The 72,089-nt window shown below is 35.7% G+C and overlaps 4 protein-coding genes and 1 long non-coding RNA gene across 7 annotated transcripts; 1 reads left to right on the forward strand and 4 right to left on the reverse strand.

Moving 5' to 3' along the window:
• Nucleotides 1–4,939: 4,939 nt before the first annotated feature.
• Nucleotides 4,940–6,226, reverse strand: LOC108992539. Its single transcript, XM_018967138.2, has 2 exons — nt 5,615–6,226; nt 4,940–5,167 (listed from the first exon to the last, which is right to left on the reverse strand). Exons 1-2 carry the CDS (start codon nt 6,224–6,226, stop codon nt 5,153–5,155), a joined length of 627 nt encoding a protein of 208 aa, XP_018822683.1. The 3' UTR covers nt 4,940–5,152.
• A 60-nt stretch (nt 6,227–6,286) lies between these two features.
• LOC108992592 lies at nt 6,287–10,882 on the reverse strand. Of its 2 annotated transcripts, none has more exons than XM_035689392.1 (2): nt 10,093–10,882; nt 6,287–7,105 (listed from the first exon to the last, which is right to left on the reverse strand). In XM_035689392.1, exons 1-2 carry the CDS (start codon nt 10,225–10,227, stop codon nt 6,491–6,493), a joined length of 750 nt encoding a protein of 249 aa, XP_035545285.1. In that variant the 5' UTR covers nt 10,228–10,882; the 3' UTR covers nt 6,287–6,490. The 2 variants fall into 2 exon arrangements, with proteins under 2 accessions (XP_035545285.1, XP_035545284.1); XM_035689391.1 differs by lacking the exon at nt 10,093–10,882 and adding an exon at nt 7,290–7,821 and having other exon boundaries at nt 6,329–7,105.
• Nucleotides 10,883–10,920: 38 nt separating this feature from the next.
• Nucleotides 10,921–12,541, forward strand: LOC108992596. Its single transcript, XR_001996360.2, has 2 exons — nt 10,921–11,053; nt 12,173–12,541. It is a non-coding gene; the product is annotated as an uncharacterized LOC108992596 (long non-coding RNA).
• A 7,638-nt stretch (nt 12,542–20,179) lies between these two features.
• Nucleotides 20,180–27,906, reverse strand: LOC108992591 (protein DETOXIFICATION 21-like). Its single transcript, XM_018967188.2, has 9 exons — nt 27,662–27,906; nt 25,156–25,447; nt 23,999–24,540; nt 23,683–23,769; nt 23,482–23,538; nt 23,033–23,271; nt 21,316–21,434; nt 20,566–20,652; nt 20,180–20,453 (listed from the first exon to the last, which is right to left on the reverse strand). The coding sequence occupies exons 2-9, from the start codon at nt 25,420–25,422 to the stop codon at nt 20,373–20,375; spliced, it is 1,479 nt and encodes a 492-aa protein (XP_018822733.1). The 5' UTR covers nt 25,423–25,447; nt 27,662–27,906; the 3' UTR covers nt 20,180–20,372.
• Nucleotides 27,907–55,878: 27,972 nt separating this feature from the next.
• LOC108992601 (protein GrpE) lies at nt 55,879–63,058 on the reverse strand. 2 transcript variants are annotated; one of them, XM_018967198.2, is made up of 4 exons: nt 62,685–63,058; nt 57,437–57,955; nt 56,636–56,785; nt 56,270–56,368 (listed from the first exon to the last, which is right to left on the reverse strand). In XM_018967198.2, exons 1-3 carry the CDS (start codon nt 62,973–62,975, stop codon nt 56,681–56,683), a joined length of 915 nt encoding a protein of 304 aa, XP_018822743.1. In that variant the 5' UTR covers nt 62,976–63,058; the 3' UTR covers nt 56,270–56,368; nt 56,636–56,680. The 2 variants fall into 2 exon arrangements, with proteins under 2 accessions (XP_018822742.1, XP_018822743.1); XM_018967197.2 differs by lacking the exon at nt 56,636–56,785 and having other exon boundaries at nt 55,879–56,368.
• Between the last annotated feature and the right edge of the window lie 9,031 nt (nt 63,059–72,089).

Consider the following 72,089-nt stretch of genomic DNA (forward strand, 5'->3'; position numbering starts at 1 on the left):
ATGAATATAAACAACTAATTAAATTTTTGCTGCTAATAATAAAACCTCAACGACTATATTAGAGAATATGTCGTCATAAATTACTTATAGATTTCAATCGTAAAATGTAACATTGTCTAACCATAGTATACCACGGTCACCTATCTTGTGGAAACCAAATGCAGTCTAATACATCATATTGTTTGGTTTTGTCGACAAACAACTCTCTAAAAAAGTTTTATCGGAAGTAGAAGCCATGACTTAGTTCTATCTCCACGAAATCTTAAAACCTTGAACTAGTGTAAATTTTCTGATGTACATACCTCAACTTTAGCCTTTTCAAGGTTAGAACATTTCCTCTGAAGCCCCTGCTTGTATAGTAACACTGTCCTTAGGAGTATATCAGCCTTTTGGATCAGAAAATGATATTCAGAAGTCAAATTATCCGGCCTGAACACAAAGGTGCATTGTTTAAATTAACTTTCAGTCTAAGTTCACCTGAAATATTGCAGATGAACAAAAGGAAGAAATAAAATGAAATCAACCGCTAAATGCATGTAATGCCATCCAAAATAGTGTTTCTAAATGAATTATGATTTTCCAGCCTATGAGAAGTTGTTTCTTTAATGTCCAGTATATTGATTAATGAAAGAGTGTTTCCAAATGAATCATTATTTTCCAGAACAAGACAGTTTTTCTTTTTCTTTTTTTATAAGTAAGAAGTAAGTTTCATTGATATGAATGAAGATATGAAGTAAGAAGAAGTTAACATCAATCATATAAGGCACAGATATCTAACAACATTTAACCAGCTATTTGCAATTTTGCTTATCATGCTAGAGGAAAAATAAGCCAAGTATATAGTCAACTATAACTATTAGCTTTAATACAATAAAGCAAAAGTTGACATTGAAAACTACCTCAGACTGAAATTTGATATATTCTCCGTTGCTCTACATTCAAAATCAGTAACTGTGTTTGACAATCCTTCAACAAGAGCAATTATTGGTTGCACTTGCATTTCATTTAATTCACACATGTCTCCCTTTTCTAGTTCCTCCAGAGAAACTTGTAATTTATGTTCATTAGGATATTTCACATTCAAGTGACTGACAATCTCCATTGCATCCTTCAAGGCGTCTGTAAATATAATTCTACACAACTCTAGCTTGAAAATAGACTCAATATCTAAACCTACAAATTAAAATACTTCTTATTTTCATTTTCATAGTTTCCAACAATCTCTATATCAAAAAACATAAAATCAATCTATCAAATTGCAATGTTTAAAAGGGTAACTATATATAAAGAGACCTACATATCTCTAGTTTACTGGACATCAGGAAACATCCTACCACTCTCCAACTGAAAGTAGTGATTTCTAAAAATATTTATGGGGCCACAACAACTGTAGAGCATGAAGTATGGGGCCACAATAATTGTGGAGCATACACTACGTGGGACACAACAATTGTGACACGTAGAATACGTGAGGTCACAACAACTGTGGATTACGTATTAACGCACTCACAGCTGGTATAGAAACCTATGATGTGATACGGTAATCGGCAGGGACACACGGCTCAAGGGAACCTGTGTAGCACCCATATGGTCACTTTTATGATTAAATCTTTTGAAAAAGATTTCAAGTTCATGTATTTCACGTTCAAGTCATGTTTCACGTCATGTTATGTTCAAGTTTACATTCACGCAATCATGGTAATCCCATGAGACAAAAATATATTTCAAGTTCATGTTATGTTATATTCACGTTTACGTTATGTTCCAATTTCACATTTATGTTATGTCATGCTCAGGTTCAAGTTATGTTTAAGTTCATGTTCAAATTATGCATGTTCACGTTCATGCTATGTTTCAAGTCCATGTTATGTTTCAAGTCACGTTCATGCTAAACTTCAGTTTCAGTTTAAGTTATGCCAGTTATGTTATGTTGTATGTCAAGTTATGCTATAATTAATTATGATTTGATTATGCATTCATACTTTTACTACCATGCATGTATCATTAACTTATGTGAAAGTTTCATGTTAACTTGTTGAGATTTGTAATCAAATCTCACTGTGGTAGTCTCAACTACCATTCCCCCCGAATGGTAGATTTTGTTACAGGATCTGAAGGAGAATCGAGAATCGACCAACTGAAAATGATTGACTAAACAATAGTGTGACGTAGATGGTAGTACAGTAGTTACCTCATTACTACTTGTATTTGTGGTATTCAATCTCCAACACTCTTTTGATCAAAACCATTTTGGACTAATGTTGTGATCTCAGTTGTTTAGTATGTCATTATGTATGAAATATGTTTTAAATATTTGGGATATTTCGGTTTGGTGCATAGTATTGCTGAAGAAAAAAATTATTCACTGTGAATATTGCATAATGCTAGATGCATGTTAGGAATATTGCATCTTATATGTCATGAACGGGGTTAGGTAACCTTGTGTTGCATGTCTCGATACTTCAAATGTCCGTCTGATCCCAAGCGAAATTTGGGGCGTCACAATGCACATGCATTAAATCCTGTCCACTTCAATCATTTTATAACAAAAACAAAGAGTTCTCTCCCAAACTGCAGTCATCCAAAATAACCCATAAGGAATAACACAGGAAAAGAAAAACCAAAACTGTTAAAGCATATATACATACAGGATACATAAAATAGAATTTCTAAGCTCTCCCTCTTTTCACATATATAAAAGTCTATCTCTGTGTGTTGCATGTGGACAGGCAAGAAGATGCACGTTTTCTCTTTTCTTTTCTTTTTTTCATTTTTTGAATTAAATTAATTCTTGGTTCACTAGCAGTACTCAGATTTTCACTCTAGTTATTCTGGGAGGAACAACAGGACTTCAATGGCAAAGGTAATGGCTACAACGTCAGCTACCACGTTCAAACAAAAAATCAAGAAATCTCCATCAAAATCAAGAAGTCCATGTTTTTCCTCTCTTATTATTTTTTCAAACAAAAAAAAAAATCAACCATAACCATGGTCAATAGTAAGAAATTAATCAAGAAATCTCCATCAAACCACAAATAAAAAAAAATAACCATGCTCAACAGTAAGAGAATAATAAAAAAAAATTTCTAAATCACAACAATAACCATGCTTGAGACAAATTTTACAAATCACAATAATAAGAGCAAACGGTTGTAGATATTATGAGAGAGTTAGGAGAATAGATACACAAAAATCTAAAATCAAGCTGTCGTCGAGGAGAGGCTTCATGCGGGGGCTCAATCGTGTGAATGTCGATAGGTAGGGGTTTCGAGAGTGAGAATAAAAATGGGGAGAAGGATTTCGGGAGTGAGACTGGAGGCAGATTTGGGGAGTGTGGGAGTTTCTCGATCTCTCACGGGCCTCAGTCGTTGGGTTATGGGAGTGAGGGTTAGGGGAGTGAGGGAGACAATGGGGAGATGAGTACTTTACTTTAGTAAGGGAGAGAATGGAGTGTGGGAGTTTCTCATCTCTCACGAGGCCTCGATCGTTGGGTTATGGGAGGGATGAGTTACGGGAGTGAGGGAGAGAATGGGGAGATGAGTACTTTACTGGAGTGTGGGAGTTTCTCATCTCTCACGGGGCCTCAGTCGTTGGGTTATGGGAGGGATGAGTTAGGGGAGTGAGGGAGAGAGAATGGGGAGATGTGTGCTTTAGTTTAGTGAGGGAGAGAATGGAGTGTGGGAGTTTCTCGATCTCTCACGGGCCTAATTCGCCATAGTAAATTCATTGGATAATGATATCTTTCCCTCCCGTCTACAACTAGTTTACCTCCCATGACGTGGCAGCTTAGCTTTTTACCTCTAAGGTTGCTTTTGGATGTTGAGAGGAGTTGAAATGAGTTGAGTTTTTTATGAATAGTAATGAGTTGAGATTGTTGAATGAGTTTAGTGGGGTCCACTTAAAGTGAGTTTAAAATATGTTTGGATGTTAAAATGATTTTAGATATATTTTTATGAAAAGTTGTAAAATAAATGGGACCCACCAATATTTTATACTATTTATGTTACAGTAAAAACGGAACACTGCACGCCGAAGGCACCAAGAAAATCCGGTTTTCAATTTGGCTCCATTGGCACTGTAGCTAATGCCGCCAGCCTTGACCATGCTTTTTTTTTTTGGATTGTGAATAGTGTCCGTATTCTTTGATTATTGTTATTTTTTATATTACTTTTTCTTTAATTTTTTTTTTTTATCCGTTTCCTTAGGTATCATTTTTCATATTACCATTTCATTATTTTCATTTTTCATCACTTTTATTTCATTATTTGTATTATTTGTTATTTATGATTTGAGTAAAATTAGTAGTGCCAAGTATCATTATATATCTTTCTTAAAGTTTTTATTTGATTGTATAAAATATTTATTTATTTTGTAATGCAAAATTTTTTACAAATAACAAAATTAATAAAGAATATCATTTTATTATTTAAATTAGTCAATGCATGTAAAAACGGAATTTCCACTACATTTTGTATGTAAATTCCTTCTTGAAATGTAAAAAATAAAAAATAGAAATAAAAAATTATTGAATTAGTTGGAAAAAATACTACTAAGAGCATGGCCACATTTTATTTAATAATTTATTTACATATTAAACATCGATATATATAAATAAAGGGTCCCGAATTGACAATCTATTGTTTCATACTGACGTAACAAAAAAGATTGCAATACCATACTAGCAATTAGGTGTTTCCTTATTGACCATAAGTATGCTCCTACATAGGTAATGCAATAGCATCTCTAGTTGCGGCCATCGCCTGTGCTGATGCAGTCAACATGTCAGGAACATGAGCTTCTTCACTAGTGTTGTGATCTGCATCCATTTCTGGATAATCATCGGGATTGCTATATGCTAGAAAATCCTGATCATTAGGTGTAACCATGCGGATGAAGTTATGGATCGTACAACATGCAATAATAAGATATCGTTGTCGAGTTAGAAGGTATGGGGGCATTAAATTTAAAATTCGAAAACGCTTCTTCAACACACCGAAAGTTCGTTCAATGACATTCCGAAGGGATGAATGCCGATAATTAAACAGATCTTTATATCCTTGGAAGGTACGAGAGCCTCTTCGTTCAGATCTATGGTACCTTACCCTCGGATATGGTGGCATAAATCCTTCGGTACAGGGAAATGCTGAATCTACTAGATAATAATAACCTGAAAATTTAGAATAGAATATTAGTCATTTATAATGTTTGAATAATCCAAATTCTCGCAAACTTTCAAGGTACAAATAAAATAATGTGTAAAAATTACCCTCTTCAGGCCATGGAAAATGGTTCTCCGGATGACTCAATGCATCAATTAAAACACGAGCATCATGGGCTGTACCCTCCCACCCGGAATATACGAATGTGAATTTCATATCGAAATCACATACACACAAGACATTCTGGGAAATCCTGTGATTCCGATTTAAGTATGCATTTGCTACGGAACCCGGTGCAGCTGCATGGATCATGACCCCATCCATTGCACCATGACATTTTTGCAAATTTCATTTTAAATTCTCATTAATTCCAAAATATCGTATTGCAAACAGTTTTTGTCATTTGTAAAATTTTAAGCTACGAAAGGACCGATCATGTAATGGGCAATATTTACCTCGAACCATGGATAAAGTCTTGGATTTCCTTCAATATAAGGCATCACCCCAGTTGTCTGGCTCCGTTTAATCACACGGCGCGATAGGCGACATAATGCACGCATTACGTTGTACACATGTCGATTTATAGTTTCAACCGAATGTTGAAACAAATTAGCTGCATTCCGTTGAACGACACCATGTCTGACAGTGTAACAAAATATTCCTAAGGCTTCCTCAACCGTGACCTCTCGTGACGAATCACGCAACATAGCATCGCTACGTAAACGATCACATAAACACCGGAATGCATATACCTCCATTCGGAACATCTCATAACAGGTGTCAGGATGTCCATTAAGTACTGCGATGATGTACTGATAACCACGCAAGCCAATGTTATGTTGTGGCCTGGGCATACGACGTTGGGCATGGAATTGCTGCTCCTCCATCAACATGCCCAAAAGAAGAACCGCTTCTTCCGTACCATCGTTACGGCTAGACCATGCGTACCATTCCGCCCACGTATCAAAATCAATTGTACTTGACGCGTTACTACTAGAGCCCTCCTCACTCGTGTCATTCTCCTCGATATTGTCGTCATCATTCCACGCATTGCTATCATTGTCCATGCTTTCCTTTGAAAAAAAAGATGTTCACATAAATATTAAACATTAAATATTGCATATGAATTTGTCATCCAAATAATAAAAGGAATTCATATAGAGCAGGAACTTAACAATGCAAAATGATTTAAAGCCAAATACCAAGTTTGAACTTAAATTAGACAACACGAAATAAGATTGTTAGAAATCACACACCATCTACTAAAGTTAAACATAAAAATAATATCTCATTTAGTTTAGAAAAACATAGCAAGTCCGAAGTGGGTATGGTCAGGATAGTGACCAAACCCAATCTATTCTCATCGCTGGGGTCATGTTCTGGAAGACATTTAGGACATGAGGATCCATAAACGCTTTTACTGCACGAAGATGAAAGTCCGGTGGTAGGGGAGGGGTGATATCCTGCAAAAACTTCATACACTGTGCTACACTGTTAAAGCCTGCATCTGACCCACTATTCGATCCTTCTCCTCTACTTCGCTTGGTGCTGCAAAGTTCAAGCATCTTTGCATCCAATTCTAGCCGTTGTTCAGAAGTGGCGGCAAGTTTCTGTATGGCATCACTAAGCACTGGTGAGAATGATGGTCCGGCTGCGTCCCTACGTCGCCTACGAGGAGCCCTTCGCTGTGAGACCCCTCTTTGAGTCGATGGAGTCATGGTAATGTCATCCAAATCAACCGTCGTGTCTAATCCAACGCCACTACCCAACACGGGACCTCGGGCCCTCAATTCCTCCTCCAGGTGCTGCTCCTCCTCTCTAGAAGGGGGTTCTTGCGTTGAAGCATAATGCAAGACCCCTGTTGCGACGGCCTGACCAAAAATCGTGCAAAGGATGTCGTAGTTGGCACAGCCGTTGGTCTTGTACTTTTTCCACTGGGATCGGACCTAAGAAATAGTAAAAATAATTACACAAGTTGAAACAAATTGATAAAATCATTTAATCATTTAATTGGCCATAAATTATAAATTGATAAAAGCATTTAATCATATATTTAGCCATAAATTATATAAAGAAAATGCAAGAAATCTCAAATACATGAAGGTTAAGCCAAATGAAGACGGTGTTTACCCGGATCGCGTTTGCCCAATGTTCTTCCGTAACAACAACAGTTTTTGTGATGGGGTTCCAACCCATCCCCGTTTGGCCCATTAAATCTGTAAACTCGCGTTGCGTCTTCTTAAGACGGGCAATTTTTCCCTTCACTTGTAATGCATTAACTGGTCTAATTCCAAGTTGATTGAGGCGTGTGACAAGTCGGTCTATGTCACGACTTGTAACTCTAGACCCCACCAATTTACCCTCCAATGTTTCCTGGTACAAAATATCAACCAACACCTCCTCCAACCCACCAGACCACAGTTCACGATCACATATAACCTCTATGTCATCCATGGTATGCTGCTAATGGCGAACAATGACAATGCAAATAATAGACAATACACTTACGAGTAAGAACAATGCAAAAATGTATTTGTACTGGCAATGTTTTAATACCTTGTTCGAGGACCTGCTGGATGAGCGTAGAAAGTAGGGTTGCAATTCAAACATAGCAATTAGAATGAAATCTGCTTTTTCCAGTGAGCTCGATTAACAAACTTAAAAGCAGAACAGGCCTCTTACAGTTCTGACAGTTAAATTGAAATTTTCATAATTTAGACGCAAAAACTTCTGCACAGATTGGCGTTCCCCTCTATATATATATATCTAATATCTTTGCAGATTCAATATGATGACTCTCTGACTCAGTAATTGAATGTCTATGGAACTAAATTATGAGCATTAGAACTAATCATATCCTATATTCTCGAAGCTGTTGGAGCACGCGGGGATTAGAACTAATCATATCCTATAGAAAGTAGGGCTGCAAGTCATACATAGCAATTAGAATGAAGGTGTAAAACCCACAAATGAAACAAATACTACCCAGTTTAAAATAATATATATATATATATAAAATGAAGGTGTAAAACAAATTATTTTTAATAATTTGAGGGTGTAATGTGTCGGTTTTAATATTTTGGAGTTGCTAAGTACAAAAGTTCTAATAGATTGCAAGGTGTACTTATTCAGAATAAAAATCTATTCCAAAATTACCAACAAACAAATTGTAACGAGAAAATATAAAACTAAAAAGTAGACAAGAAAATAAAATAGAGTTGGAAATGAAAACTCTTTAAAAGAAGTTTATAGAATTATATTACTTTTGTACTGTATCATTAATTTCTTTGCCCGAATCTCTCACTACCAGCTCAACCTCTTCCAGTTATTGCTGACGCGTCCCCCACCCTTGTCCATAACCTCACTAGTAATAATCCCTCTCTTCGTTATCTCTACAACCATTTCCCCCCTCCTAAAAATATATTCCCCTTCTCCCTCAAGAGTACCCTCCCCTCATAACAATGCAAGTTTCTTTTGATGTTTTTCTTAAAGATCAAAAGAAATAAACTTATATATAAACGACTATTAGCCACTACGATCACATCACTGTTTGTAAAATTATCAAGCCTACGTAGCCATGTAGGGATATGCACTCCTGGTCTCAAAGGGCCACTTATGTTGATTAAAAATATCATCATAAGTGGCCCTTTACTCGGCAGGAAGCACGGGAAGGTGCTGACCCCCCAAACCCCAACATTGAAGCCTTTATACTTTGAAAAGCAACCCATAAAACAAACAGCTCAACTCTCCCACCCTTGGGAAAAGATCAAATAATCTAGGCAACTATTTTGCCATATCTACCTGAATACTTAATTCATATCTGTAAACTAGAGAGAGAGAGAGAGAAATGGTCTTATACTGGTTTCTAATCTCTGGAAATCGAGTAATGACCTCAGACCTATCTTGGGAAATTGACTGAAACTAATGGACTGGACTTGATCATATTTTTTATAGCTTCAAATGACTTTGCACTGTTTTCTTCTGTTTGTTTTGTATATATAAGCACAGACACCTGATGTTTATTGCACCATAACAAATTAGGACCGCAGTAGATATGAATTATTTGTTGAGGAATAATCCCACATTGACTGTGGACAAGGTCTTGGGCATGTTTATAAGCAATGAGCAATCCTCTCTTATACAACCGGTTTTATGAGATGAGTTAGGCCCATTAATTTCATCATGGTATCAGAGCCTGCCACAGGACGAATGTGGGCCTACACTGCTTACCCCGTGACAAGGACCAAAAAAAATACTGGCCTGCACGTGAGGGAGGGTGTTGAGGAATAATCCCACATTGACTGTGGACAAGGTCTTGGGCATGTTTATAAGCAATGAGCAATCCTCTCTTATACAACCGGTTTTATGAGATGAGTTAGACCCATTAATTTCATCAAACCACCGGCATACATACATACATACATATATGTGTATATATATATATATACACACACACAGAGAAACATATCATGGAGCTGTTCTGCACTCAAAATACCCGGCAATGTTATTATCTCTTTCATCAAAGAAGAGTGGCCACCATCATTAATCCACTAAATGTGTTTGCTATTTTATTGGGCTATATATATATATATATGCTTATGTGTAAAAGTACTATCGATCTAAAGCATTTCATCCAGTTAGAAATCGAAAAAAATACTATCATGTCATCTCTGAATTGTAATGCTAGTAGCTATGTTTCACACTTTTTTCTTTTAAAATGCAGTATATATCTTCAGTACTACTGCTGAGTTTTTTTTTAATGCAGTATAGGAAAAATGGACCTATGGAGCCATTTGTTTCTAATCTCTCTCTCATTCAGTAGTGCCAATTACAATCCAATAGTTATTTAAAATTGCAGCCCCGACGTTTGAGTAAATACTTATGACATGCATATACGCCAAATGCTTAAAATAAAGTTCAGATAGTTGCTTACCCGGTAAGAGCGCGTCTTCGGAGCCGTGATTACTAATCTCTTGATGGCTCGCCTTCGATTGCGAAGCTTCACCGTGGAGGTGCTTTGCTTCCGTAGTAAAATTGTGGTGGGTTTAGTTGAGCTCGGTACAGGCATTATATAGGAATACAACACAGAGCAGGGCACGGGTTTACAATAGCAGATGGAAAGTTGATTGGATTGCTGCTTGAGAGTAGAGATCAGTTTGTAAGAAGGAATCAAGTCGTACGCAGATGCGTTCTGTTTATTACCACGCCGAAAGGATGTTCGCTAGGGGCTGCAATGAGCTCAGACGGGAAGGACAAGCCCAAAGGTCCTTCGCCACTGTTGGAGCACGAGGGCTGGAAAGGATGGTGGATTTGACGAGGGGAACGTCTTCCGTTCAAACAGGGGCTGCACACATCTAACATCCAACCCCTCGACTATGGGGGACGATGGTGGGATTCGATTGCCCTACTTTCGTGATCTGCCTTCTTGCAATTCCAACTAGGCTTCACAATGGCGCCCGATCAAGATGTTGGCTATGGAGGAATCCACTCGGTTTTGAATGAAATGGGAGTTTTGGAAATGTTGGGGATGAAGGACGGGAAAGAGAGAGGGAGAGACAGTCAGAGGAGTTATTATAACGGACTGTGTTGAAAGACAAAGCATTCAGGAATCTCTGCTGAAAGTAGCCAAGATGAGTTTACGGATTAAAATAATTTCAAATTCGGGCTTCATGTGTGTTTGGGTGACAGAGCTCAGTTCAAATTTGAACTGAGTTGAGATGCTTTCAGCATCCAAACGAAGCCTAAAGTAAGGATATAAAGTAAGTCCTCAGCAGTACGAACTATCGAAACATCTGAAATTCAAAAATAAATTTCAGTCCTCCCCGCGCTCTCTCCCCACTCATCATCTCTCTCGCAACTTCGCCCATCGGCATCGTTCGGCGCGTCCATCTCATGTGAGTATCTCTCCTCCGCCTCTCTCTCTCTCTCTCTCTCTCTCTCCATTGGTTTTGGCCGACAATGGTTGACGTTTACTGGTTATATGTGCTGCCACCATCACCGTTGCAACTCCAGCGCTGCCATAAACACCGCCTGAGACGCCCCTCTCGAACTTCTAAGTAAGCCCAAGTTGTTTCTCTCCCCCCTCGTACGCTTGCATGGGCCCTAACCTCTCTTGTGAAAAATCATAGATTGGTCCACCCCCACCCACCGGCGACACGCTCCATTGGTACAAGATTGATCTACCTCTCCCTATCTCTATGGCTTAAATTGTCATAGGCCGTTGTGAATAATGTCCGAATGGACATTTTTTTTCTCTCAGCTAGATTGTTCTCTTGTTTTAGTCAATCTTTGTTGTGATTCATTCATTATATGCCCATTCCCCCCCTAATTTGGTTTTCATTGCTGCATATTCGGTGGCTGGTTGTGATTGCTATGTATTATTCTCCCTGAGTCGGTTGCGAATTTGGCCCTCTACCTCTTCACAATTGAAGCTTTCAGCAAAATCCCTTGCAACAAATAAATCTAACTAACCAAGAAATTTACAGTTTTGGATTAATCTAATATCTAAAAAAAGGATATAGGGATATCTGAAATATTAAAACGAAAGGATCTAGGGATTCAATAAAAACCTAGGAGGTGAGATTGTTTGCACTTGCTCATGTTCTTGATTATGCCTGGAAATGGATATTAATCATAATCCGTACTTGACTTGTTATTCCTGGGTTTTTATTATTTTTTGAGGTTTTGGTTGATCAAAGGCCTTTATTTTTTTAGTTCTTTAAGCAAAATCAGAGGCCTAGAATAAGTTCCATTTTGGAGTTTGATATATAGGTTTGTAAACCTGGTTTCTTTCCATCTTTTGGTTGAGATTATGTAGGTAACACATTGAATTTGCCTGCAAACTCAAGGCACTTCCTGTTATTTTAGTGGAGTCAATTAGGGATTGAAATGTTTGTAAAGATTAGTTCTTTATTCTTTTATTTCGTGCACTTTGAATGTGGTCCGTCTTGGATAAATTTTCATGCACTTTGAATATGGTATTGGATAAGTCAAGTTATTTCTTTGGTTTGCAGTTTGGCCAATCATGCAGCTTTTTCACTTGGGTAGAAAAAAAAAAATCCTAAATATGGTACAAGCATGACAGAAAGGGAACTAAATGAACAGTTGGTGTCTGAAGCTGCTCAAATTCATTTAATGAACGAACATGAGGTATCCAAAGCACAGGACGATGATGGAACCAAAAGTTGTTCGACATCGAGTAGAACTTGAAAAGCCAAACACTGGAGCAAAAAATTAGTGACTTTTAGTTAGAGATATTTTGAAAACTTATAATGTTGTAAGCTTATAATGTTGTAATTAGTGACTTTAGTTAGAGATATTATGGATTGTAAGTAGGGGATATTTTACACTTTCACTTATTGATGTAAATAGTTGTTGGTTAATTGCAGGTGAGAGTTGTGCTTGCATTTAACACACAGGTATTTGTTCGTTATTTTCATTACACATGTATTTAGAGACATGTTGATTAAAAACTTTGGAAAATGGGGGAAAAGGACTTTCAAACTGTAATACTTTCATGTGGAAAGGTATCAACAACCACCTAATTCACCACTTGTTTTAGTGCTATTCCAAAACATCTAGTTTTTAACATAATCATTTTAAACATATTACAATGAAATAGTAGACATTACAACTCGGCCAAAAAATCCACGCATTACAATTAATTTTCCACTGACCTATTACACATTACAATACAACCAGAAACAGTATACAACTAAATTTCAATTAATCTACCACATGACAATCAACCAAAATCTGTACACATTATAACTAATTTTCAACCAGACCAAAACACTATCCCTATCCAAAATTGTACACATTACAATATGATTTGGCTCTCTTGTAACATTTGACCTTCACAAAATGGCCATTACCCTCGTGGGAAAAATATAAAAAATCATGGAAGCATCATATAAGTAGAACCATACATTCCAAAATGATAAATGTAACACCCTCTATTTTAGTAGAACCCGCCATTACTTAGAACCAGCTCAGGTACAAAAACTAGGGAAGCCAGGGACACAAGGTAGAACCAACCTAGGGGCACAAATGATCGAGTAGAACCAGCTATCAGAATCAAATATGCAACCACAACCACATCGTGGAAAAATCCAGTTGAGGGACACAAAAAATGCCCATTCTAGCATTAGTCACAACAACCTCCTATGTGGCCATATCTCAACAGTGACAGGGAGAGGCATGACGGTACCTCTATGCTGGCGCGTCTTGTTGGCCGCATCGAAGGTGTAGTGGCAGTGGAAGGCATCACCCATGGGCGGGTGGACCAATCTATGATTTTTGCACAAGAGGGGTTACAGCACATGCAAGTGTACGAGGGGGAGAGGAACGACTTGGGGCTTACCTAGAGGCATGAGAAGGGCGTCTTAGGCACTCTGTATCACTGGAGTTCCGATAGTGGAGGTGGGGGCGGCACCTGAAACCAGTAAACATCAACCATTTTCTACCAATGGCCCAAAACAGGTGGGGAGAGAGAGAGAGAGAGAGAGAGTTGAGGAGAGATGGAGGGAGGGAGAGAGACTCCTGTGATGAGTGTCGAACAGTCTCGGTGGGCAGAACTGCAACAGAGATGATGCGGAGGAAGAGAGCGCGGGGAGGACTGAAATTTATTTTTGAATTTGAAATGTGTCGATAGGCTGTATTGTTAGCAGTTATTTTAGATGTTTTAAAAACTAAGCTGCCACGTCATGGGAGGTAAACGAGTTGTAGACGGGAGGGATGGGTATCACTCATTCCGAAGCACTTTGGTAAAAGATCTTATTTGACACACGGATGGCCTCATATATGATATATGTGAGGAATTTATTTGGGCAAGAGAGTGTTCCGTTCAAGTTACGTAACTTTTACTGCCTTTAAATTATATTGTATTATTAAACTGGAGGCCAGTACATATTAAAACTTTGATGTATTCTTTTTGGTTACTATACAAATTCCAAATGCATTTTTTGGGTCTGAAAATGCTTGAATATTTTTGGTATTTCTAATATGTCTGATCCGATAAGTGTATGTGCATTTATGCGTGCAAGGTTGCATATTTGATTTTTTGTGTTTCTTGTAAGACGTCTCATTAGGGCTGGGCACCGACCGTTTCAGAGTCGGAGGGCCCAACTTCCGACTCCGACTTTGTCGGAGATCGAATCGACTCCGACTCTGAGATGAAGAGAATCCGCTCCGCCTCTGACTTCAACTTGTCAGAGCGGAGTTGGATTTTTGGATTTTTTTTTAATTTTTTTTAACTTCATATTTGACCCACTTTTTAAAAAAAAAAAAAAAAAATTGTGGGCTTTCAAATTTCAATTTTCTCAAAATTACAATTTAAACTTATTAAACTTTTGATTATAATAAAAAATACAACTAAATAAAACAATTAACATACTAACATACATTCAAAATTAAAAATAAAAAGAAAGTCATATTTTTACATGTACTCCCATCATCCATGATTCCATATCCACATCCAACTAATCATTACAATAAACAAAGGCACCGTATACGAAATGAAGATTAAAAAAAGAAAGGCAACGTATAGTTACTATAGTATACTATTATAATTACTATGAATCTATTTTTAATTGTATTATATATATATATATGAAGATTCATAAAAAATATATGATATATATTATTATATATGAATATTAAAAAAAGAGGCACCGTATATGAAATGAAGATTCAAAAAATAGTATTACTATTTTATATATAATATAGTATTACTATTATATACTATTAGTCTATTACTATATCTTATAGTATAATTACTAATACTATAGTATCATACTATTAGTATGTTAGTGATTTAATATTATATATATATTAAATCTCTAATCTCTTATACTTGATATATATATTAATATATATAAATATTAGTAATACACTAATAGTATTAGTATATTAGTATTAGTATTAGTTATACTAGTAGTGATATTAGTTATACTAATAATTATATTAGTATTAGTTATTATATTAGTATTAGTTATTATTAATACTATATATTATACTAATAGTGATATTAATACTATATATAGTTATAGTGATTAGTATAACTACATTAGTATTAGTTATAGTGATTTAGTATAACTATATAATATATTAATATAAGTTATAGTGATTTAGTATAGGTATAATAGTATAAGTTATAACTATAGTCTATAATAGTATTTGTATAAATATTAGTATTAGTTATAGTGATTTAGTATAACTATATTAATATAAGTTATAGTGATTTAGTATAGGTATAATACTATAAGTTATAATTATAGTCTATATTAGTATTATTAGTTATAGTGATTAGTATAATTATATATTAGTATTTGCTATAGTGATTTTAATTTAGTATAACTATATAATACTATTAGTATAAATCATTGTACTAACTATATCACTGATAGTATTAGTATACTAATACTAGTATGTCACTATAGTTAATAGTATCATATAGTAATATAGTATTAGTAATTAATACTATAGTGATTTATATAGTAATTTATATATAGACTTAAAGTGGATTACTAATAGTATTAGTATTAGACCATAAATCTAATTAATATAGTAATGTATATTAGAATTATTAATATATTTATCAAAAGGAATATGTTGAGAATTTATTAAGTCAAAAAATATAATTAATACAAGATAATGTTATATAAAATTTATATGAATAATACTTTAGTTATTATACATTAGTATTATATATTATTCTAAATTTATAGATTAGTGTTTATCCATTAGTATTACATGTTGATGTTATTATGCATCTTAGTGTTTATAGTATATTATATATACATTAGCATTACATGTTATTATATTTATACATTAGTAATTTAGTGTTACAACTTACATGTAACATGGTAGTAATATTGTAAATTTGTAATAGTATGATATTTACATATAGTCATATACTAAACTATTATTATTTATTAGTCAATTTAGTCTATATATTATAGTATAAATATATTATTTAACTAGTATATTATTGAGTTTAACTAATTATATAAGATATAATTGTATAAAATTTAAATGATTAATATATAGAAAAACACATATATTTTTATAAAATATGTATAAAATCGAAGGCGGAGTCGGAGGGCCAAGTCGGAGGCGGAGGCGAAGGCAAGTGTCGGAGGTGGATCGGAGCGGAGTCGGAGTCGGTTCTTCAATGACTCCGACTCCGACTCCAACTCCGACTCCGACTCTGATTTCCAATAGGGAAAAAACTCCGACTCCGACTTCGACTTGTCGGAGTCGGAGCAGACCCGGAGCGGAGTCGGATTGTCGGATTTTTGCTCAGCCTTAGGTCTCGTGGTATACTTTGATTATTTCAAGGACATAATTTGATCTAGTTTTTTTTATCTATTGTTAGCCATCCCAAAACACTACTGAAGGGTTGGACTTTAGTGGAACCCAGTTTGGCCTTGCAGTGATTGAGACTCAAGAAAATGTAATTAATCTTATTCAACTTTGTCACTCTCTCTAAAGTGATTGATTTTGTTACGTGTGGGTGAGTTTTTAACTGTTATATTATGTTCACAGATTCAATTTGGGTTGGATAACCCAACCGGATAGCTTCTCTGGGACACAACCATGGCTATAAGTCAATATACTTGGGGAAACTCTGGTTGATGAGTAGAAATGATTGTACTGATCGTCATGCTAAATTTCAATCTCAAGGAATATTGTACTGATCTTCAAGTTTTTAGTGCTATAAGATTTTAAGATAATTCAAGATGCGCGTGCGCGCGCGCGGACATATATATATATATATATATACTAGTAAGATGTTACGTGCCTAAGGCACGTATGCGCAGTTCAAAGCACTAATATATTTTATTAAAATAAAAATAAAGTACATATATCTTATTATTTTATTACTAATATATATCTTAAAAGTTATTGAAAGATAGGCTATTTGTAAATTATTATAATGCTTTCCTATTATAATGAATACAAAAAGACAAATCTACATAAATCTGTTTTCCTATTATAACGTATTTTCAAATTGGAAATTGAATCCATGCTTATTATTATAATAAATCTACTTTATTAGCATATTTAAATATATTAATAGTGGAATAGAAACCAACAGAAATCATAAAAGTAGCCATAAATAGAATGTAAATGAAAATATAATTGTATCCCTATGTTCTGTAATTATTACAAACGGATGGAAAGTTAATAAAAATCAGCATATTCCGTTAAAATAAGAAATTTCTGTTAAAACAAGAAAATTCCGTTTCATATGCTCTTTATATATAGAGAGATATATATATATATATTTATATATACATGTTATGCATATGGAAAACTCCTGGACGGATTGTATGCATATACTGGCAACGTATATTGGCAACGTGTCATGCCTTTTCAGACAACATTGATCATTGATTATGTTGATAATGTTGAATTCATGAGCTAGGAAGCAATTGGTTATGTTGGAGAGTATTAACCTATGTGCCTCTACTGATCTTCAAGTCAAAAATAAAAGAGGCACTGCATCAACAGCAGAACAACCACAGCACTTAGGGTTCCATTGCGGTATCCCACGGCTGGTCCTTACGGCAACTCGATATTGAAAATGCCTTTCTCCATGGAACCCTAACTGATACAGTCTTCATGCAGCAGCCTCAAGGATTCGTAAGTGCCGAACATCCTACTTATGTGTGCAAATTTTCCAAAGCTCTGTACGGCCTTAAGCAAGCACCACGAGCCTGGTTCGCTCAGCTTAGTTCCTGGTTAACAGAGTATGGCTTCTTCCCATCCAAAGCTGACCCGTCACTTTTCATGCTCAACCAAGGTAACACTCATATGTTCCTCCTTGTTTATGTTGACGACATCGTTGTCACTGCATCGAACAACTCTGCCATTGATGCTTTAATTCATGATATGAGCATAGCCTTTCCCGTACGTGATTTAGGCAAACTTACATTTTTCCTAGGCCTTGAGATTGATTATACTGTGAATGGTTTGTTTCTTTCTCAAAGAAAATACATCAAACACCTTCTGTCCCGCAGCAACATGCTACAAGCAAAACCCATTACATCCCCAATGGCCTCCTCCACCAAACTATCTCGATATGATGCTCCAGACTTTGATGATCCCTCTCTGTATCGAAGTCTAGTAGGAGGTCTCCAATACCTCTCTTTCACTAGACCAGATATATCATTTGCAGTCAACAAAATTTGCCAATTTATGCACTCCCCAAAAACCTCACATTGGGCTGCTCTCAAAAGAATTTTAAGATATCTCAAGGGGACGATCAACCAAGGACTCTTTTTTGTTTCCAAATCAAATTTCACTTTGCAAGCATATTCCGACGCTGATTGGGGCGGATGCCCAGACGACAGAAGATCCACTGGAGGATTTTGCATTTTCCTTGGTAAACATCTGATCTCGTGGTGCTCCAAAAAGCAAAAGACAGTTGCCCGATCCTCCACAGAAGCTGAGTACAAATCCTTAGCTTCCACTGCTGCTGAGCTACTGTGGCTTCAAACCTTACTTCGAGAACTTAATCTTCCACTGCATCAAGCTCCCACTCTTTGGTGTGATAACCTTGGAGCAACTTATCTATGTGCAAATCCTGTCTATCATTCCAAGACAAAACACATGGACATTGACTATCACTTCGTCAGAGATCGTGTTGCAGCAAACACCTTAAAAATTGCCTTCTGCAGCTCAAAAGAACAACTAGCAGATGTCCTCACAAAGCCTCTCGTTGCTGACAAGTTCCTCAGTTTTGTGACTCGTCTCAATCTGGTTAACACCCCCTTGGACTCGAGGGGGCATATTAACCTATGTGCCTCTACTGATCTTCAAGTCAAAAATAAAAGAGGCACTGCATCAACAGCAGAACAACCACAGCACTTAGACTTAGAATAGCACTTTACGAATTGTATTATTTTCTGTTATTTCTCTACTGTTGCATAACAAACTTATTCTTCTTTCTCTCCTTTGTAAGAATCTATATATAGACCACTGTTGGCATAATGAAAAGCACGGAGGAAAGTTCCTTTGCAATTCTGTTATTCTGTTCTCCTAACAGAGAGAATGTGAAGAGGCAAGATCTCTATTCACTACAAAGATTCTTCCTTAGATTTGATAATTGATTTACATTTTGTTTGTTCAATGTAGTATATATTCACTTCCATGCAATAGCTTTCAAAATGATTCCCGCAAGATCTATCCAGGGATTGTAAAATATTATGGAAGGTCCACTGTCTGCCTTGCTATATTTTAAGGGTCCTCGGACTGCACTTGTAGAAACCTGGGAGTATCCTGCACTGGCAGCTCTACTAAAGATAAAATATGATGAAATCAATCAATTCATAAACTTCAACAAGGAATTGAAAATGCAACATTAACCCAACAAAGCTTACAAAAACTTCATAACCAAAAGAACGACTGTCTTTTTCACAATTTAACAGCAGAAAGTTTTAACCTTTCTTTCCACAATGCACACGATAAAGAGATCAGTCAAGTTAACTCCATGGGAATTTCTTGTAGGAATCATGATGTATTCAGTATTCATGCTTGGAGTATTCAGTGAGTGCTGGGAAGCGCGTTTTTATTTCGTATGGGTAGTAGCAACTCTCTTTATTTTTGTGTATTTTCTCTTATCTTCGGAGGGTGGTCATTATGGCTGAAGAATTATCGGATTGATGGGGAAGACTTTCGCTATTGGAAGAAGAAAAAACAATTATTGAGATAAAAGAATCGAGTAGCATCGGCATTTTCAAGAGTTTTATGGTATCTGTGCATTTGAGATGTGATGACTTTGTTTTTAAAACAGGTGGTTTGTTACGTAAAAACTATCTAATATTATTATGAAATGTATGTCTGAATGTATTTTATTCTGATACAAATATTTGTTAGTACTTTTCCGCTGCTAATTATTCATAATGCTAGACACGTGTTAGGAGCTTTCATATTACCTGTCATGAGCGAAGGGAATTATAACCTAGTGTTCTATGTCCTGACATCTTGATCTCCATCAAATCCCAAGAGGGAGGTTAGGGGCATCACAACATACATTGCAGATAAATTAAAATTAGTTCTTTCAATACATCAACTTACATCTTCACAGAAACATAATTCAGTCTCAACAATCAACAACAAAAGGTGTCTGAGAAAGAAAATAACTTCAGATTTCATTTTATTTTATTAAGATTTTCATATGATGTAAGATGAATGGGAAAGCTAAAACTAGGCATCTGATGCAGCAGGTTTTCCTTCTTTACCATCTTCTGCTCCCCACCTTTTAACCCTTTTATGTGCCAAAATTACCTGCAAATGTACATTGTACATGCATATACATGTATGAATAAAATGGGCTAATGTAAAACTAGAAAATAAACTGCTATAATTAAGCTGACAAAAGGCAAACAAAAGCTAATACCTGTTTGTCCCAGTCGGTTCTATAAGTGATAACAACGAGTACAAGAGTCTGAACAAATGTTCCAAACAACATTCCAACCCAAACACCCTACAAGATGAGATTGACTGATTGAGAAAAACATGAAACATTTGCAGTTGAACTTTGCATGGAAATATGCTGATCTTTGGGATGATATTTTACATTTTAACAACCATTTCTTTCCTTTTAACATTACTCATGTTTATAGAGAAGGGAACACTTTAGCAAATAGTCTTGCGAATCAAGGAGCTATAGGCAGCACTGTAAATTTCTCTTCCATTTTTTAACTTTCCAAACATATGGTTGGCCTTTTCGCTTTAGATTGTACAGATATTCCCAACTTTCGACATTAGATTGTTCTTCATGGATTTCTTGTATCAGTATTGTATCTTTCCCATCAATGGCTTTACATAAGAGCCTGGTTTTGAAATTTCCATTTGTTACCCTTATGCCCTTATGTATAAGGTATTCTTCCACCACAAGTAAAGGTCTATAAATAAAATTGGGGTACCATCATTTTCTTTAAAAAAACAAGTTTGCCGTTAAACTTACTTATGTGACATGTTTTTATAGGTAATAATTTAATATGACACAATTTTATTAAATCATGGCATATAAACAGTATGGAAGATGTGTCCACACTAACTGGCAAATTGAATTCTTCCTGTTTTAGCTTTTGGAGTAGTCAGAAAATACAGATTCTAAACACAACATAAGAATGGAAATGCTCACCTTGATTCCCATATTAAAAAGATATCCAAGAACAGCACCAACAGGAATTCCAACAAGATAATAGCAGGCTATGTTAACATATGCTACTGTGCTCTGCCACCCAGCTCCAACAGCAACTCCTGTCCACAAAAATCAACTACTTTACAACTAATTCGCTAATGTCATCAGAAGTAAATTCTTTCAAAATGCGGAAAATATTCATTTTGACAAGGCAAATGCATTATCTATTGGGTTGGAGAAAGGTCTTCCAACCCAAATGATTGGAGGAAAATTTTGTTCCACTCCTAAAGAAATGTCAAAATTAACAAACTAATGTTACTTTGGCTAACAAAAATCTAGTCCAAATTGACTGAGATTAGTTTCTAATATCCACTTCATTTCATCCCACTAATTTCTTGATGTTGATGCTAAGTCAAAATGTGAAATGCACATTGCAAATGAGTCCTTAACTCAATACTGCATATATAAATAATAAAACTTTATAATAGTTTAATGATAGCCACAATTTATCCTCATTATATGAGTAAGCTTGGTTCGTGGAATGAGGATTCGTGAGAAAAACTTTGAACATGGTAGCTGGAAACATGATATATTACTTGTGTGACATCATTTTTTGCTTTCTCACTTTATTCGGGGGATGACACTAAGGCCTCGTTTGTTTTTTGAGATGAAATGAGTTGAGTTGAGATAAAAGTTGAAAATAAAATAAAATATTATTAAAATATATTTTTTTAATATTATTTTTGTTTTGGGATTTGAAAAAGTTGAATTGTTTATTTTATTTTGTGTGGGAATTTGAGAAAATTGTAATGATTAGATGAGATGAGATAAGTTGAGTTGAGATGAACTCAAAAAATAAACAAGGCCTAATAGATATGTAGAGAAGGGAAGCTCTACTCTATTGTTTACAATTGGGAGTCTTTGAGAGTAATATTTGAATCAGATTCAGCTATTCTTGTCCACTAGTTTTTGAATTCAAAATGGGGGATGACATCGTATTTTCTTTTCAACAAGTTCTATCATTTTCTCTTCAATATTCTTACAGGGAAAGTAACTTTGTGGCTGATTGTCTAGCTAATGTAGGGGCTGATGGTGTTTCTGTTACATATTTTTTTTTTGTCTCTCATATTCCTAAAAAGGCATTGTGGTTATAGGTTGGAACTACACGAATTTATTTCGGTCTAGACACTGATTTGATAAGCTGATTTCTTGATATTTCTGGTTTGCTGGTTACTTTTGGTTGAATTCAGTGCTTTAATTGGTACTTATAGTTTTCTGTATGGTTATAGAAATTTTAGTTAGTATATGTAGGATATATTTCTCTTATTACATTTTAAAGATTGGTTTTGGGATTTTTGTGCCCCCAAGTTTTTTTTTTTTAACCATAGTTTTCCTCAACCTTAAGTAAGGATTATTAATAAAACTAGGGGTACTGTCCTCTTAAAAAATATCACGAGGGTGGTCGGACAATCCTTCGGCCACAGGGGATGACATAAGCCAGGACTAAAATGTCCTCCTTGGAAGTATTACAGTTTTAAGTTTTAAAAATCTAAAAATTTCCTATTCTAATACCACAGGGTTGTTAATTAGTGTTCATTAAAACGCTAACAAATTAAGGAATAGTTATTCAATTCTAGGGATCTATTCCAGCTACCAAACCTAAGTATTTTGTAGTCATCAGAGAAAATAGAACGAGAGATTGAGAGGGGAAGAGTACCAGAGAGCACAGGTTGAATACTATTCAATAGTATCGATACAGCCAGCAAGGGTGACAAGCTTGCAACTGCTTCAACAACCTCCTGACTGTCGGTGAATATGTAAGCAATACGTCCTCTCACAAAGAGGAAAACTAGAAAAAGGGCAAATCCAATGACAAATGAAGTCAGCACTGTATTCAGAATTGAGAACTTTGCCGCTTTTGAATCCCCTCTTCCCAATTCATTTGATACCCGAACACTGTAAGATTTCAATCAAGTATCAGTACAAGAATGAGGTTAAAACATTCGTAAGCATATTTTACGAATAAGTAGTTCTAATGCTTCAACGTTGATGAAAAACCCACATTCAAAACACATTTTCAAGTGGAGAAAAACTACTCTCACCAAAGCTTAATGATCATGAATTTGATGTGAACTTATGTTTCAAGGATGGAGATGATGGTGATACCTTGCTGCAGCCAAGAATCCCAGAGATATCATCATTTCTAATCCATTGATGTTAATGCTGTAAAAATAGATCAGATATTTCAATGATCAAGGGGCATAAAACAGAATTTCTTGTGTCTGGATAATGTTTCCAATAGTAACATGATGGCACGGGTATGAAAACATGACAAAGTAAAAAGGCAGGGGAGCCTGAAAGAATTACCATATAGATAGAGCATCAATGGAGACCTCAGCATTTTTCATGAATCCTGCTAGAATAACCAACCCTGTATTGTAGCAGATCTCGAGACTATCACAAATAAAATAGCGTTCAGTAATAATTATAATACAAAAGCAATCATGTCAGTCATAAAACCTTACAAGGAACTCACAAACTTCAAAAGGTCATAAATAGAATTTCTATAAAGAAGAACAATAACTGTTTTTCAGGGGAAAAAAAAAAAAATACTATGCCATATTACTTTGGTCTGTATTTAAAACATAAAAGTCTCTGAACACCATGTTGGATAAGTGCTTACCAGAGCATAACACCAGATGACACAGAAAGCTTGATAACAGGCCAAAGCTCCTTGAAAGCGAGTGATGAGAAACCTTTCCATGTTTGCCGACATCCTCCACACATAACAAATGCAAGCTGACCGATATTTGGAATCCAATATGCTAACACAGTGGAGAACATTGCACCAGGAATCCCAAACTTATACTTCACAGTTAAAAGCCATGAGAGGAGGAGGTGGATTGCAATTGAAAATGCTGCCAAGTAAGTTATGATCACGTTTTTGCTCTGTGCTTGTAGGAACATTTGACATGTAAAACTTGGAATCAAGGAAAATAGCACGGCAATGAACCAGTGACCAATGTCCCCTCCAATATCTGCTATATTCTCATCTTGGCCTAAAATCTTAAGAATTGGGGTTGCGAAGATAAGTAGAGGAAGAAGAAACAATGAGGTGCAGAACAAGACTATCCACGATCTTTGAAGATATACTCCAAGCATGTTATATTGTTTCGCACCGTATGCTTGCCCACAGAGAGTTTCCAGTGCACTTGCCATGCCCAACTGCACTTCCGAATTTACAATTACAATTCAAATGCAGATTTCATTATCAATTGCATGCTGTTATCACAAAAACAACGATAAAATCATCAAACAGAGAACTCGTCCTGTCAAGCCATTTTTGGATGCAATTTACAGTTAATAATAACATGTAAGATCAGTTGAGTGATTCTTGCTTTTGTGTTTTCGTTTTTGTTTCTCTTGGCAGCATCCATCTCACAGTACTTTTGTCCAAGTATTGAAAGATTCTATTTCATATGAATTTGAGAGCTTTAAATGATAGATAAATAGGCACATGAAATGAGTGTTACAGTATTTATTGAACATTCAACCTTGCGCAAAAATATAAACAAATAACAATCAATACTGTGATCTTTCTCCCAAACGTTCAGGTAATAGTACTTGGGGAATCTTGATCATCATTTTACTTATATAATCCATATTGCATCCATCTCCAGCCCCTTTCCAAATGGTTCAAGCAAGAGGAGCCTGCTCCAATATCATGATCCATTAAAGTCAGGGCCATGGTGATGAGACCCAAAACCATTTCCATTCGAAGCATAAGCCGATGCTAATTTGTCATCAAACTTACAAGAAACCAGAATGGCAAAAACATACCAGGACGCCGCTTGAAAACCTCAAAAGCACGGTATATACGATAGAGTAGGCAGCTAGTTCTGCAGCACCAATGTGACCAATAAAGGCTTGACTGATGACATTGATCCCAAACGTGGTGCATCTGGTCACTATAGCAGGCCCCGCCACAACCCACATCTTCTTTGTCTCGCTCCAAACCTTGTTCTTTAACGACACTTCATGATCTGCTACAGTTACTTCTGCTCTTACTGGTTTGCTAAGAAGCTCCTGGTTGATATCTTCTTCCATTTTCACACCATTAACACAAAACTTTCTGCATATTTTATGATTATCAATAATCCGCATTATATATATAGTGAGAAAATTAATATCTGATATTAACAATTCGATGTCTGAATTTTCAATTTTTTCATAAAATTAATAGGTACCTCCCTCAATTTGCCGTCAGAAAATTAACGGCTAGTCATATGTTAGTCTTTCATAGGCTAAATACGTGTCATCAATCTCTATGACAGCCAATCAAAACTTGACTTGTGGCCTATGAACATCTTATACTCGTTTGTTTTGAGAAGAGATGAATTGAAATAAAATTTAAAAATTATATAAAATATTGTTAGAATATATTTTTTAATATTATTTTTATTTTAAGATTTGAAAAAATTAAATTATTTATTTTATTTTATGTAAAAATTTAAAAAAATTATAATGATTAAATAAGATGAGAATAATTATAAAAATAAACCAAACAGAACATGAAAATCTAATTACTTATTATTTTTTTTTTTTAGGGTAACCATACCAAGGGCAGAGAAACCAAAATTCAAAATCATAGCAGAGAACACTGACAACACTATATTTGTCATATTTAACTTGGATGAACTTATAAATACTTTCAGATTGGATCGATGTTTTCACCTTTCTTCAACTACTAATTAGGAAAGACTTCATTGAATGAAATTAAACTTCTTTAGTTTTATCAATGATATAATTGACAGAATATGGATTTTTTATTTGATTATTTTATTTAATTTTTGTGGCCTTTGCTTTTAATATTTCCCGTGTTTAGATTTTTTTAGTTATATATTGTATTTATCCTACTGTTCGTAATTGATATGTTTTTTGAGATTTCATTTGTTTTATTTTTTTGCTTTTTAAATTATATTTATGTTTGTTTTGTTATCTATTTCTTGAACGTGTGGCATGTCACATATATAGACGTGACATGATCAATGGATAATTGATAGATAATCTTTTTGAACGAAACGTAAAACCTAGGGATTAATTTATTTTGAAATCCAATGAGTCAATGACCATTTGAAAAAAAAAAATCAAATAGCATTTTCTAACGTTTCCCAAAAAGGGGAAGAAAGAAAAGTAAAAAAATTATAGAGAAAATGCATTTACATTTACCTAAAATTTTTTTATCCGAAGAAATTATATCCGAAATGAACACAGAACTTCTATTTTTAAATCCTAAAATTGTTCGAAAAAATACAAAAATATTTTTAATGTTCTGATGACACAGAAAATAGAGATATTATTTATTTAATGTAATTGATGGAGCTACTATAAGAACAAGTATTTTATTTTTATTTAGTTTTAAAAAGAGTAACATTTTCAGATGATGACCATTAAAATATTTTATCAGGACCTTGAAATTATACAGTTTGAAATTTTTGTGTATTCTAATACGGATGGCGCTATTATCTCCCCTCGATCGAGTAAAAACAAGCTCAAAGGCATAGTTTTCTACCGAACAGAAACTCATGCGAAGGTTAATGGCATGGGAATTCTTCGAAGCTAAAACTAATGCTATTATCGTCGAGTGCATTTAGCCCTTGCATATTTTTATAGTTTATCTCAATTCATCTTATTCTATTTAATTATTATAATTTTTATAAATTTTTACATAAAATAAAATAAATAATTCAATTTTTTTAATAAAATAAAAATAATATTAAAAAATATATTTTATCAAGATTTTATTTAATTTTTAACTTTAATCTCAACTCATTTTATTTTATCTGTAAAAATAAACAAATCTAAAAGAATATCAAATAGACTGTATTAATTTTTTTCCACGTAGATATCTCATATCACATTTGTCCACCTTTTATTAAAGAGAATAAGCTAGACTTATACTATTTTGCGTACTCTAAAATCACAAACAAGATAAAAGTAAAATGGAGTTTAAAATATTAATTTCGTTTGTTTTCAAAAAATATCTCAATTTATTTCATCATTATAATTTTTTTAAATCTATACATAAAATAAAATAAATAATTTAATTTTTTTAAATTTTTAAATAAAAATAATATTAAAAAATATATTATAATAATATTTTATTTATAACTTTCAAAAATATCTCAAAGAAAAATAATCACAGTGAACTAAAGGATTATAAACAGAAAATCATTCAGGATAGCTTGTTTATATATTTCCCTTCGCTGTATAGCAGTGAATGATTGCTAAAAAAATGAACAAAAAGTCACAGAGAGAGAGAGAGAGGGGGAAGGGGACGACTTACATGGGCAATGTTAGAAAGGCCGAAGAAGGCTTAGCAAAAGAGGTTGCAGTCTGCAGAAATAGACTACGCGACCGAGGAAGTACTCTTCCAGTCTTGGTATTCACCAAATAGGATGTTCACAATAAGAAAGAAAGGCAAAGTAGGGTAGCGGAGCTATTTGAGAGAGAAATCATTAGTGAAACAGTATTCGTACGTTAAACATCATCACAACGTGCATTTCTGGAAGCCCATTTACTAATTTCTGGTTTCGTTGACCATAAAAGGTGATGGCCCCAAGAGATAAAACGGTCAAGGTCTCGTTTGTATTTATAATTTATTTCAATTTATATTAATTTATTTTATTTTATTATTATTATTTTTTTAAATTCATATATAAAATATAATAAATAATTCAATTTTTATTCTATTATTTACAAATCATCTCAATTTATCTCTAAATCTAAATCACTCCTAAGAGTATTAGCAGTGGTTTATATATTTTCATTTGTAAAATTATTTTTTTTGAAGAATAATTTTTTATATGAAAAAAAAAATTCTCACAATAATTTATGTATTTTTAAACTAAACAATAATATTTTTATTTGTTTCTTAAAATTATTTTTTTATATATATATTATAATTAACATCTATTTTGTATTATCAATTTAATACAAATTTTATGTATTAAAATTATTTTAATATAAATTCTATAAATTTGATTTGAATGAGTAGGAGAGAAAAAAAATAATAAAATAATATTTGAAAAATGAATAATACTTCTTTAAATTTAAAAAAATATTATTTATAATTATGTAAAAATATATAAATGTATAAATTAATGTAAATAAATTTAAAAACAAAAATAAAGATAAAGATAAAGAAATCACTGTTAATATTTTTAATGGTAGCTGTACTGGTACAGTCTGTGGGGGTTGGCCGCACTTCTGTGGGGGTTGCCGCACTCACTGTTTGACCCACCATAAATGAACGGCCACAAACCTCATGCAACCATCCAGTCTGTCCTTACAGTTAACGAGGCTAGACTGGTTGTTGCGGCTTCTGCTTCTTCTTTTCCAGCTGTTGTCTCGATTTTTTCCTCGGCCATCTCTCTTTTCTATCTTTGTTTTTTTATTTTCTTTTTAAGCTCTTTTTTGGCTAATAGAGTTTTAAGGTTAATTTATTTTTTAAAATGAAATAAGATGTGTTGAGATTAAAATTAAAAAATTAAATAAAATATTATTAGAATATATTTTTTAATATTATTTTTAGTTTTAGATTTAAAAAAATTAAATTATTTATTTTATTTTATATAAAAATTTAAAAAAATTATAATGATGAAATGAGATGCAATGAGATATTTTTTAAAAATAAACGAAGACTTAGATGCTTGCTTCTATGATCTGTCTCCATTATCGTACATGTGCCAACCGCATGATTTATTCTCATTGTCATCTTTATGGCATTATACAAAATATTTTTCTTAATATATTTTATAACAATATGTTAAATGATAGATAATTTTATAAAATATTTTATAAATATAATATTATTTTATAAAAATACTTTTATCTTATAATATTGTTATTAAATATGTTGTGAAAATATATTGTATATATTAATTAATTTTTTCTTATAATATTGTTATAAAATGTGTTACGAGAATATATGTATCTTTTCTCCATCTAGTGACCGGTCGTGTGAAGCTGACGTGCCTCCCACATATTCTCTATTCTAAAGAATCTCAAAGCACCATTCCTTGGAATCCCATCACCCTTACACGCATGTCGACTCTACTCCCTTCCCTGTTGCCAGCCCAACAGTCCCATCCTCCCCTTCACTGACCCTAGGCGCCACAACATTGCCGTTCCCAAAAACTTGGGATGGAGTTTCCCTTCTCTGTGAAGACACTATCTAGTAGGATAAGCAGCCCGAGCTTGGTTGGCCCCCTTTGGCCAAGGGGAGCCTCAAAGGCCTAAATTAGTCAGGGGAATGTCGTTGGTGGAGTTTCCCTTCCCCGTGTAAACGCTATCTAGTAAGATAAGCAACCCGAGCTCGGTTGGCCTCTTTTGGCCCAGAGGAGCCTAACTAACTCAAAAATGAACAATATAAAGACTCTTTTAAATGTAGGAGGATGTTACGTAATAATTAGGAATAAATTTCTGAATCGTCTCTTCAAGAAAAATTACTTAAAATCAAACTCGTTTAAAATGGTAAAAATATTCACAAAAAAAAATAAAAGTGGTGGTATGTACAATGAATGGAAGAGTGCAACGGGAATGAAAATGATACTAGTCATGGATTAGATTCATATTTTTAGAGTTTTGAGTGTCGAAATGAAACGTAAAAGACTAACAAATTAAAATTAACAATCAAGGAATCAACTAAGCTAAACAATCTTAAATAATCTGAAAATTAAATAATAAAATAGAAATTATTTAAGTTCTAATTAAGCTTTAATTAATCTAATATGTAATTGAACTAAGAGATTAATAAAACTAAGTTACAAATTAAATTAGATTAGAAAATAATTGACAAAATACGAGTTGAAAATTAAAAAGTTTCAAAATCAAGATTCTAAAGTTCATCTTTGTATTTAAATCACAAATTCTCAAAATCAATTCATAACAATTATAATCACTGTTAAATGAAAGTTTAAAAGAGCAAGAAAAATAACGACATTAAGTAAAATAAATAGTAAATAAATTGTCCAAACTTCTAAGCCAAATATCTCAAAAATACTCCATAAATTTTAAACTGAAATTAAATAAAAAGTTAGAAATGAAAAGAGTAAGCCAAATGAATGGAGATAGAGGTGATAGACAGTAGAGAAAACGGCTGAAGCGGCAGTTGGACCCCAAAGGAGTTGTTCAAGCGACCTACGTTCTTTCCCTTAAAGAAAAAACTTTTCGTTGCTTTCGTAAAAACCAGAAAAAAACCCTTCACCTTGCGTGTTGCGTCCGAATGAATTAAAAACAAAGAATCCTCGGTTTTTTTTTTCTTTTGTGCGTGCGGCGTGTCCTCTTTAGAGAAATCCAAAAGTTGCATTTTATTCTTGCTTCCGTCCAAAATTCAAACACTTGAGATGATTTGAGATGAGCTGAGATGAGTTGAGATGGATTGTGAATAGTAATGAGATGATTTGTGAATAGTAGTGAGATTTGTGAGTTAAAGTTACTGAATAGTAATGAATAGTAGTGAGATGAGTTGAGATGAGTTGAGATGAACTGAGATGAGTTGAGATGAGCTGAGATGACTTGCGAATCCAAACGTGCCCTAAAAAAAATGTTGGTGCCTTGACTTTTCTCAAGCTTTTCATTTCTTAAATTCGAAATATCCATCGTGCAAACTTAAAGGAAAAAATTATATACTTCATCATTAAATTCTACACATGATCGAAGTATTAAATCCAAAAATTATATGGCAAAAGTTTCATAAAAACCTCAAGTAACCTGAAAGCTTCAAAATTGAGTCATAATTGAACCTTTTCATGCCAATTATGCTTCCAATAATTATTCAAACCAAATCTCTTAAAAAAAAAAAAAACTCTTAACCATCCAATGAAAGTCTTAAGAACATAATCTAAGAATTTCATAGCCATTGGACTAGGTTTTAAGAACAAAAAATAATCAAAATCTCAAAATAGAAATTGTTTTGTGTGTTATAGTTTCAACTGCAAAAAGTATAGCATAATTTTTTAATAAAAATAATAGCATGCTTTGTATCAACTCATGACATGTATAAATGTTTGTTAGCTTTTCACCATATCAATATCAACTCTTAACTTTAACAAAAAAAGTGCATCAAAACATCAAGATCTCACAACATATATCTATGGGCAAAGAGGAACACTTCATATGAAGGTATTTTCATGAGAATCTACTTATAAAGGCTTCAAAAAATTCAAGCAAGATTAGCCAAAAGCACCGCCAAAAAAACTTGAACCAGAGTTCTCTTCCAAACAGTGAATAGAAAGAGACCAAAGGGTGAAGGTCAAGCCATGGATGACTTATATAGGATTAGAGGGCTTATGGTGGATGTGAGGATGACCAATTGATGGGGGGCTATTGTTCGCTTGAAGCTTGAAGCAATTGTGTGACATGGTGGTTTTGAGTGGTGATTTCCTACCATCACCCAAATCCAGATTTTCTTGACTCCATGAAATTTTCAAGATATAAAGAATAAATGAAAGAATAATGATATGAATTTGAGTGGTTAATAGCATGTAAAAGAGATTTAATCAAATGATTAATTACTAAGCTAAAATCAGTCAAAATAGGATTTGGGAACTATTTAGGATTTTGGCTTCTACCTTGGTTTCTGGATTTCAATTGGATCTCAGTGGTTTGGAGTTTTACTAGGGTTGAAACCCTCTTTGGTTTCCACAGTGTTTGGTTAAATGGAATAGTGTTTGACTTAGGTGGCATGATCACAATGTTTGATTTTCCTTCATTTCCTTCACATATCCATCTCATGGTTTCTCTTAGTGCCCAATGTCTTACACTATTCACCAAGTATGGCTAAAGATCTTGCCAAGTATCCAAATAAAACTTTTCTAAACTGATTTGGAAAATCCACACAACGATTTGAAAATTGACTGAACTAGGTGCCACATGGCACTATCACGGATGTTACTATTCACTCCGAAATAGGCAAAAATAAACATTGCACTATAAAATCCTAAATAATCATATAAAATTGGTGGTTTAATTCGTTTCGCAAAGTTTTACTCCTAAGTGCCATGATTACATGAGAAAGCATTTTTTAGCACTTTTCATCTGGAAAATGAAAAACATATTATAGCATCGTAAAATCCTAAATGTTCATTTAAGACTAATGGCACAAACTATTTTTCAGTCTCATATTCCTACTTTCTATCTCCATAGAGATTAAGAAACAGACTATACTAAAGACTAAAACATAATCGATTGCTCAATTTGTGAAATCTTTTTTTGGAGTTTTACGACAATCCTAAAGCCTAAAGAAATTAATCTACTAAATTTATGGTGGATTGTTACACTTGTACCTGTTAAAACAAATCATAAAAGATATTAGATTTTATTTTTAACAAAATTATGAATCAGAATCTAAACTGATTAAGAATATTCTAGATCATGAGAAAAACATGATTAAACTCATATCAAGAATTCTATTTCTCTCAATTAATATGAAGTAACAATAATATATTTTTGAACACATAAATAATTAGAAAAACAAATCTCTTAAATAATATTACTAATCTTAAATTAGGTTTCGTCCTCAACTTTAATTGAAAACATAGTTACACATATTCATGAAAATAAACACCAAAATATGAACATAAATAAACATCAAAACATTATTTAAAATAAGCAAAAGAGAAATAAAAACTACAATACTATAAACATAGTTGCAAAACTAGAGGTGGAATCCCAGCTTTTTCTTCTCATTCAATCTGTCCTTGCTGCGGTGCAAGAGGTGTTTTTTTTTTTTTTTTTCACTTTGTCTAGAATGAGCCATTGAGCATTATTTTTGTAATAGTACCGCAAAAATTCAACAGATGAACTTCTTTAGGCTTTAGGAACCTCATGGAAATACTATAAGTTTTCATGAATAAATCAATCGCGTAAATTTTAGTCTGTCAGCATGGTCAGTTTTACACTCATTATGTTGTCAGAAATGCGATTTTATTTATTTTAGATAATTAGAAGTGTTAGAGTGATAAACGTTCTATGCCATTAGACTCATATGAATATTTAAGATTTTATGGAGTAATAAATCGATTTTTGTTTTCCGGACAACAGTTGTTCAAAAACATGTTTTGAATTGTTTGAGGCACTTAGGAGTTGAATTTCGCGAAACAAAATATGCTCTTAGTTTTCGTATGAATATTTGTAATTTTATGGTGTAAAATTATTTTCACCATTTTCAGAGTGAATAGTGACCCTAGTGTAAGCGTCATGTGGCACTCAGTCTAGTGTTTTCAAGATCATAGTGTTGAATGTCCAAATTAGGTTAGAGAAATTTTATTTGAACACTTGGCAAGATCTTAGCCAAAATTGGTCAATAGTATTAGACACTTAGCACTAAGAGAAACCATGAGATGGAAATATGAAGGAGATCAAGCTTTGTGATATGCCGCCTAAGAAAAACAATATTCCATCTAATCATCCAGTTTGTGCCAAACCAAATAAGGTTTCAACTCAAATGAAACTCTAAACACTTGGAATCCAATAGAAACTCCAAAATCTTGGTGAAAATCGAAACCCCAAATGGTTTAAACCCTAAATGTTTGCTTCAAAATCTTAATTGTAATCGATTATAGCTTAGTATTTAATCACTTAAGTGAATTATTTTCACGTGCTATTAACCACTCAAATCCATGTCATTATATTCTTATTTATTATTTTATACCTTATAAATTTTATTGGGCTAAGAAAAATTAGATTTGGGCTTGTTAGAAACCCAAACCCCAAACAAACCCCATTGAGACCCCAAATGAAGGCCCATTCGGTTAAGGCCCACAAAATTGCACCACCAAGGTAAGGCTTGTGGAGAAATTTTTCTCTTGCCAAAGGTGTCCTTTCATTGCCCAAGTCATCCCCAAATAGTATTTGATGGGAAAGCCAAGAGCCACCTCATCCCCTCCCTCTCACACGACAACAGCAAGTAGAAATACCATGGGCAGTGGCAACTGGTTTTCCCCTGGTTTTGCCTAACAACCCACCAACAAAGTGTCATTCACACATTTCCTATCACCCCTCCAGATGTATAAGTTTATTCTTTGTCCATTTCACTAGCCTTTGATCACTTTTGAAGCCTTTTCTTGTAGAGGAACTCTCAGATAGTTTTCCTAGCCTTCATTCCTCCACTTTTTTGAAGTTATTGCAAGTCTTTTCTCACAAAGTGCCCTTCACATAAGTTTTTCCTATTCAAGTATAGTTTATGTTGGTATTTTGTTTTTAATTCTCATGTTTATTTGATGGGTGAAAATTTTGTTTAAGCACAACACAATCATTTTGGGCGCTAGTCTGAATAGTATGTGATATTTTGATGTTTTTGACTAAGTTATTGGGAAGATTTTGGTCTGATATTTTGTAGATTTATAGTTAACATGCTAGTATATAAGTTTGATGAAGATTCATTGCATGTTATAAGTTCTCGTTAAGAGTTTTGCATAGATCTAAAAGTTGAAAATGGAGAGTATGAAAACAGATTCTGTTTTAAATAAGCTTAAGTCTTTTATTGTGAAAGCATGCTCCAATGGCCTTGATATTCACATCTGATGTTTCTAGTACTTTTATGTACATGTTAGAATGTTATTTTGAGGATTTATGATGTTGATTTTAAAGATATGAGTTTTTATGCATGAAAAAAGTCTTGATAGGTCTTGTATTTGAGGTTCTCGGGTAGATCTATGTTTTTTATGCAAATTTTGCCATGTGATCTTATGTTTGATGCTTATATCTATTGTAGGTCTTAATTATTAAGCATGTGATGTTATTTATTTATATTTTACTTCATGAAAAGTTCCGTATCTAATGGTTTGCGAAAAACCAAACCACATAGCTTTTGGTTTTAGTGAAAGGGTAAAATCAATTGTGTTAAGTTCAAATTGTGATTTTTTGTGGTTTTGGCTGAATGATTCAAAGTATGATAGTTCTTAGGAGTGTTTTATAAATGTACTAATAGTATATTATTGAACTTTTAGAGTTCTAGGAGTTTTTCGAAAAGAGTTAGGCCTTGAGCATCAAGGGGTGTTCTTGATGTCAAAATATTTGAAATTTTATTTTGAAGAAATTTGTGATGGGAGTTTTGTTGGTTGATCTAGCATGATATTAAGCATATGATGTCACTTTGTATGTTGCATATTTCGAGTTTAACATGGAAAATAAGATTTGAAAGAATTGCAACAAACATTAAGAGATTTGGCCTATACATGTTCGGCCTATGCACGTTTAACCTAGTTGTGTTATGTTTTCAATTTTTCTAATTAGATATTTGGATTGAGGACAAAATTTACACAAGAAATGTAAATTTTTATAAGTCTTTGAGTTGGGATATGAAATCCTTAAATTAGGAGTAAAATGGTCATTTTTCTACATATAAACGAGTAAGCCAATATTTTTATGTTTATAAGTTGTTAATGAAGAGTTTCTAACATTTATAAATCTCTCATTACAGTTTCTCATTTATTCGTGCATTTAATTCGTCACGCTACACTTACTATAAGTTAGTTTCAAACTTACTGTTAGGATATTGTGTATGTGCACTGGTAAGAAAATAGTTATTCTTGTTCTTATGATCTTATACATGTCACAATTATACTATGTCACGAAATACTTATAGATTACACATTATACTATGTCACGAAATGTTTATCTATTACACACTATACTATGTCACAGAATATTTATTTGTTACATTTTATACTATATCATGAAATGTTTATCTGTTATACATTATGCTCTGTCACGAAACTTTTATTCTTTACACATTATACTATATCACAAAATGTTATCTGTTTCATGTTATGTCATATAATTCATACCATGTACATGTCACGTTACATTATGTCATGTCATCTATCTTTCTGTTTCACACCACGTCATATTTCAAGTACAGAGTGTGTCTCAAAAATAGTATTTTCACGTCAGTCAAGTATTTTTCCATTTGTCACAACCCCAAGTGCTAGGATGATATAATATCCTAATGGAACTCTTTATTCATGCTGAAGTATTTAAATTAGAGTGAAATTCCCTAGATTGATAAGGTAAAGATCAACAGGTTTCGAATGAGACCTAAATAACTGGTCATGGGAGTGAAGTCAGGCACCAACTCCGATGTGGTGCCACCTCCATTTCAATTTCATGTTATACGTACTCATGAGGGTGAGGATACCTGCCACGGGATTCGTACATTACATTTTTCATAGTAGGTAGATACCTATAAACTGATACTTATGTTAACACACTCACAGCTGGTGCAAATACAGTGCAAATACATGTAATTTGATGTGGTATTGGCAGGAGTGCACTGAAACAGCCCACTTAAAAACACCATAGGCCTTGACCCTAGTAACCATGACCCTAGCTAAGTAAAAATTATGATCCTTGAGAAAAGGAAAATTTTGGAATTTGAGTTGGAAGCTTATACCATTGGTTTAGTTAGTATTATTTTTAGAGAATTCTATTACTATATTTATTTTAAGAGGCCAATGGTGGAATAACAAGTGGCATATGGGAAACTTGCCACCTTGGTTGGCTAAGTGACTTGGTTAAAATATTAGATTGATTTGGAGAGGGCCCAAGAGTTGGATTAATTAGGGCCCGAGCTTATTAAGATAAGAGGACTAAAGACTATTGGCCCCAACTTGATAGATATAAGACATTAGGACCAACTTTGTAGACATAAGACTATTGGGCCCAACTTAGTGTGATGCAAGGTTGGAGGCCCAACCTAATAAAATCCAAGACTAAGATCCAACCTAGTGAACTATTAAGGCCAAGGAAAGGCCCAATAGAAATCTGGACATTGGCCCCTGGAAAGGTCCACTTCTACGCCCATACAAAAGGATTTAATAGTTGGCCTAATGAGAACTCAACACTTGAAGCCCAAACTTAGTATTCCTATCACTATTCTAATTGAACCCCACAAACACCTTGGTTTTCTTTCTTCCAAAGCCCATCCCACACGCCCCTAGGGTTTTCTTTTCAACCACGGTAAGATCTCTAACTTGAGTTTAGATTACTATTACCAAAACCATCATCATACTCATGAATAGTAACCCAAACATAATGAACTGCATAGTTTTCTTCAAATTCTTTTCTTCATGATTTTTGAATTGCAATCTTTGTCTTTTCCATTTGATTTGCATCACTCTTAGGCAAGTCTAGAATGGAAAAACAAACCCCACCCACGTCACTTGCAAACAACGCATGACAATGCCAAGTGAACCCACCACACATCTAATGCAAACCAAGCAACTCTAAAACAAGCCACCAAAATCATGACTCTTCAACAAGTTTTCATATGGGTTTTCTACACCATTCAACCCCCATTATGTCACCTAAAATCTAACCTAGGAAGAAGCCAAAAATAGTTCCAAGAGCCAAGCCAAAAATTCAACTATTCACCTAGGAATTAAAGAATTGACCAAACCAAATACCCAAGCTAGTTCAAAATTTTTTTCCTGCACCAAAATCAGCCACCCCACACACCACCACCTCCATGCTTAGCCAATCTCCTTTCATGAGCAATAAAACCGATTGGCAAATGGGATGGTGAAGTTAGATCATGCGGCTGAAACCTATGCAATCAAACCTCTCATTCATTTTATGTTCAAACCAAATCACATAGCACCGATCCAAACTTTTAACCAAAACACAAACTCTTAATCTCAAGGTTTTGACTCTTTTCAAAATATCTCCAAGAACTCCAAAAGTTTAAAAACTTTCTCTTAACATGTTCAAAACACACTCCTAAGAACTAACATGCTCTGAATCAATACATAAAAATCACCAAAAATCACAAAACCTCACTTGAGGTACTCGGCTCCAACACTTGAAACAAAAACATAATTTTTTTTCTCAACTTGATTTGATCAAACACTTGATCCGAGACATACCTTGATAAATACTTCAAACAACATCATATAGCTTAAAAATATGTCTTAAAGTAGATCTAAGCATTAAACTTAAAATTACATGGCTAAAAATAAACCAAAACAAGGATTGAGCCGAAATCATCAAACTTTTGACCCAACCGAGTATTCTCTTGCATGAAAATCTGAAAACTCAACCCCTAAAAGCTTCAACTCAACATCCTAACATGTATATATCAAAGTCTTAGGATCATAAAATAAAAATATCAAAGTTATTGGAGTAAGATTAAACTATAAAAGATCCAACCTTTCATAAAACAGAAACTATTTTTCTCTTTTCAGTTTCTAAGTTTCTAGATCTGAGAAGATATTTCATCAAAAGCTTTTATCATGCAACAAATTCTTAACAAAAGCTCATATCAACATGTTAGCTACACTCCATAAACATTTCGGACCAAAATCTGTCCATTTGCTTGGTCAACAACTCCAAAATACAATATATTATCCAATTTATCGCCCATACAGATATTTTCATGGTTAAAATAGATTTTGACCAATCAATCTACCATTAAATCAATCCAAAAATGTACACATGGAAACTAGACTCAAAGAGGAACAAGTTTAATGAAGGAATCGTCATGAAAAAAATAATTATAAGGGTTTCAAAAATGGAAAGCAAAAAGGCTCATAAAACCGCCCCATAGAGCTTTTAAGTTCCTCTCTAGAAAATGTGTGGGAAAAGGCATGAAATGAGAAAGGGAATGTCTGAACTCTTCTTACACAAATTGAAGGGTGAAGTGAGGTCTTGAGTGACACTTGAGTGATGGAAGTCTTGGCCAAAACAAAGCGCAAACTGCCCATGGTATGGGTTGCCTTGACGTGTCGTGCAGGTGGTTGTGGTGAGGTGCCTTTTGCTTTCCCATCAAGGACTATTTGAGGGCTATCTGAGCAGTGGGTGGTTGGCCTTGGGTGGGTGGGAACTTCCTCAAGAAGCTTTGTCAAGGTGGCCAAAATTTGTGGGTCTAATGGGCCTTAACCGAGTGGATTTCATTTTGGGGTTTAAAGAGAGTTTGGTTAGGGTTTGAGATGTTATCAAGCCCAAATCTATTTTTTCTTGGCCCAATCAAATTTTCAAGGTTTAAAGGGTTGAACAATGATGTCGTAACATGAATTTGAGGGATTAATAGAATGTCGAAGTAGGGTTGTAAATGAACTAGTCTGTTCGACAGTCCAGCTGGTACTTGTCTAGTTAAACTTGAATCGAACTCAACTCGTGAAAAAAAAAGCACGCCGTGGAAGCAAATACCCACTCGATTCGTAAATAACACATACCTTACTAAACTCGACTCGATTATTCATATATTGATAAATATATACATACACCGATGTATATATACCATATATGTATGTATTAGCTAATAATATAAGTAAAGTAATTTTATAATTAAATATATAATATGTAACCTAATTACTTATGCCTATATATTGAATATGCTTCATATCTATATTTTGTAATTTATACAACAATTAGTCAATAAGATTTAATAATTTCATATACTAGTACGTGAGAATCATATATGAGATTGATATATGCTATCTCATTAGGTGTATATATTAATAATTCATGTAGGCATATAATACATTTTTATTAATTATTATGGATAAATATCAACTAGTTACATATTAATTTATTTATAAATTTTTAAAATCTTATAATTCAATAGAAGTTCTACTTGTTATTTGTCCAAAAATATTAGATTTTTTAGTTATATAATTTATTAATTATTAAATTTTATTAGAAAAAACAACTCGAGCCGAGCTTGAACTTGAGCTCATTTTTGGGACGAGCTCAAGCTCAAGCTCAAGTTTTTTTAGTCAAGCCGAGCTCGGCAAGCTAAAGACCAACTCGGTTTGGCTCAATTACAACCCTATGTGGAAGTGGTTTAATCAAGTAATTAAGTACAATGCTAAAAATCGGATCCATTAGGGCTATGAAATCAAGTTTGGGGTTTGCAGTAACCGTTAAGGGCTTTGGTTATCTCCAACCTTTTTGGGATTTCAATTGGATTCTAAGTATTTAGGATTTCACTACAGTCGAAGCCCTCTTTGGTTTGGTACAAAATGGATAATGGATGGAATAATGTTTTACTTAGGTGGCATAATCTCACACATTGATTTCCTTCTCATTTCCATCTTATGATTCCTCTTGGTACCAAGTGTCCAATACTATTCATCAAGTGTGGCTAAAATTTTGCTAAGTGTTGAAACAAAACTTTTCTAACCTAATTTGGACATTCCACAATATGATTTTGAAAACACTGCATTTGGTGCTACTATCGAGGGTACTATTCACTCCTCCGGAAAAAATGAAAATAAATTTCGTACTGTAAAATTTTAAATATACATACTAACCTAATAGTGTAAATCATTTATCGAAATTCAACCCCGAAGTATCTCGAGATAATCAAAACGTGTTTTTGAGCAAGCGTTTCATTCGTAAACTAAAAATAGATTTATTGCGCTATAAAATCCTAAATATTCAACTTTGTCTAATGGCATAAACCATAACTCAATTTGACACTTATAACTACATCAAATAAATAAAATTACATTTTTTGGCCCCATAGTGAGTGACAACACTAACTATAATGACAGACCAAAACCTACGCTATTGGTCAATTCGTAAAAACTTACAGAATTTTTACAAGATTTCTAAAACTTATAGAAATTTTACTGTTGAATTTTTAGCAAACTGTTACATGATACCTCTGACCCTGACTCTGAATCCGACTGAAGAATTAAAGAAAATTTGACTCCAACTCCGTCTTCAAAACAAAATCAAAGCCGAATTCGAAGCCAGATTTTCAAATTTTTGCTCACAGTGCTGTAGCTACATGTCTAATATAATTTGCTTTCCCTTTTTTTCCTTTTCCAGTAGTAGCTCGATTGGGCTACTTCTTTTGTGCATAATGCACTCCAACTGATTAGTATACGTGCGCAATGCACATTGCATTAGTACATGGTATACATTATACAGTGCATATGCACAATAATTTTAATATTATCAAATCTAATTTTTTTATTAATGTATTTAATTGTTTAATTTTATTATTTATTTTTTTTAGAATGACTTCTTGTTTTCTTGTACATTACATACTTTTTCTAACAATTAAGTATTTTAACTAAATATGCAAAATATATAATTATAAGTTTATATTTTTTATCATTAATATATAATCATCTCTCTCTCTCTTTCTATTTATATAATTTAATACACTGTATGTGTATTTATATTTTTTTCCACTACTATTATATAATCCCAATTGCTATATAAATATATATTTATTTTTTCCTAACAGTGGGTTTTACAGTTTGTTAGTATATCTAGGAATACTTCTTGGTATATCTTGGAATATTTTCATGATTTCGTGTATCTTAGAATATTGTCATATTATAAAATATTCTTAGGATAAAATATTCCTAAGAATATTTTGCCATTAAGCATTAATTGTATTTGTATTTATGTCTTGAGCTTATTTCCTTATTTACCATAGGTCTATTCAATTGTAAATAGGTATTTCTTGTATATTGAATAAATACAGTTGAATATACTATTTTCTACATGGTACTAGTGAATACTTGATCCTGGTATCTCTCATAGAATCGTTTGTGTCCATGTTCCATCTTTTTGTTAGAAGGCATGTTCTTTCACATTGCTATTAACATAGCACAACATGTCCAATTTAAAAATCTTTTAGCAGCTGACAGGTAGGGTTCTTTACATGCCAATTACATCTATTTTCGATTTGTTTTTTCCCATATTAGACCACCAATCGACTGTACAACTTGTTGTCGGCGTTTCTGTACAAATGTCACACATTCCAAAAGCTCACACGCCCCATGCTCCTCCCATATTTTCAGGGTGTCTAACCATGCCCGCTACGCTCCAATCTTGTTGATAAGATCTCCTGCCACTCGGTCTAGCCCACCTTTGGCCTAGCCCATCTCAAGTAAGCCTCTCTTCCTTTTTTTGTCTCTCTATTTTTTATATTATTAAAAGCCCATTCACCCTATTTAATCCCATACCACTCTTAGGTCAATCTAACCCAACCCTTAAACCCATGCCACCTCATCTAGTCAATCACTTGTCCAATCAGCAGTCACGTATATGCCACGTCGTTATTTGACTATTGAAGATTGACAAAAAAAAAAAAATTGACCCAAATACCTTCCAACCTTGATAGCATTTTCCGTCCCGTTGAAAATATCTTGGATGGCTCTAACTTCAATATGTGGGTTCAAAATATAGAAGTTTTTCTTCAAGGGCGCAAATTGTGGCATTATGTATATGGTGATCTTCCTACTCCCAAGCAACATGATAGTGAAAGTATTGAATCTTTTACATGCCGTCTTTGAAGATTGACGTAGTGTACATTATAAAAGTATTTTCTGGTTTATTAACTTTTCATTTCTGTCCATTCATAATTTGCTTCCAAAACTTGAAAATGCCAAAGCTGCATGGAATTTTCTTGTTAAACGCTACAATTGTATTTATGATACTTCTTAGTAGTCTCAACTTAAGACTAAGTTTTATTAGATGCATCAAGAATCAAGTGAAACTATTTCTAATTTATATTCTCGAGTTAGCAATCTTTGGGAACAACTATTTGTTGTAGATCCTTAGCTGAAGTGCTATGAGGATCTTGAGTTGTGACATAACGTGATCGCCACAAGTTTGTGCATTTCATGCTGGCTCTTCGTGAGAATCTTGAGTTCACTCAAGCATCTGTCCTGCATCGCACATCGATTCTCTCTCTAGAGGCTACTGTTGCTGAACTCATTTTTTAGGAAAATCAATGCTCTACTATAAAGCTATAAATTGTTGAGTTTGGTGTTGCTGCTGCGCTTCACCTACTTCCAAATCTACTTTTGGAAGTTTGCCTGGACATTCCACTTCACAATCATCTTCTAAGAACGTATTTTATAAACAAATATTAGAAATGTCCTGGTTACTCAGTTATAGAACGTCGTAAATTATAGCACAAGAATCAGTAGCTTGCCTGGACATTCCACTTCACAGTCATCTTCTAAGAATGTATTTTACAAACAAATATTAGAAATGTCCTGGTTACTCAATTATAGAATGTCGTAAATTATAGCACAAGAATCAGTCACGGGCCCCTTTCTCACAAGCTGTTGTAGTAGCTTCAACTACTTCTTTTATGCTTGAGTCTTCTTCTGAGCAGTCCACTCCTCTCACTGCTGTTGATGGTTCTCATTTGCATGTCAATCACCTAGGATCTATTCTACTACTTAATTGTTAGTTGAAAACACATACCTAGTTCTAAGATTATTATTAAATCTCATTTCAATTGGTCAACTTTGTGAAATAAGCTTTAAGATTATTTTTTAGAAAGATGGTGTTGATGTGCAGGATCATCAAACGGGGCAGCTCATTGGGACAGGCCGTAAGGTTGGACATCTTTTTAAACGCTCTTCTCTAAATATCCCTTCCTCTATGTTTTGCTTCATTGTTGCATTCACCACCTCTTCCAGTCTATGGCATTCTCAGTCGGATCATGCCTATCTACCACTTGTTCAGCTTTTAGCATCTCAAGGTCATCTAGATTCTTTAGGTTTCAAGTCCTTTGATTATGTATCTTGTCAACTTGCCAAACAAACACATTAATCCTTTAATAAAAGTGAGTCGTTTTCTTGTGCTTCATTTGATTCTGTCCATTATGACATTTGGGGTCTCGCTCCCATTCCTACTTAGGGGGTCCTATTATTTTGTGATCTTTATTGATGATTACTCTCAATATACAGGCTCTATCTTTTACAACATCAATCAAAACTCGTCCATGTTTATCAACTTTTCACAAAATGGCCCAGACACAATTCTCACGTACCATTAAAGTGTTTCATTAAGATAATGTTATGAAATATAAAAACAAGTCTTTTTTTTTTTTTTTGAATCAACAAGGCACAATCTCCCATCGCTCATGTCCTTATACTTCTGAATAGAATGGGCGTGCCGAAAGAAAACATTGTTTCATTCTTGACACAGTAAGAGCGCTTTTACTTTTTGCTTCTATGCCAAAAGAGTTTTGGGGTGAAACTGCTCTTACTGCTGTATACACAATCAATCAAGTACCTCACCCACACTCAACAATAAATCTCCATGACAAAATTGCTGATTACTTTTTGCTTTGAATCTTTGATTTTATCTATTTTGTCACTCTTCCTCCCCATGAACGCACCAAACTTGAACACCGTTCTTGACTGTGTTGTTTTATTGGTTATGACTTAACCTAAAAAGGTTATCGCTATTATGACCCATAACCAAATGTTTACGAGTCTCTTGTCATGTAGAGTTTTGGGAACATATGCTCTTCACAAGCCTTTTTCACATTCTCACCCTCCTCCTCCACACATTCACCTATTTTCATTGACCCCTCCATTGCCTTATTTTCTGACTCATCTACAGAGATTGTGAGCTCCTCAGACAACCCTACTACGGTTACTCTCCCTCTAGCTAATGCATCTAAAGGTCCTCCTGCACCAACACCATCCTAGAGTCCTCTTAGCTTCCTCCTCCTCACCAATCTAGTCAGGTAAGTGTTCTTCCCTTCTCATGTTTAGGATTATTATTACTTTTTTGTTCTAGCTATCCTTTATGAACCTCACAATTACAATGAGGCTTGTACTAACCCACTTTGGCAGAAAGCTATGTTTGATGAATTAGATGTCCTTACTAATAAAACTCACACTTGGGACTTGGTGGACCTACCTCCTGGAAAAGTAGCAATTAGATGTAAGCAGATATATAAAATTAAGACTTGGGTAGATGGATCAATTGAGCACCACAATGCATGCCTTGTGCCCAAGCGTTTCGCGTTTCACCCAAGAATACGATATTGATTATGAGGTATAGCACATTATTCCTCTAAGACTCGTTGAGCTAGAAGAATTGATACTCGTTTCGCGTTTCACACCCGAACTCGGGTACCCGGACCGGGACCCAGGTGACCAGCCTTAGTCTGTAATGCCTTTTTATGGTTGAATAAAGGCCTTGCAAAAATTCTAGTTCTTTCTCGATATCTTTTCAAATGAAACTTCTTTTTTCCATTCCTCTTAATCATATGCGTGTGGAATAATACGACACTTCTAGGTCTATTTCGGTGAATAGTGCTAGAAGACCTCTAAAGTTCGCAAACAAAATTCAATTGAACTGTAGGGGCTAAACTTGTAACACCTTGGCCAACAACCATGCGAGGCAGCGTAGAAATGGGTTCGTGCGAATAGGAAGGGTGAAGAAGGGATTCTAACTTCTGAGTTCTAAAGTGAAGACTTACGAGAAGAGTACTTGATGTTTGGAGATTGGAGTTAACAAGGGCTAGGTCAGTCGTGGGCTAGAGAAGAGCACATTTATCTTTCACTTTAAATTTATGTTATTATTTGCTTTAGTTAAAACTAGGGGTGTAAATTTTAACTGAACAACTGGAAAACTGGACCAGTTGGTCCGATTTTGAACTGGACCGGTCCGGGATTAATTCCTATATTATGAAAACTAGCCGGACCCGGTCCAGTTTCGATTTCATAGTTTTTGGAACCAAACTAAACCAGACTGATTGGAAATCTATATATATATAAAATTTAATTTTATATATTATAAAAAATATTTTATATATAGAAGTTTTATATATAATATATAATTATATATGAAAATTTTATATCTAATTATATAGCATGTATGAAATAATTTCATATTATAATTTATAAAATAAAAGTTTAATCTTAAAGATGAAAACTTAATTGTTCATATGCTTTAAATATAAAATATATATATTAAATTATTAATAACATTTTATCATAAGAAGTAACATTTTATCATATGTTTTTTACATTTTAAAAAAATAGAAAATCGGACCGAATAGGACTGGAAACCGATAAAACTGGAGGCACCGGTTTAAGAGGGTAACCGATACATAATCAGTTTTGGAAAATGCAAAACTAGTACATACCGGTTCGGTCTAAAATTTTGTCTAAAATCAGACCGAACCGGACCGATTACACGCTTAGTTAAAACCTGTATGAACATTGGGCTTCAGCCCGTAGTCACTATTAAGTCTAATATTAAGTCCAGTTAAGTTCCTAATAGTAATAGCCCACGATGTCTTTCGTATGTAAGGGGACTGCTGCTCAAAAACGGTTTAGGCAAAAAGTCTAAGAAAATTCTATCTTTTCCCTCTTAACTATTTGTCTAGAGGCACTCACCCTCGAAGTGAGATCTATACTTTATTACAATATATTATAGAACTATTACATTTTTGGTATCAGAGAAGCTCAATCTCTGTGCAAATATGAGACATCCCGAATTTTCGTAAGGAATCATATTTACATTTTGTATGTATGATGATGTGTCTTTGGATTTTGGTTAACTGTCGAAGAGCCCCTTAGGCTCATTTCTTTTCTTTTATGGGATATGGATCTCTTAGATTAAGGCTTATTAGATTTCAAAAGGAAGTAGAGAGACTTGGCCCAAGGGAATAGGCCCATGAAGAGTGTTTGCTTTGGAGAGGCCCAAGTTAGGCCATGGAACAAGGGGAAGGCGCCATTTGGCAATTGAATGAGTTTTTGGTCTTTTGAAAAAAAAGGGTCAAGTTGACACTTGTCAACCATGTATTGGATCTAGAGGTGAAAAGTAGAAGAAACAAGAAAGAGAAACTAGGGTTTCGATTTTTGGAGGTGTAGGCTCCACTTTTGCAAGCACAAGTCCCCATGGACACATGTGAAGCAAAAAAGCAAAAAGCAAAAGTACCTAGGGAATGACACAAAGTCACCCAAGTGACATAGGGATTTCGGCAAGCCCAAGAGCACACACCCCCTCACGCCACTTGTCAACCATGCACACTATAAGAGTGCTTTGGAAGATTAGATTTTTGAGAAAATTACCTTTTAATCTCTTGGTGCATTGAACTTAGACATAGGTGGAAGGGCAAAATGGAGAATGGAAGCAAGTAGGGTTTTGGTTTGGGGAGAAAGAGCCACATGACAACACCCATTGGTTTTCCCCATGCAAGTCTCATCTTCAGGGAAAAAGGGGGATACCACTTGTCTTGCATGCATTAGTTGGTGAAAAACCTAGAGGGACACTATATAAGGAAGAAGCCAAAAATGGGGGAGCCCTTTTTGCAAAATGTTTCTTGTTTCTCCTAGTGTATTTCAGCCACTACCTTTTCTCTCTCTAGCCTCCACTTTCCCACACTTTCTCTCTAGCCAAACACCACCATTTTCATGTATCACAAAGAAACCACTCACCATTTTTCAAGTAGGAGCTCTACACTTGAAGGTAAGAATCACTTCACTTCTTTTCTTGATGATCACCCACAGCCAAGGGAAGAACTCATCTAGTATTTTTAGATTTAGGGTTTTTCTCACACCCATTCTCACTCTAGAAACTAGGATTTTCTCTTCATGGAAGATGGAACCTGAAATGTTCTTGGTGTTTTGAACACATGAACATGTGATCTAGGGTAACACAAGTTCAGTTTTTAACACGAAAAACTAGGGTTTGTGATCTTCAATATGGTTTCGGCCCTAGGGTTTTTAACATGAGAAAAGGATTTTGAAAATGTCACTATACTCACATTCACTCACGTTTTCAGAATCTAGGATTTTTGTTAGATTGATTTCTAATATACTACACTATATTTTCAGATTTTGTTAGTATTATCGTTGGACTTTTGTAAGTAAACTTCCAACCTATCTTTGATATTATTCGTATATATATATATATATATATATATATTGTGAACTCTTGTTTGATTATTTGCTTGAAACTTTTGTGTGATTAATTGTTTGACTATGGCTATTATTTCATGCTTATTAATCGGCTTATGTGATGTTATGAATACATGTATGAAATTGTGATTTGAAGCATGATATTTCATGATGAAGTATTCGACCCTTATGTATTAGTGCATGAAGTTGTTGCTTAAATCTAGTATTTCTATGATGCAAGTTTCGGTTATGTCTAAAAATGAAGGGATGCAATGTCTTGTGAAGTATGATTAAGCTAAGTCTCAAATATAACACATGTTAGTTTTGGTTTTGCCATGTTTATTGGTTTGCATGTTTATTTGGATGTAAGATCAAATGGGAGCTTGATGTTATGAGTTGGAATGATGAAAATATATAATTTGGAAGGCCTAGATGAATCGGCTAAGACCATCTTTTGGGTGATAAAAATTCTGTTTTGATGAAAGAATCACATATGTTTGCATGAAATGATCTTTGTTTACATTTTCTAATGTTTTCAAGCTATGACATGAAATGCATGTTATGGGATGAAATATGTTTTTTTGGCTTTACATGTTGCATGAATAAGAGTTATGTTTTGTCATGAGCTCACATTACATGTCTCATGCATTTGGGTCCATGTTTTTAAAAGAAAAAGTGAAAGATGTTTTATAACGACCCCAAATGCTAGGACAGGAAAATGTCCTAATGGGACTCCCTGTCCACTCTGGAGTGTCTAAAGTCGAGTGAAAATCCCTGGGTTGACAAAGTATAGTTGACGGACCTCGAATGGTTCTTATGGAAGGATACCGGAGCGGGGTTGAACCTAAAGCTGGTGGATGCATATTACGACGAAGGCGAAATATGCGTACTGCCGTAAAAAATATGTTTATGTTTATGTTTATGGTGTAGCCACCTCTTATCAAGTGGATTGTCGGTTGATGCGGTAACTAGCAGGAAACACACGATACTTAGGGGAGCCGTGAGGTATCCACATATGTGAATGATATGATATGAACAAGCCATTTGAGCTCTATGACATGATATGATATGAAATGACATGATATGTTATGATATGATATGCTATGATATGAATGAAAGGACGAGGAATGATGAGACTTGTTCTCAATATGATATGTTATGATATGAACAAGAACCCAAGCTCAAATGATATAAACATGTGATAAGAGCTTAAAAGATAAAAAAAGGTTATTTTTATGAGAAAAGTCCATGATGCACAAGTCAAAGTTTTATCTCATACGTATATGTCCATGCATTTGTTTGTGTTTACTTTTATATGCTTATGATATTTATGGTATGCTGTTTTTTACTTACTAAAATTTCTCAAAATCTCACTATGGTAATTTCCATTACCATTCCCCACCCGAAATGGTAGAAGTTGTAACAGGTTTAGAAAACTTCGAAGCGCAAGAGACCGACTCCCAGGACAGTTAAGGAGGCTCAGGAGCACCCTGAGGGTCCCTCGGAGCCATCCGCTTTTGATAGGCTGAAGGCATCTAACCAGTTTCTAGCCGAGATCATGAAGTTGTTTGAGGAGCTGAGGAAGATTTTGAGTCAAGGAAGGGCCAAGTAGGATCGACCCTATGGGACTTTAAGTTCTTTCCTTAAGAAGGAAATGATTACCTGTTTTGTGGACAAGTTTTATTTTGGTTACGGTCCCATGATTTTGGGAGTACTTTCGAAAAACACAAACTCATTTTGAAGTGCTTATGCTACATGAAAGCTTTGGGATATTTGCATTTATTGGTACCATGTGTCTTTTATTTTGCCACCGTGCATAAGTTAGATAGAAAAGAATTTTTTCACTGCGATTTTTATTACATACTGTTAGATGTTAGGTGCATTGCATCTTAACTATCATGTATGAAGGGTATGTAGCCTTGTGTTACATGTCCCGACGCATTCAGTCACCGTCAAATCCCAAGTGGGGGCTGGGGGCGTCACAAAATACAAACTTTATTGAAGATGGTTGACCGAACAATGCTTAACCAGCTGCAGGAAGGCTTGACAGCTTTGAAGAGGTCTACCAATGCTCAGCATGTCCAAGTAGAGGGTCAGTATCACAGCTTGGAGTCAGAATACCACCATCTGGACATTGAAATGATAGCCCTGAAAAGACAAGGAGATGCAGTAATGCAACAATTGGTAGCCATAACCATGGAAATGCAGGAAAAAAAAAACCAAAGCCCCCAAGGTGAATCTTCTTCTGCATTGCACAATGACAACAACCACTCAATTGGAAAGGGACATGACAGATTTGTGAGACCGGACTTTCCCACCTTTCAAGGAGAGGACCATACAGGTTGATTATATAAGGTAAACCATTTCTTTGCTTTTTATAACACACTACCCCACTATCGTCTTAGACTAGTTTCTTTTCACATGTAAGGGCAAGCTTTGATTTGGTTTCAAGGGCTGGAAGAATCGGGTCAGATGACAGATTGGGATACTTTTGTGAGGGCTTTATTGGTTAGCTTTGGTCCTAATCTCTATGATGACCCTATGGAGGCATTAACAAAGTTGAGACAAGTGAGGTCTGTAGAGGAATATAAGGCTCAGTTTGAGACATTGTCCAATAGATTAAGTGGGTTATTAGATGCCTACAAACTTAGTTAGTTTTTAAGTGGGTTAAAGGATGAAATAAGGATCCTTGTGAGAATGTTCAACCCCTCTAACCTGACCACTGCTTATAGTTTGTCTAAACTGCAAGAACAAAACAACATTTCCAAAAAGACCAACAAACCCATATTTTCTCAACCACAAGAACCTGCCTTTCCCAAACCAATCAAAACCATCAATACCAATCCACAAAATAAATCAAAATTAGATGAAGGAAAGGAGAGAAAAGGGGCTATGCTACCATTGTGCTGCTAAGTGGAACCCAGGCCATAAATGCTTAAACTCAAAACTTTATCTATTAGAATAAGTTTTGCTAGAACCCGGAATGGACACTGGACAGGTAGTGAACCAACCTGATGGAGGTGCTGAAACTAGACCTTACCTAGGAAAATCCTAAGATATCCTTACATGCACTCATAGGTTCCCTCAACCCAAAAACCACGAGGGTGAAGGGAAAAATAGGCACTACTTGGGTGACTATATTAATTGATAAGTGTCAACTCACAATTTCCTAGACCCTGCCATAGTAAAAAGAAACGAGCTGCCTCTGAGCAAGACTAAAACTATGAAGGAAAGAGTGGTTAATGGGGCATTATTGCCTAGTGAAGGCAAAAGTGAAGGAGTGGGGGTGTTGATATAGAAAGTAAAGTTTGTGTTGGAAGTGCATGTCCTAACGCTAGCGGGTTGACATGGTGATGGGAGTTCAATGGCTCAGGGAGTTAGGGCCAATCATTCAGAATTTCAAAGAGCTGTCAATGAAGTTTTCCTATGGGGGAAGGTCAGTTGAATTGAGAGGAATTGTTTCCGCTCAACTTATAGAGGAATGATCTCTACATAAGGGCAATAAGCTGGAAAAGAGGGGCATATTACTGCAACTATTACAAAGGGTAGAATACTATGAAGTAAAAGCTGTAGAGGAACCAGCAGCTGCAATACAACACATTTTGGAGGCTTATGAGGATGTCTTTGGCGAACCCAAGGGATTGCCCCCTCCAAGGGCTAAGAATCATGCCATTAACTTGGTCCCCGGAGTAAAACCCATTTCTATTCGCCCTTATAGATATCCAGATTTTCAGAAAGATGAAATAGAAAAGATTGTGAATGAACTTTTGGCTTCGGGAGTCATTCAGCCCAGTCAAAGTCTTTTTCGTCCTTGGTATTATTGGTAAGAAATGCGGATGGCACATGGAGACTTTGTGTGGATTACCATGGACTAAATAAGGTAACTATTAAGGATAAAATTTCCTATACCGGTAGTGGAAGAGTTAATGGATGAACGACATGGGGCCACCATATTTTCAAAATTGGATCTAAGGTTCAGATATCATCAAATTCGGGTTAAACCAGAAGACGTGCAAAAGACAATCATCTGCACTCATGAAGGACGCTATGAATTCTTGGTGATGCCCTTTGGGCTAACCAATGCCCTTTCCACTTTTCAAAGCCTCATGAACAAGATTTTCAGGCCCTATCTACAAAGGTTTATTTTGGTGTTTATATATATACATATATATTATGATATCTTAGTGTACATTAGGTCTGAAAAGGAGCATGGGGAGCATCTTAAACTGGCATTGGAGGTATTGAGACTGCTCCAACTCTATGCCAAAAGGAGTAAGTGCAAATTTGGAAGCAAAGATGTGGTCTACCTAGGCCACATAATTTTTGCCCAGGGGTACAAGCCGACCCAAAGAAGCTGTAGGCCATGCAGGATTGGCCTTTCCCGAAATCCCTTATAAAACTTTGAGGGGATTCTTGGAGCTAATGGGATATTACCGAAGGTTCATTAAAGGGTATGGGGGCATTGTTGCCCCACTTACAAAGATGTTAAAGAAGGACATGTTTAAGTGGACTGAGGATTCCTGAGAAGCTTTTATGAAGTTCAAAGAGGCAGTAACCCAACCCCCAGTCTTGGCCCTACCTAATTTTTCTCTGCCCTTCATTATTGAGTGTGATGCCTCGGGGGTGTCTATTGGGGCAAGAAGGGAGACCCCTAGCTTTTTTTCAGCCAAGTCCTTAAGGGGAGGACTAAGACTATGTCCACTTATGAGAAGGAATTTTTTGCGTTGGTCTCAGCGATGCAAAAGTGGAGGTCTTACCTCCTTGGACAACTCTTTGTAATCAAAACAGATCAACAAAACTTAAAATATTTACTGGATCAAAATGTAGGTACCTCAGTTCAGCAAAAATGTCTCATTAAATTGTTGGGATATGATTTTGTGGTTGAGTATAAGAAGGGGCATAAAACAGGGTGGCGGATGCACTATCTAGAAGGGACAATGAAGAAGAATATTCGATGTCTCTAATATCTTTTCCTTCTATGGATTGGTTGGAGGAATTGAATGCTATTTACAGCGGTGATGAGCAGGTGTAGGCTTTAGGTTGTGTTTGGATGTTTAGCTGAGTTGAGTTGAGTTGAGTTTTTTATGAATAGTAGTGAGTTGAGATGGTATATTGAGTTTTGTTGGGTCCACCTAAGATGAGTTTAGATATATTTATGGGAAGTTATAAAATATATGGGTCCCACTATCACTCTTCACCTGACATATTATGTTACAACTGACACAGCCTGTAATAAAAAACTTGTAAGAAAAATGAAGCTGACGTAGATGCTTGCTGACCACTTGTTCTATACATATATCCTTTTTAATTATAACTTTTTTTTTATTTAAAAATGAGTCAAAATGTACAATGAGAATAGTGAAATGTCTCTTTCAAATCCTTGAAACTAGGTTTGTCAATTGTGGGGCCCTCAGATGAGTTTAAAATTGGAGTGCATTCAGTCTGCATAAAATGTTTGTTTAGATGTTGAGGGTAGTTAAAAAATAAACTCAGCTCAGATGATCTCATCATCCAAATGAGCCCTAAGTGTCACAATTCAAGGATCAGAAATTGGGCCCTGAGTACCTTATGAATGGGGATATGTTGCTCTACAAAAACAGGCTCTATATTCCTAACCATGAGGATTTCAAAATTAGGAAGCTGGAACTCTTACACAGCAGCCCTTGGGGTGGCCATGTGGGCTATGATAAGACTATTCATAAGGTTAGGAGAGAGTTTTTCTGGCCTAGTTTGAAGAATGATGTAAAACTGTTCATCAGAAACTGTGACACTTGCTAAAGGGTTAAAATTGATAATACCCTCCCTAGAGGTCTTTTACAACCCCTGCTCATACCTAACAAGCCTTGGACACACATCACGATGGACTTTGTGGAGGGTCTCCCAAACTCAAACGGGTTCAATAGCCTTTGGGTTGTACAGGCTAACTAACTACAGCCACTTTACCCCTCTCAAGCATCCCTACACAGCTAGGATGGTGGCTGAGTTATTCCTAAGGCACATCTTTAAGCATCATGGTTTACCCCTATCAATTGTTTCGGACCGTGACAACACTTTCACAAGTAAATTTTGGCAGGATATGTTTACTTTACAAGGGATACAGTTGAATATGAGCAGGTGTACCATCCACAAACAAATGGGCAAACTGAGTCAGTCAACAAGACCCTTGAGAACTATCTCAGGTGTTTCACAAGTGATCGCCGCCCTAAAGAAGTTTCCCAGTGGATTCCCCTCTCTGAGTGGTGGTACAATACCATTCAGCACCTGTCCACTAAACTGACTCCCTTCGAGGCCTTGTATGGGTAAACCCCCCCCCCCCCCCCCCCAAAAAAAAAAAAAAAACCAAGGATGCTCAGTTATGTGTCTGACACAGCTTGCTTGGAGACAATGGAGGCATCACTCAAGACAAGGGACCAAATATTAGTGCTGCTAAAGTACAATCTATAGCGAGCCCAAGAGAGGATGATGAGGTACTCAAATCTAAGGAGAAAAGAGCAAGTCTTCGAGGTCAGTGACTGGGTCTACTTGAGACTCCAGCCATACAGGCAAAGCTCCGTAGAGCAGCGAAGAAATGTGAAACTGTCACTTAGGTATTTCGGGCCTATCAAATCTTACAAAGGGTTGGTACAATTGCATACAAACTAGATCTACCTCCTACTACATGGATCCACCACACTTTTCACATTTCACAACTCAAAAAGAAATTGGGTTTGAGAGTTACCGTGGTTCCCTCGCTGCCACCCGTACATCAATCTGGAGTACTGAAACCAGAGCCCGAAATGATCCGAAACCGTCGTCTAGTGAAGCTCCATAATCGGCCGAAGGTGGAGGTTTTGGTTCGTTGGCAAGGACAAGGTGATGAGGAGGCCACTGGGGAGGAATTTTCAAAGTTAAAGGAAGCTTATCCTCACCTTGCGGGCAAGGTGTTTTGAGGGGGAGGGAATTGTAACACCTTGTCCAACAGCCATACGAGGCATAATAGAAATGAGTTCATGCGAAAAGTAAGGGTGAAGAAGGGATTCTGACTTCTAAGTTCTGAAGTGAAGACTTATTGGAAGTGTACTTGATGTTTGGAGATTGGAGTTAACAAGGGTTGGGCCGATCGTGGGCTATAGAGAAGAGCTAATTTATCTTTAACTTTAAATTCCTGTTGTTATTTGCTTTAATTAAAACTTGTATGAACATTGGGCTTCAACCCGTAGTCACTATTGTTGTTATTTGCTTTAATTAAAACTTGTATGAATATTGGGCTTCGACCCGTAGTCACTATTAAGTCTAGCATTAAGTCCAGTTATGTTCCTGTTAGTAAAAGCCCACGAAGGCTTTCGTATGTAAGGGCCACCTGCTGTTCATAAAGGGTTTATACAAAAAGTATGAGAAAATTCTATCTTTTCCCTCTCAACTATTTCACTAGATGCACTCACCCTCAAAGTTAGATCTATACTTTATTAAAATATATTACAAACTGTAGCAAAATTTAATGTGCTCAACTAAAATTTCATCGATTGTTTATAGCACAATGTACCTACTTTTCTCTGTTACTAGCAATATATGTGCTGCAAATGGGGTTAAGATTGACTAATGTTTTAGTTGCCAAAGAAACCTTCAACCGAATTGCTTTTCATGATGCTCAACGACATTCAGGCTTACACCATGTATACCTCTTATCAACTTATATAGCTTCCAATGTTTAGTGAAAGATAACATTACTCATTAGTAGTATCCTCAATGTTTTAATAAAGGGAACTTGTTAAAGACATGTTTGGTCCACAGAGAATTATAAAAAATTATTTTACAAACTGACCTAATTTGATGTTGCAGGTTACATCTATATTACAATAAAACATCTATATTACAATAAAAGAGTTAAATTTGACAGTTACCTTAAACCACGTTAATTCCTTAAATTTTTTGTTTTTATAATTCTTTTTGTAGAACTAATATTCTTTAACTTCAATTCAAATCCAATATCCATCAGAACTCTGACCAATAAAAGGCGCACTCACCGCGTACGTTCCCCCAGCAACCTCCAGCTTTTACAAAATTGGTCTTACAAACGAAACCAGATACAAACGAAACCAAAGCAAATATAAAAACTCCAGCTTTTACAAAACTGAATCGAGGATGCGAGTTTGGCAGTTTCAAGTAGAATCCGATTCTGTAGTAGTGCCCTCCTCAGTGCTTTCCAATGTATCATGCCCTTCCGACGACTCTACTAGTTCAGACTTTGCAGGCCCTGGACCAGCTGATACCTTTACCATTGATGGCCGCAAGAGTCTATCATCCAGCCTGAAGCCCCGGCGAAACTCGTCGATAATGATGCCTTCTTCATACTCATTGGAATCCTCCCGCATAATTGCTTCGTGCAGCTTAAAAACATAAAAAAACAAAAACAAAAACAGAAAAAAAAAAAAAAACAAAAAACAAAAAGAATATGATGAAAACTGTCCAAATATTTATATTCTAATAGAATGAAGGGTATTTTGACAAAGACGTCCTCCAAAATTCAACATCTAAAGACAGCAAGTGTTTTACAATCTACCAAGGAATGTAATGCTATAAAAGGAATTGAATGCGCAATAGAGACAAACACAAAGTTGCATGTATGTTGGGCATATTTGATATAAATCACTTACATAAACTCTCCAAGTTGGCTCGAATCAATCAAGACCAGGTTTCGGTCAAAAGCGTATCCAGGTGTTCTTGAAACCTGAACAGACTTGATCAAGTATTCGAAAAAGTTCATCAAGTACATGATTGGATTTCGAGCCAACTTGGAAGCTTACCTGCATCAAGCTAGCAATCAGAAGGGACAACCATTATCCTATGCTTGTTGGTAAATAGGGTTCTGATTTCATGTATGCATTTAGTGATCATCAGGAAATATCTTAAACTTTTTGAACATTGAACAGGAAGATTGCCTCTACTTAAGTAAAAATATCTAACCTACATTATCAGATTAAGCATCTTCGCTATTGTTTATCCAACAATGTATCTTCTCCTCAACACCTATTCTTACTGTTGATAATTCCCTTTATTAGCTAAACCAAGAAAACAACAGCATAAGTGATGGGGTTAAGTACAAACTTAGTCCATCAGGCTTGTCTTAAAGTAAAATTCTTCCTTGTGATTTTCAATTGAGATTTTTAATTGTGATTTTTTAAAACAATCAAGTGAGTCCCTTGACAATAAAATATCAAAAAACTTAAAAACCAAAAAAATGAAAATGTCATGGGGCTGATATGACGTGTTTAACAATTTGCTAACAGAATCTGACACGGGGACAAATTTGATTGTTTCTAAAACCAATTTGACTTTATTGCAAACCATGTAAATCAATTTTGTCTGTAACTCTAAATGATATTAGGAAGGACGTTGTAGTTGGGCTAATATAACTCTCACTTTTATACTAGCAGTGATAGAGCTAAATAACTCACCAATGGATCAAAGGGGTTTCCAACTGTCTCGACTGGAACTACACCAAGTGAGCTTAGTATCTCTACGAACTGCTTATATATGCTTTGATAGCTATTGTTGATCTTCTCTTCCTCCTCAGTCTCTACCTTAATCTGGGCTTTAGCTCTCTCAAAATTATCCAATACTGGCAACAAGCTCTCCACGACTTCCCCCTGAGCATTTGTTAACGTTGAAAGCCTCTCCCTCTCTGTTCTTTTCCTGAAATTGTCAAAGTCTGCACTAATCCTAAGGACTCGACTCTTCTCTGCTGACAGTTCGTCAGACAAAGAAGCTAATTTCCTTTCAAGACCAATTTTCTCTTCCTCAATGGATTTTAAGAAAGATTCTATTTCAGCAACTCTGGATTGATCATTGCTTGATAAAGCTTCTTTATATGATTGGAGTGATAATAGAATAGCTGAAGTAGGTACTTCCTCAGCACCAGGAGCATCATCATCACTCATACCATCTTCAATGCCAACAGCACCATCCAGAATGTCCTGTAGACAAGATCTATTAGCCAGACCAATAAGGATATAAGAATTAATCACAAACCGTTCAGACATTTTGGATCACAGATATTTGTGCTCATACCAAAACACTAAGAAACCAATGAATCCAAGTATTATCCTCGCAAAGTTATATCTACCCTCCGTACCAAATAAATCATTTTACTTGTGAAAAACCATATAAATCATTTTGTATATTTGTATTGGTCAAAGCGCAGGCTAATAACTTTGTGTTTAGATTCAATAAATATTGTTAAATTCTTGCTATAATAGAGTGAAGCAGCAGGAAAAACCAATATATCAGTCATGCCTTCAGAAAATCATGCTAATAGTATTGAGGAAGTGTACCCCAGTAAGTTTTAAGTAAAAAAAAAAATTGACAAGTAGTTTGAATAAGAAAAAAATAACAGTAGCACTAAAGAAAATACAGTATTTAATCCAAATTTTTGCCCAAAATGTGTAAAACCTTGAAAGAGCCTGAAAAAGGAGTAAATAATGGATGTAATCAGGCATCAAGCCGCAAGTATCATTGCAAAAAGAATCAATGCAATGGAGAATTACCAACGTACAATGACACACCTTCACTCCTGTTTAAAAACCCCTCTCATACATGTAAGGATACTCAAGGAAGTCAACTACTAAACTTCCAACAAAATGTGTCAGCTAAATGAATCTACATAAATTAACGGGCATGGGCTATATGCGTAGTTTTTCTGCATTTTACTATTTTTAATATGGAATAATTCTTTATTGAAAAGCAAAGGTGCAACTCAAGTACATAAGAAGTATATAAGAGAGACACCTGTTTAGAAGAAGGCAAAAATAAAGGAAAACCATGTGAATTTAACCCATTAAAGTCTATATAGAAGCAGTCAAAGAGAAAAAGGGTATTGATAGAAAAACATTTGAGCTCCGCCAACGTAGTTTTGCAGTCCTAAAAGATTTAATTTATTCCTTTCTTCCAAATGCATCAAATGAGGCAAGTGGGAAAATTATTTACACTGCTGCTATTTGTGGGCTGCAGCCTAATCCAATCTGAGGATAAAATAGATCCACAACTCTTCTGGACATGTCCTACGCCAATCCAACCTGATTGATGAAGCCACTCCACGTTGCACTTTCAGTCCCATAATGAAGTAGAAAATGATCAATGGGATACCCACTCCTATTACACATACAACACCAATCAATCAACATAATGTCTCTTCCTTAAATTCATCGTAAGAATCTTCCCTAAAGAGGGCATCTAAGCAAAGAACACAGCTCTTGAGATAACCTTTGTCTGCCAAATATTCTTCCAAGGAAATGGGTCATTATCTTGAGGAATAAAGGAAAAGAATGAAACTGAACATTCCTCTTTCAGATGGGGCCCAAAGAATCTTGTCTTCGCCTTCTCTTCTCTTCTTATTATAGTAGAATCCAACAGAGTAAAAAACTCACTAAAGGCATCCACCTCACAATCTTCAGCCACTCTGATGAAGCTAATATTACAATGAAGAGAATCACCATAAATATCCAAATTGTCCGCTACTGAAACATCATTGGTACCAGCAACACCATAGACATCCAAGAAAACTTCCTTGAGCGTCTTATCAGCTCACCACAGTCATGACATAATCCGATCCTGGATCTCCGACCTCAAATATGATATTGATAGAAAACTTCACCAAATCTTTCCCACCCTATGAGGTCCACAGATCTCATTTGAACACCACCCCTCCCCACAAGCATCCATAATTAAGTTCCGCTACTGCTCTCCACAAGGCCTCTCTCTCATTCTTTTGAAGCCAAAGCCACTTCCCCAATAATGCAAAGTTAAATCTGAGCATATTCTAAACTCCATATCCACCCTCAGAAATCAGAGAACATATCTTGGCCCATCTAACAGCCCAACTCACCAAGTGATGTTTACCTTTTCCCCTAAACCCCACGAAGGAAGTTATAACAACCCAAGGAAAGCTTAGCCGCATTTTCACTATAACCCTAAAAACAGCGAGTCTATTTGAAGCTTCCCTAGCATTATTTTTAACCCGTAGTTTCACCCAATATATAGTTAATTCAGGACTTAGCACCCATGATTACATTCATAGCTTGCTCACGCTATGTGGGTTATTTATATTCCCAATGAGAGACTATAGTGTTACAAACTCCATCTCTTAAATTCCTGAAGTCCCTATTAGGGCCATGTCATGCAGTGCTCCAGTTTCAAATGACTAGTAGCCTCACAAGGCAGCTCATATACAATATATGACGACAAAGGAAAGAACTAGCCTCATCTGCGTTATAACCCAAAAAAAGAACAGTAAAGACCCAATGAAAGCCCAAGCCAGATCTAGACTCATACTCCAAAATGACTGGTCAATGTTACAATTAGGAGTTTCTTGAAATCATTATAAAGGGCAAGAAATCTTCGTTCCCAAGCAATTTGGGATCCCATTCACCATTTTCCTATACTCAATCTAGGGTAATTCAAGGAATTACAATCTGCTCTTAAATTCCCAACGTCCTCGTTGGGCCATTCCATTGTTGCTGGGACAACTCAAGTTTACACTTCTAGTTTAAGATTGGTTCTTATACCATATGTAACAACCCAAGTAAAGTTTAAGCCACATTTGAACCCATACTCCAAAAGGACTAGTCAATATTATAAATTGGAGTTTCATGAAATCATTATAAAGGTTAAGAACTTCTCATTCTCAAGCAATATGTGATTACATTCACCATCTTCCTATACTCAATCAGGGGTATTACAAGACTAGTCAATTTGAAGCTTCCCAAGAATCACTTATAAAGTCTAGTTTCACCTGGTAAGTAGCCAATGTGGGAATTAGCACCCATAACTTCCTTTTTAGCATACTCTATGCATGTTATTCATAGAGTATAATCATTTATATTCCCGATGTGCAGTTAGCCACACTAGAAAGGAGTGGGAAAAGGGACATGAAATACGTAGGCAAGTTTGAAAAGTTCTTATAATCAATGTATCATCCTACCATATTTGGACAAATATATCCACTTCCAACTAGCCAACGGATACTTTAATTCTACCATTTTAAGACCGTATTATATATCATAGCTTGAGTTAATCACATCATTCTCTAATTATTATATCCCTATCATATTGGCCTCTCTTAACCTTTTTTGTTTTATTAGTAAGTTACCCACATGGTAAATCTTGGACACAACCAGACAAACTATCCTGATGTTTTTCCTCCTTTAACATGAATCAAATGAATCTTTCTTGCTTGCACATGAATCAACCTTCAATGCACGTAATCAACCACTTTAGCCAACATTCCCTCGCGCTTTTCTCCAATCCATATATATGTTGGGCCTTTCTATGCAGGCTTGGTTTATTCCAATTAGAAGCTAGTTTAGTTTATTAGTCAAGTCGTATTCCTACAGAAAAGGTAAGACCCTAAAGTCCATAAAAACTTAGTGCTTGATTTATGAAAGGTTTAAGTGCCTAGACTGCTTTTACTTCTCTCATCTTTCTAGGGTACTGTTAACATGTTGTTCAGAGCTCTAGGCACGTTCAATTTCAGACCTCTTTTCACTTTGCTGCAATTTCAAAACAAACTCCTAAAGATCTACGCATAGTCCCTAACAATTAGCCTTCAAAGAGCCCTTCAAACATAACTCTAAAACCTACTGCTGAGAACCATGCAACTTATATTAGTTTCTGTTTCAAAGAAACCTGCAAACAAATTATTATAAAAACTCCGAGATTATGAGCCAGCAACTTTCCAAAATCTGAATGAATGTAGACACCAACCAAATCAAGTCACAAATTAATCTTCAATGAAATTAAGTAATATAGAGGAGAATGTAACATAAACTTGACCTCTTCTGGTGAAGGAATAACTTGTCATACCTCCCTCGTATAATATTTCAATAATCCAATATTTGAAAGAAGTTTTTGTTCAAAGTTCCTCCAACCTTATCTCTAATTTTCAACTGGACTATTCTCCTAAAACAGAAAATCTGCACAACGCGATTCTTAAGCTTCTTTTCGATCAGATGAAATGAAAGGAATATGAAATTTTTGTTTGGAGAAAAAAGACCAATACTGTTCCCCAATATTCTTTTGATAATTAAGGGTGGCTCCAAACTAATAACTTATTGTGTTCTCATATATAGAAAGGATCCACATCTCTCTCTACGTGTCTCCTCACTTGAGCACACCAAAGTCCCTTGTAAAGGCAGCGTATTTAAATAGGATTGCAATACTACTGATTTTCCTTCTCTTATAGACTTGTACCAAAAATGCTATCAAGAGTTTGTCTAATTTAATTAAGAAAAATTTTAAGTCTTATTCAATCCCTTAAGTCACGTTCAAATTCAATGCCATATCCAAGCAATGAAATCTATTTAAACTCAAGTTACATATGGAACTTGGGAATCTTGTATGAAAGTTGAAAGATTGATTGGCTGTTGAGAAATCCTAGATATTATTGAATTTTCATAGCAGAAGTTACATCACCATCCTTTGATACTAAAGTCCGATTTGCTCATTCAGAATTCACCCATTACGGCTAACCAAACGTACAATACAATAATATCCAAATACAATTACGCAATCAAGCGAGCAAACCAAACCTCTAAGGAGTCAAAATTTTACTTTCTTTTTTCTAATCCACAAAAAATTTCTCAACTCCAAACGGAGCCACAAACAAAACCAATCAGATTCTCTCACAAAATATTAGAACCACTCTCTTACCTCGACTTGCTGAGGTTCTTCAACTTCCTCTTGGGACTCCTCAACTTGCTGAGGTTCTTGAACCTTCCCTTGGTTCTCAGTGGTCTCAGTTTCTCCAGAGGAAGCAAAAGGCACGAACTTCACGAACAGGGGGGAGGGTAGGTGGGAGAACGGGAGAGAGCTTAAACCAGAGTGTTTGACTGCATTATGTCTGAAGGACGCGCAGAAGGCTTTTGGGGTCTTGTATATGGTGGTGCTTGGGCGTGTCGGGAGAAGTGCACGAATGGTCGGAGTGTTCAGGATGGTGGCCATAGGTGAAGCTCGATAGAGAGGTAGAGAGATAAGGGAGGTGCAAAATTGCAAGGGAAACAAAGTGATTATTTTGCTCGGCTTTGTAACCCACGTAACTGTACGACCAATACTAAATACAGTATCTAAAAAATTAAAAAAATAATATTAAATACAGTCCTAAATTATATAAACATAATATATATTTTTTTTAAAAACGATTAGTCTATTATAAAAAAAATTAATTTTTTGATTTGAATCTTATATTTACTCACTCTTTTTAAAAAGAGTGCATGACATTTTACATTTTATAACTACAAATATCATTTCTCTTATTATTATAATCATCTTAGTAAAAATAATATGTCTAAAATATTCTTCTTAAAACTTAAACAGTTAATTATTATTCAGGTCCTCAAGATTATCTTTTGAAATTTTTCATATTAGTAATTATGTTTTAACTAGTTTTGAACAAGTTCTTAGGCCCACTTTGGAAAAGCAGTTGGTCTCATTTCATTTCATCTCAACATTCAAACATTACTTAAACACATACTTTTCAATTTCTCTTTCATATTTTTTTCAATTAATCATTATAAATTTTTCAAACTTTCATAAAAAATATAAAAATAATTCAATTTTTTCAAATTTCAATACAAAATTATATTAAAAAATTATATTATAACAATAGTTTAATTTTATAATATTTTTATTTAACTTTTTCTCTCTAATTTTCTAAAATCTAATAAAAGTTTTAACTCAAACTATTTCATTACTGGGAATGACATTTACCAACCCAACTAGGCCAACTCGGCTACCTTCCTCAAAAGCCCACTTGACCCATAGACGGCCCACCTCAGCTAGCCTGGTAAGAGAGAACCCAGACACTACCCATGACATACATGCCAAGAGGATGAAGGGAAAGGGACACACGTTGCCAAGATGTGTTGTGGCCAGCACGGTCGGTAGGAGGCTACGCAAAACTAAATGCCCAAAGGTGGCCATAAGCAACCACCTCAACAGGCAATACGTCTCTTTCAGAGATCCTGAGGGTGGGCACACATTCTCCCCTTGCTAAAGAGAACAGGCGTGTGAAGAGACACACCGACAATCAGTACGGCAATGCGATGCCTGAAGCAGCAAGTAGTCGCCCTACCGCTAGTGTGGCATCCAATATGATGTGCGGATAAAGCACTAACAACGAGCAGAGACCACTTTAGTCAAACCCACCTCTAGGCACAGTTAAGGGAACTTCCTTCTCCTTCATTTTCATTAAAGTCTCGCTCCAAACGATACTCTGATTCCCCACTAACTTAGGTATTAGAGGTGTGCCTCGCCACCCCAAGCCCCCATTCTTGAAACATCTTGCAAGTCAACAAGACTCTCCCGAAGAAGTTGCCCAGGGTACGAAACACGTCGTCAACAATGGCATCGTCTATGGGATAATCTAGAATAATGTGTCATTCGTATGCCAGCAGCAACGCATTCACAGACCACCCATAAGCAAGAATAATCGTCAAGGAGATTGGGAGCAAGGCTTGTTGAGATGGAGGACATGATAAAGAAACTGACAACAAAAGTGGGTAGACTTCGACAAGAAAACGAAGACCTGATGAGAGCAAACGAAGAGCTAATGGAAGATGCCGAACTGAGCCAAAACGAGCATGCCTAGTCACGAAGTGCCACGAAAGTAGAGGCGGTAGAGGAAGAGAGAAGGTAGATGCATCACGAGTTGCGTGATCTCATGGATAATGTACGATGGATCCATAGATCCCTTCGAGCACCTGGAAACTTTTAAGGCCCACATGACCCTTCACTAGTTTTCGGGAGAGATTGCCTGCCAAGCTTTCCAGCTAACACTTAAGGGTGCGGCAAGCAGGGAGTTCAGGGCGCTGCCCCAAGGGTCCATCGATGGGTTTGGGGAGCTCCCATCTATTCTTGACACAGTTCATGACGAGTAGAAAGAGAAAATCACCATGGCGGCCCTCCTGGGTGGCATCTAGCCGTGAAACCCGTTCATAGTGGAGCTGGTCAGAAAGACCCCCACGACATTGAGGGAGTTCATGGACCGCGCAACCCATTCATCAACGCGAAGGACACCCTGCGGGCCCTAACGGCCCTAAGGAAGATCGAACTAGAGCAGGCCAGCAGGAAAGCCAACGGATTTTCCTAGGGCTACTCCCGACAAACCAAAAAAGACCCAGACAAACACCAGACGAGTAGAGAACGTGTTGGCCAGGGCGTCAGGCCTAAGACGGGCTCACATTAGCCTAACCTTACAGGAGGAATGCACGTCAGTCATGCGGGAAGCCGCCCAACAGGGCCAAAGGGACCAGCGGTTCTGCACATACCACCAGACGAACTAGCACCCAACCGAGGACTGCTACACCTTGAAGAGGAGGATGGAGGAGTTGGAGCACCTACTCACTCAACGTCTCACGAGGGACTAGCGCCCAACTAAACAAGGAAATGGGTGTGCAAGGTAGCAGCTGAGTGAAAGTCCCAAGAAGTGCAGAACTGTGAGAGAGAGAGGCACCTCGAAACCCACATCGATAGGCCTCAGCTCGCCAAAACAGCCCTCTAGGAGAGATACACAATATAGCGGCGACCCCACCTTGTCAGGGCAAAAGGCCCACGCCCAAAGAGCTCGATATGATGAGGTATTTACAACTAAAAAACCCCCGACCAAGCAGAGGAGGTGCTCATAGAATGCAATAATCACATTTGGCGAGTAAGACGATGAAGGGGTGCCCTACTCCCATGATGACACTTTGGTGGTGACTATCCTGGTTGCCAACTTTACAACCCAAAGGATTTTAATTGGTAACGGCAGCTCAGCCGACATCTTATTTTGGGACACGTTCACCAAAATGGGGATTGATCCCAATCCCCTAGGCCTGGCCCCCATGTCACTAAAGGAATTTATGGGGGATGTGGTCCAGCCGGTCAGAACTAGCACCTTATCGATTTGGGCCGAGAAGGCCCCTAGGACCTTTATGACGATGATCAACTTCCTAGTTGTAAAAGCCCTATCGCGATACTAGGGTGACCCACGTTGAACAATCTGAAGGCGATAACGTCAACTTATCAACCGAAGATTAAATTCCTCACAAAGGTTGGAGTTGGCAAAGTCAAGGGAGAACAAGTGCTTGCTCAGAAATGTTATGTACAAGAGCTAAAGTATGGAGGAAAGAAGGTGCGGGCACTGGAGGAACAAGCCTACAACGTAGAGCCCCCGCCCCTGCCACCGCCTATCTTGGCTGACCGTGATGAAGAGATCAGGGACGGGCAAAGCCTCTGACAAGTAAAGCCAAATGAGCCATTATAACTCATTCCTGTAGATCCTGCACAGCCTGAACACACAATGAGAATCGGGACTAGGATGAGACCTGAGATAAGGCGATCCATAAAACAACTCCTTCTTGAACATCGTGATATGTTCTCATGAAGTCATGATGAGATGCCAGGAAATGAAAACATGATCATTGATCATCATCTTTGTGTGGAACCCGAGACTAAAAAAGTCTGGCAAAAATACACGAGTTTCGGCACTGAAAAATATGCCACCATAGCCAAGGAAGTTGACCGCCTCCTCGTGGCGGGATTTTTTCGAGAGGCACACTATCCTGAATGGCTATCTAATGTTTTGCTAGTGAAAAAGTTGAATGGAAGATAGAGGATGTGTGTTAACTTTACTGACATAAACAAGGCATGCCGATAGCTTCCCACTACCCTGCATTGACTTGATTGTTGGCTCCACAGTAGGCCATCGCTTGCTCAGCTTCATGAATGCGTATTTGAGGTACAACCAAATTCGAATGAACCCCAACGACGAGGAGAAGACTTCATTCATCATGGATCGAGGACTCTACTGTTACCAAGCTGGTCATATCAACAGTTGGGGCAACATATCAGCAGCTGGTCAATCAAATGTTCAAAAGTCAAATAGGCAGCAATATGGAGGTGTATGTGGATGACTTGCTAGCCTAGAGCAAAGAGCCTGAGCACTACTTAGTTGACTTACAGGAGGCCTTCGCGGTCTTGCGTTAGTATAAAAGGAAGCTTAACTCATTGAAGTGCGCCTTCGGAGTGGAGTTGAGAAGGTTCATACGATTCGTGGTCTCCGAACGCGGAGTCAAAGCCAAGCCAGAGAAGGTCAAGGCCATCATGAACATGCTTCCGCCATGAAACATCAATGAAGTGCAAAAGTTGGTCGAGCGAGTGGCCACCCTCAATTGATTCATCTCCCGTTCGACAGATAAGTGCTTGCCATTCTTCAAGGTCTTGAGAAAAGTGCAAAACCAAAATGCTGAATGTGACCAGGTGTTCAACGAGTTGAAAGAATATCTTGCCCACCCGCCGCTTCTCACAACAAGGGCCCCCCTCTCGGCCCCCAAAGTCCTGCTAGAAGCCCCACACTCAATGAGGGGTCTTTGTTTGCTACCCTCGACCGTAGTTGGGCTGGGCAGTCTCTTTTCCCTTGGGAAGTGGAAGACTCCCTCAGAAAGTGCCGACCCAAAACATAAGACCAATCCGGTGAAACGAGATATCAGAAAATGTTGGCTTCAACTAACATGGCGTCCGTCCAACCGTCATTGGGATGGTCCCTCGCCCAAGCTTGAACGGTCGCCAACTGGGCCTCTTCCCGCTTGGATAGGGTGATGGAGATATCAATGTCATTCTGGATGATATCCCAAATGGCGCAGACTAGGAATTCCTGATGAACGGTTCCTCTTTGGGATATTCCCAACCCGAGCTCGACATGAAGAAGAAATGCCTGGTCCAATCCTTGATGTGGGAAAAGCGCTTCTCCAGATTGGCGATCCACTTCTTACATCGCGCACAAAAACTGCACAAGTTGCTGTCAAGACGCAACACCACGTGGACGGAGAGAAATTCCAGTGCCCAGCGCCATGCGGTAAATCACGCAACACAAAACTAAGACCCGCCAGGTGTTTGGGTGAAGTTGAGCAGGGGCCAAGCGAAGATAATCCAAAACATCCCTGATGGGAAGACATAAGGGCAGTCGCAATTCATTGGCGAACATCAGAGGAAAGAGGGTGACCTTCGCTGCCAGGGCGTCTAAACCAACCGGCTGCCACACGAGGTCCTGGAGCCTCCAAGACCACTGAATCAAGGAAGTCCTAGGTCCCCCTTAGTGGATGGAGGTCGGTAGGAGGAGCCACCGAGGCCTAGTCCTGACCTTCGAAAAATGACGAGCTCCCTCCAATCGCTAGTTGCGTCGAACCCTCAGGTTCCCCAAAAGGGCTTTCTGAACAAGCGGAGCAAGACTTCTTAGAGGTAGAGAACGAAGCATTCTTAGAGGCCATCTACGGAAGAGAGATGGGTATGGAGAGCGATTGAAGCAACCGACAACAAAAGGGGAGAGTGGCAAAAGTTTGGAAAAGACAAGGGTTAAAGAGCACTCATGTAGAAAGCCAAAGGAAGTTAAAAATGGCAAGGGTACGGGGGATTAAATAGAGGCTTGTGACTGTTGGGCTGCCCAACGCATGGAAAGGACAAAAGCCGCCAGAAGGGAAGCATCGGGGGCAGGTTCTGAGATGTTGACTGCACATGATGATGAGAAATCAATCTGTTGCGTGGTCCCAAGCACGAAAGGGAGAAGCCTGCATGCGTGACACAATCCCTGACCGACAGTGGAAGAGGAGCTACCACATGGCGCCCCAAGCGTAGGGGAGGGACGACCGACATGCGCTGAGAACGTGGCCCACCCATGCTGCTTGAATGGAGTGCATGACCTGCACTGTCAACAATAGATGAAGCATAACACCTTGTTAGCAGCATAAGTGGTACAATCACACGACACCTCATGCGCACAGGAAACTGCATCGCAAGTAAGGCCCACCCACATCACCCAAGCGAAATGGGGAGTGCACGACATGAATTCACCCCACGAGTGTGGTGGGAATTCATGGGGTAACTGGGAGGGATATTTACCAACCCTTCCAGGCCGACTCGCCTCCCTTCCTCAAGGCCCTACTTGACCCATGGATAGCCCACCTCGGCCAGCCTGGGAAGAGAGAACACGGGCTCGACCCACGACGTACATGCCAGGAGAATGAATGGAAAGGAGCACGCGTCACCTGGATGTGATGTGGCCAGCACGGCCGACAGTAGGCCACACCACACTAAACATCCAAAGGTGGCCACAAGCAGCCACCTCGGCAAGCAGTATGTCTCTTTCAAAGATCCTGAGGGTGGACTCATCTTCTCCCCCTGCTATAGGGAACAAGCGTGTGAAGACACACCCATGATTTGTAGGCAACGCGACGCCTGAAGTAGCAGGGTGACTCTACCACTAGTGTGACATCTAATACGACATGTAGATAAAGCACTGACAACAAGCAGGGACCACTTCAATCGATGTATATATAAATCCACCTCCAGGCATGGGTAATGGGACTGACTTCTTCTTCATTTTCATTAAAGCAATTTTCCCTCTAGACCATCCAAATGAGATGCCTTTAGTCTTATTGTCATTTTTCAAATGGGTCCTGCATCATAACTCCGTCAATCTACTACTGACGGAAAAAGCTAACATATCAAATATGTCTTGTGCCAAATACATATATATTACAAACATATAAAAAAATAGAAAAGATTTTCAATTTTTAAAAATACATAAAATTAAAAAATATATGTATGCTTACGTTTTAAATAATGATTAAATTAGTTAAAGTTATTAGAAAAAACTCATAAAAAATAAAAGAAACATTTCCATAAGTTCTAAAACACAAATCTAAAAAGGGCAAACCTGCAACCAGATGTGGTGTGAAGGTTAAGTTTACACCCTCCAACCAGAGTGGATAGGGGTGGCAATATATTTCACGATCCTGAATCCGATATAAATACGATACAAAATAAGAGGGTTTGAGTTTAATATAAATAAGTTTGAATCGAAATGAGCTGACTCAATAAGACACGATTAATAAACGGGTCAATTACATATCAACACATATAACACAAATAAATTCTATTTTCAAGTTTTATAAATATTTAGTTTTATATGCCTTTTTTTTATTGCTAGGATGTAATATTAATATTAGTATTTGACTATTTAATATCTCACACTATTAAACTTTTTTGTTAATATGTAAATTTCTTTTATGAAAATATTAATTTTCTTATAAATTATTAGTTTGATATTTATAATTTTTTTATGAATAGTTTCGATATTGATAATAAAATATTTTATCATGAATCCAGTAGTAATTGTGAATGATTTATATAGTTATCCTTACATTATATATGAAATATATTAATTGGGTTAAAAAATAATGACAATGCTAGGGATTCCGCCGGAAGCTCCCACTCCCTTTTTTTTTTTTAGTTTTTTTTTCCATAGTGTTTAAGAAAGTGTTGTTTAATAATATTGTGAATTTTCTTCTTTTTAAAAAAAATATTTAAAAGTGTTAAACAAATATGTGAAAAAAATTAAGTTTTTGTTTTTTTTTTTTTAGAATGTAAAACTTGTTTTCAATTTTTATTAATACAATTAAGGACCTAGTTTGGATAGCAAAAACCTTTCATCTCATATCATTCCATTTTATTTCAATATCTAAATACCACAAACACAAACATTTTTCAATTTCAAATCTTCAACTTTTTCATCTAATCATTACAACTTTCCCAACTTTCAAACAAAATACAAGAAACAATTCAACTTTGTCAAAACTCCAAAACAAAAATTATATTAAAAAATTATATTCTAACAATATATTAACTTTATAATATTTTTATTCAACATTTTCTTTCTCGATTTCCAAAACTCTATAAAACATCTTAACCCAAATCATTTCAGTACTATTCACAGATCATCTTATCTAATCTCACTATCCAAAAGAGGCTTAGGGGGGAGGTTTGGATACAAAAAGCCCCTTATCTCATCTCATCTCATCATTACAATTTTTTCAAAATTCAAAACAAAATACTATAAACAATTCAATATTTTTAAATTCGAAAACAATAATAATATTAAAAAATTATATTCTAACAATATTTTATTCACCCCGACTTTGGGACTCACACCTAAATTTGTTTTACGAGAGGTTTGGATAGTGAGTTGAAATGAGATAAAAATTGAATAAAATATTCTAACAATATTTTTTTTAATATTATTATTTTGAGATTTGAAAAACTTAAATTGTTTATTATATTTTGTGTTAAAATTTGAAAAATTTGTAATGATTAGATGAGTTGAGATGAATTAAAATACCTTTTGTATCCAAACCGAGTGATTTTGTCCAAAAAAGTATGTTGATGCACCATTTGAACATAGCTACCTAGACTTAGGTTACGTTTGGATGTCGAGCTGAACAAAGATGTTAAGTTTTTTTTATAAATAGTTGTGAGTTGAGATTGTAAAATCTGTTTTCAATTTTTATTAATACAATTGACTAAGACTTAGTTTGGATAGCAAAAACCTTTCATCTCATCTCATGCCATTTTATTTCAATATCTAAATACCACAAACACAAACAATTTTCAATTTCAAATCTTCAATTTTTTCATCTAATCATTATTACAACTTTCCCAACTTTCAAACAAAATACAAGAAACAATTCAACTTTGTCAAAATTTCAAAACAAAATTAATATTAAAAAATTATATTCTAACAATATATTAACTTTATAATATTTTTATTCAACATTTTCTTTCTCGATTCCCAAAACTCTATAAAACATCTTAACTCAAACTATTTACTACTATTTATAGATCATCTTATATAATCTCACTATTCAAAAGAGGCGGGGAGGTTTGGATACAAAAAGCCTCTTATCTCATCCAATCTCATCATTAAAATTTTTCCAAAATTTAAAACAAAATACAATAAATAATTCAACATTTTTAAATTCGAAAACAATAATAATATCAAAAAATTATATTCTAACAATATTTTATTCAACTTTTATCTCATTCCAACTCATTATCCAAACCTCCCCGACTTTGAGACTCACATCTAAATTTGTTTTACGAGAGGTTTGAATAGTGAGTTGAAATGAGATAAAATTTGAATAAAATATTATTAGAATATTATTTTTTAATATTATTATTATTTTGAGATTTGAAAAACTTAAATTGTTTATTATATTTTTTGTTAAAATTTAGAAACGTTGTAAT

Source organism: Juglans regia, chromosome 4 (genome assembly GCF_001411555.2).
Source record: "Juglans regia cultivar Chandler chromosome 4, Walnut 2.0, whole genome shotgun sequence".
NCBI lineage: Eukaryota > Viridiplantae > Streptophyta > Magnoliopsida > Fagales > Juglandaceae > Juglans > Juglans regia.

What these genes read in the sequence shown, in the direction of transcription:
- LOC108992539 (XM_018967138.2), bottom strand. Translation starts at nt 6,226, where the DNA reads ATGGACAATGATAGCAATGCGTGGAATGATGACGACAATATCGAGGAG.
- LOC108992591 (XM_018967188.2), bottom strand. Translation starts at nt 25,422, where the DNA reads ATGGAAGAAGATATCAACCAGGAGCTTCTTAGCAAACCAGTAAGAGCA. An exon ending in TCATCTGGTGTTATGCTCTG is followed by an intron (nt 23,770 to 23,998) that starts GTAAGCACTTAT and finishes TATTTGTGATAG; the next exon opens with TCTCGAGATCTGCTACAATA. An exon ending in GGATTCTTGGCTGCAGCAAG is followed by an intron (nt 23,272 to 23,481) that starts GTATCACCATCA and finishes GAAATCTTACAG; the next exon opens with TGTTCGGGTATCAAATGAAT.
- LOC108992592 (XM_035689391.1), bottom strand. Translation starts at nt 7,613, where the DNA reads ATGGATGACATAGAGGTTATATGTGATCGTGAACTGTGGTCTGGTGGG. An exon ending in ATTGGGCAAACGCGATCCGG is followed by an intron (nt 7,106 to 7,289) that starts GTAAACACCGTC and finishes ACTATTTCTTAG; the next exon opens with GTCCGATCCCAGTGGAAAAA.
- LOC108992601 (XM_018967197.2), bottom strand. Translation starts at nt 62,975, where the DNA reads ATGGCCACCATCCTGAACACTCCGACCATTCGTGCACTTCTCCCGACA. An exon ending in AAGAACCTCAGCAAGTCGAG is followed by an intron (nt 57,956 to 62,684) that starts GTAAGAGAGTGG and finishes TCTTGTCTACAG; the next exon opens with GACATTCTGGATGGTGCTGT. An exon ending in GAAACCCCTTTGATCCATTG is followed by an intron (nt 56,369 to 57,436) that starts GTGAGTTATTTA and finishes TATGTTTTTAAG; the next exon opens with CTGCACGAAGCAATTATGCG.